The sequence below is a fragment of the Hesperophylax consimilis genome, chromosome 12, assembly GCF_061612785.1.
Source record: "Hesperophylax consimilis isolate HC1 chromosome 12, BYU_Hcon_1.0, whole genome shotgun sequence".
NCBI classification, from domain to species: domain Eukaryota; kingdom Metazoa; phylum Arthropoda; class Insecta; order Trichoptera; family Limnephilidae; genus Hesperophylax; species Hesperophylax consimilis.
In genome coordinates, this window is record NC_142847.1 from 11,778,982 (window position 1) to 11,849,559 (window position 70,578).

The 70,578-nt window shown below is 37.4% G+C and overlaps 2 protein-coding genes across 2 annotated transcripts; both read right to left on the minus strand.

The window, feature by feature from the left end:
* Nucleotides 1-286: 286 nt before the first annotated feature.
* On the minus strand, nucleotides 287-22,777 carry LOC149419146 (uncharacterized). The gene is made up of 7 exons (XM_089637699.1): nucleotides 22,575-22,777; nucleotides 21,647-22,055; nucleotides 18,358-18,582; nucleotides 12,476-12,674; nucleotides 5,987-6,076; nucleotides 4,792-4,938; nucleotides 287-1,155 (listed from the first exon to the last, which is right to left on the minus strand). The coding sequence occupies exons 1-7, from the start codon at nucleotides 22,728-22,730 to the stop codon at nucleotides 960-962; spliced, it is 1,422 nt and encodes a 473-aa protein (XP_089493825.1). The 5' UTR covers nucleotides 22,731-22,777; the 3' UTR covers nucleotides 287-959.
* A 38,789-nt stretch (nucleotides 22,778-61,566) lies between these two features.
* Nucleotides 61,567-64,886, minus strand: LOC149419147 (uncharacterized). The gene is made up of 2 exons (XM_089637700.1): nucleotides 64,421-64,886; nucleotides 61,567-62,682 (listed from the first exon to the last, which is right to left on the minus strand). Exons 1-2 carry the CDS (start codon nucleotides 64,686-64,688, stop codon nucleotides 61,922-61,924), a joined length of 1,029 nt encoding a protein of 342 aa, XP_089493826.1. The 5' UTR covers nucleotides 64,689-64,886; the 3' UTR covers nucleotides 61,567-61,921.
* Nucleotides 64,887-70,578: the final 5,692 nt, after the last annotated feature.

The window sequence follows — 70,578 nt, forward strand, 5'->3', positions numbered from 1 at the left end:
TGACGCGCCCCATTCCTGGCCATATGGGTGTTACACATATTTTGTTTTCGTTTATTGTGTATGTATTATCTTACAATATTTTTTTATATTTACTTTATATATATTCTATGTATAATATGGAGCTCGTGGGATTGCACCACCCTCCCCGAGATCTGGAATAAAAATTTAAAAAAAAAAAAAAAAAAAAATAAGATTGTTAATAAAAGAAAAATTTGCACATTCTAATCTTTTTAACGTGTGGTATTTTAGAAAGCAGTTGCCTAAATGCATACTTGGCTTGTTAGGACATGTGTCACAGTACTCACTGGTTTTTGGTCTGCCACCTTTTACTGCCCCTTTCGAGCAGACCACACAGTTCCGCTTGGGACGTTTTCTTAAAATATGGAGTTTTCCATTGAGCCTGGTCTCTGATGGAGTGAGAATTTTTATTGCCCAGTAAAAAATATTCAAATACAATGAATGTGTAGTTATTGTTATGTATGAAAACAGAGCAAAAAGCACAACCAATCGTAAGTGGGTACTGTATACAACTGAATAGAATCTTTTGTATTTCTGTAAAAGGACCGTTTTATTTTTTAAACAATAAAATGTATACCCATTATTTGTGTCGCCGCTGCGGCGCCATCGGAGTTGTTAGAATGTTTTCTATGTCGCCGTGGCGGCGACAAAGGAGTACAAAAGGTTAAATGTTTGGGGACATAGGGGAGGAAGCAATCGGGGGAGATTATGGATCATGATTATGTGAAAATACTCTCTAGGATAGGTACTATTAACCTGCAAAAATTCAGCTTTCCCCTAATTGGTATTTGTCTAGATTGACTGGGCTTATAGGTGTACTAATTATTTATTAGGTTTATCACAAAGGTGAAATAACAGGATAAAAGCTTAATTTAATTAATAAAAGATAATTATTTAAGTGTTTGGTAGGAAGATCACCACTGCGTTGGAGTGATCAAGTATCACATGTGTCTGCGGTCCTCCACGCTTGGAGCAGATGAGGCAGGGACTTGAGAAGAAGAATTGAACGAGACCTTGGTTTGGTGGGCTGTTTTTTGGTGCCTGTTGCGATGGTCGGAGCGGCCAAACTTCACCCCACAATACTTGCAAGGGAAAGCCTTCACCTTGGTATGTGTCAGCATATGACTCCGTAAGTTCCTGAAAAACAGCAGTTGATGATCTACATTTTTTTATGTAAATACCGGACAAGTGAACTGTCCAGAGTTAAGTGAGACGGTCGCATTCCCAAATAGTGTAGGTAAATTGTAAAGTAGAAGGGAGTGGGAGGGGAAGGATATGGCTATTCAGATCTGGTCATTGATCATGGTTGAAGCCATTTCAAGCAAAGTTTCGATTCTGAAAAGTGGTCATTCACCAGGGCTGATTCTTAGGGGTTTTTATTCTGTAAACACTCAAATGAATGACCGGAACTGAACGGAAATGAATGTATAATAATATGACTATACTACTCTACAAGGGCTGATAAACCACCATTGGAGTGTCCACGCTTAATTTTCCCCATCCGCCAGATGATTCAAATTCCGTAATAACTTATTTATCTTTAAGGCGATGCACTACCTCGTGTAATATTTTAAATTGAGCCGCTATCAATAACAACCCTTACGTAGATGGCGATAAGGTTTAAATTCCCGCTTAACACCATCCGCCTGTTTTTATTTATGCAAGAAAAAAACATGGCCAAAAAATGCCTTTTATTTTATTTTGTGGATGTTCGGGCACAAATATTTAATTTTTTTTCGATCATTTTATAAATAACTTAATTTGCCACATTATACAATAAAGTCATAATCGAAAATGGGTTCGTAAGTAGGAGATTTTGAACTTTAAAGCAGTTTTCATAGGTCTTTACATTATTTTTTTCTGGGCTTATAAAAAGACTTATCTAAAAAATACTCGATTATTTCAAAGGCCAAGATGTATTCTACTCGCAGTATTTAATTAAAGCATCTGAAACATTTCTTCTTCGATGGCGCTACAGCCCATATCGAGCTTTGGCCTCCTGCAACAGTCGCCTCCAACTCCTCCTGTCCTCAGCGGCTGACTTCCAGTTTGTCACCTGGAGAAGCTGTGCTGCATCCCCTCTTACCTCATCTTCCCACCTCAGTCTGGGTCTTCCCACTTTTCTCTTTCCACCTGGGTGACCAGTCAGAATTCTTTTTGGGACGCGTGTATCCGGCATTCTCTGTACATGACCAGCCCATCTCAGCCTGAGGAGTCTCATGTGTGCAGAGATGCTAGGGGCCTTATATATATCGTACAATTCTCTATTGTGCCGGATACGCCACTGTTCGTCCTCTTTCACCGGTCCACATATTCTTCTCAGCACCTTTCTTTCAAAAGTATCCAGCATTTCAGCCATCTTTACTGTCAGTGTCAGCGCCTCACATCCATATGCCAATACAGTTCTTACAATGGTCTTATATATGGTTATTTTGGTTTTTCTGTGGACACTACGTGACTTAAACACTGGCACCAAAGAGAAGTATGTTTTGTTGGCTGCTGTGATTCTTCTTCTGATTTCTGCTGGATCCTCATTGTTCTCTGTCAGGCTGGAGCCCAGGTAGGTGAATTGATCGACCACTTCGTATGAGTAGTTGTCTTTAAATAGTGCACTACTTCTTCTTCTGTGCGAAGGGTTCCTGCTCTGTACCATCATTTTTGTTTTGTCAACATTAACTCGCAGTCCTACTTCCCGCGCCGCTATTTCTAAAGGGTCGAAGACCTCCTTAATGGCTGAAATTGATCTTCCGACAATGTTGATGTCATCCGCATATCCGACAACTTGACTGCTCTTGAAACAAATATTGGAGCCAGTGTCTATTAGTGTTTTTCGTATTACATGTTCGAGCACAATGTTGAAGAGAGTGGGAGCCAGACTGTCCCCCTGTTTAAGTCCCTGTGATACTGTAAATTCTTCCGACAATTCTCCGTCTATTTTGACCTGACATCTTGAGTCTGACATTGTGGCTTTTATGAAACATTTCTAGGCGACCAAATTTTCAAACCAAAAACACATGATTTTGCATTACTACGTATGGCATCGCCTTAACAAAATTTATGTTTTCGTAAATTGTACTGTCTTACGAGATAGTGGCCCGGTATATCAGCCACTCGGTATCCTCGCTATTTAGAACATTCCTCGCTCAAATTTAAGTGGGCTAAATATGCCACTCAAGCCTTGATAAGCCACAGAATAGTTAAATTTATTAGACACAAAGTCACACGTCAAATCTGACATTTTTACGTAAATAATTGAATACTTCCATATCACCGAAATTTACTAATTTTATATGTATGGACTATTATATTCATGGAGCGACGAGGAATGTCGATGTTATCAATTGATAATCAGTCTGAAATAGTCTTGTAAGGGATTTCAAAGGTTTCAACATCAGGACAGTTTATTTTTACATGACATTACATTACATGAATAGTGCACAACTCCGGCAAAACAAATACTACTTAAAATTAGTATCCTCGCATATAGCACCACGCTGATTGAAGTGGGGAACTCAAAAATTCAACCCGCCTAAAAATATTTTAGTTTCATGAAATAGACTGCCGTCCTTGACATATTGAGATCTCCCGATGACAGTAGAAAGAATACATATACCACTCACATAGACAGTTGTTGGGTTTTACAAAGAAAAAATAACATGTTCCTCTATCATACACAATCTGTCTAATTCTGGTGATATCTAGGCTTACGGATTTAGTTCCAAGCCTCGCTAAGCTTGACATTCCCACTAAGCCGAGCTTAAAATCAACTGATATACCAGGCCAATGTGTTCATAAATTTGTAAAAAATATTAATAATCTAACATAAGTAGTTTCCTCAGATTAGCTCAAAGAAATGATTTATTTGATGAATCCATATGGATACGGCGGCACGTGAGAGGTTAATATATTGTAAATGATTGTTTATCAGTTGTGTCAAAGAATGTAATTATCTTATATCAAATAACACATAGGTTCAAATTTAATATAATTTATTTGTGACCAATTGGACTTCCCTCTGGAATTGCCGTCAGTACTTTATGCGATTGGTTATCAAGTAAATAAACCGGTCCAGTCTCTCCTCGCACAGCCGCTGGAGTTTCTTTCGCTAACTTAGTCCAGGGTAGTCCACTGGACTTCTGGAATAGTCGCCATTCGCTATCATCAACTAAACATGCTGTTATCAAGTAAATACACATAAGGGGCCGTTCAAGTATTATGTAAGCACTATAGGGGGGCAGGGGGGTCTTTGCTTTGCATATTTTTGATGACATGGGGGGGTGGGGGGGTGGAGATAGTGATTACGTCAGCACTGCTCAGCAGTAGTTATTTTTTTTTTACACATTGGCAACCCACACATTGTCTATGTTTGAAAACCGAATACATATTCGGGGATTCCCACAAATAATTAATACGTTCAGGTACTCGCTTAGAAGCGAATGGGGGAATTACCGCGTGCTACTCACTTGTCAAAATTTCTTCCATCAATCTATTGTTTCGTTTCAGTACGATTGACGATTTGACGTGTTGTAAGCAAATCAAAGCAAGTTAATATTTGTGTTACCGTTGATCCTCTTTCGCCAAAGTTGAATTGTTTATAAAACAGAATACATTAACAGAAAAATGCATATAGGTACCAATTTTTACGTAAGCATGGGAGGGGGGGGGGGTAAGAGCTTTGCTTACTTTTGGTGACAAGGGGGAAGAGGGGGTAAATAATTGTAATTAATCCGCTTACGTAATACTTGAACGGCCCCTAAGCTAGTTTGCCATTACCCTTTAGTGATGAAGGTCTTGTGGCAGAGGGTGCAGGCGACGTCCTTGAGGCCAGAGTGGCGCCTCTCGTGCAGTCGCAGACCCGAGCAGCTGAAGAAGCTCTTGCAGCACTCCTTGCACTTGTAGCTGCGCTCCTCTGTATGGGTCCTGCCAACCATACTTCTAACGTCAGTCCTGATTGACTAGCAACAAGGGAACCTATTGTTCACTTCGCCTATTGCCTTTAATGTATAACTTTAATTAAGCCTTTTTTCCCACTGAAGAGATAAACCGATTGAAACGGTAGTGGGTGTGTCCTTATGCCCCAAGTAATATCAACATTTTTCGTTCAATGAATAATAAATTTTATCGAAGGAAGCAAACACTTTGTGATGTGACATTATATATTAAATGAAAAAATACACTTTGTAAAACACCACTTTTATTTTGAATTAATATTAACAGCCAACCAGGTTTCGCTTAGCTCAAGCTTCGTCAGGGCTTATTATATCAACTAAAGTTATTTTCATACAGACACATATATATATAGAAGAAAATAAAACAATGAGTGAAAGAGATAGAAATAAAAGAGCAGACACCTTATTAGTGCTAGAACGAGAAAGGATGTATACTGATTACAGGATGGGTAGGAAGGGAGGGGGAAGGGAGGAAACAGTTTTATCAGTTGTTAACGGAATAAATTAAATATTGGACTATCAGTTAAATTGATTTGAATGTTGATTATATTTTATTTATTATTGACGGCTTTTTAATTTCGAGGGCTTCTAAATTGTTCGACCTAATTCCAATTCCATTTTTATGTAATATTGTAGTCCCAGAGGTTTTATCAAAGGAATGGTTAGTTTCTAGTAGATGATTCGCGAATTCTGAAAAAGCATTATTATTTAAACACCTCAGGTGTTCTTTTATTCTTATGTTTACATTCCGGGCCGTTTTTCCGATATAAAAAGCAGAACAATCATTACAATTAAGTTTATATATGCCCGAGTGGCTAAGTTTATCATCAATATCTTTAGTGTTAATTAAGTATTTACCTAAGTTATTATGTATTAGTATAAAAAGCGGGCTTTATTTCTGGAGGGAATTTTTTTACACTTAAAGAAGAAAAGTTATTTTAATTGAAAACGACCGGGACAACTGAAACATTTGTTCTCCGATTTTTAGGTGGATATGAGGTTAAATAAATTTTCGTTACCTCAAATGCTCTTTCATTTTAGTTGAAGAGAAAAACGCCTTGGGGCAGTACTGGCAAACGTACGACTTCTCTTTGTCGTGAACACTCCTCCTGGAAATAAATAAATACCAAATTAAATATAAATCGTAGTGAGAGACTGGCGTATATTTACCCTGCATGATTCATTAAAATTTTTAATAAAAATAGAATAATCAGAGATGTGCAAAATGGGTACCCAAAACCATTTGAAATGCAAAATGGAAATGGGTCAAAACTTTTCCATTTGAAAATGCAAAATGCAAAATGGTTTTTAGAAAAGCATTTCAAATGCAAAATGCAAAATACCTATTTTAAAAATGCATAGAAAATGCAAAATGGTTTCTCAGGTCAAACAATCAAAATAATTATAGAATTTTTAAACAATTTTGTCATTTAATAATGGACATCAATGTAGAACAAACATATTACATGATGGTAAATCCAGAAACACCACGACTACAGATTATGAAACCACAAAAAATTTGCGCGGGACTAATGTTGCCAACGTAAAAACATAGAAACTGCTATCTAACATTTAATATTACAGTGTCATGGCCTCATGTTCAGTATTTGAATCAGTATTTTTTGTAATGGTATCACTCGATTGCCAGGGCTCCTACCAGGGAGCAAATTGACAAATGGAAAGTATCTCTCATAGCGAGGTTGAGGACCGACTGATATTTTGGGCTTATCAAAAAAAGATGATTGGAGATAGTAGGAAGAATGTTACAAAAAAAGCATTTAAAATGGAAAATGCATTGAAAAAAGCATTTAAAATGCAAAATGGTTTTTAGAAAAGCATTAAAAATGCAAAATGGAAAATACCCATTTTGCATTTTGCATTTCCATTTGAAATGGATTTATTTGAAATAAAGCACATCTCTGAGAATAATGAATAACACTAGAAGTACATTCTCTACAAATTTGAATTAGCAAAATTGACAAGATAATAATATTGCAATAACTGTATAAGTATATTAAAAATAAGTACAATTATTATGAATTGTAGGTCGATATCACAAACAAATGTTCCATTTAATCTAACAGCGCTTTCACACGCCTGACATCAAGATCTTTATCTCATTTGAATTTCGTAAACACAGTTTTGTATTGGAAATTTAAATCTCAATTATTATTATTATTATTTTTAAGTTTTTATTCTAGATAAAAGAAAATGACATTTTCACTTATTTAACCTTCCAGCGGGCGCATTGAGAAATTTCCCTTGAGCGGCCGCTTGTCGTAAATTTTACGTCATCGAGTTTTCTTCATGTAAGTGGTGTTTTCTTTATCGGAGCCACTTAAGTCTGCTGTAGTTACTCCAATTATTAAAAAACCACAGCTTGATGCCGACAACCTGGGTAATTATCGACCTGTATCAAATCTGCCTTTCGTAGCTAAACTCCTAGAAAAAATTGTGGCTTCTCAAATAATCTCCCACTTAAATCTGAATAAATTAATCACCAATCATCAATCTGCATATAGGAGGTTCCACTCAACAGAAACCGGATTACTTCGTGTCCTGTCAGATATAACCCTTGCCATAGAGTCAGGTAAGTTAGCACTTATTTCACTTTTGGATATGAGCGCTGCATTTGATACCATTGACCACGACTTTCTCATTAAGAGACTAGAAGTAACGTTTGGTTTACATTCTAACATCAAATATTGGCTAGAATCCTATCTATCCAATCGCTCGCAAGCAGTAAAGGTTGGAAATAAACAGTCCAACTTCACAAAACTCTCTTCAGGGGTACCCCAGGGATCCGTTTTGGGTCCACTTCTCTTCATTCTTTTTACAAATGACGTTGCAAAAATTATCGAGTCATTTGGTCTTTTATCTCACTGTTATGCTGACGATCAGCAAATATACTTTTACTGCTCACCAAATGATATCGACGGCCTAAAAATTCGCACAGCTGAGTGTCTAGAAGCAATCAATCTCTGGATGTCCTCAAATAAACTTAAGCTAAATCCTTCAAAAACGGAGTTTCTCTGGGCAGCCACACATAGACGCCAACATTTAATAGAAAACTCACCAATCGCTATTTCCGGCAACGACGTAACTGCTAAAACAACCGTCAAACTTCTGGGAGTTTATCTGGATTCAGACCTTTCTTTAAAAAGTCAGGTAAATAAGACCGTTAGCACGGGGTTCTTCTACCTTAGACAACTTAAGTCAGTTCGTAGGAACCTTTCATCAGAGGCAACTAAATTACTTGTGAACTCATATATAGTATCACGTCTTGACTATTGCAACGGCATTTATGCAAATCTTCCTAAATGCGAAACTGATAAACTACAATCAGTGTTCAACGCCGCAGCAAGGCTTATCACCGGGGTACCCAAGTTTTCGCACATTTCGGAGCACCTCCGAAATCTTCACTGGCTGAAGTGTCCTGAAAGGATCCAGTACAAGCTATGCTGGATGGTGTTTAAAGCTATCAACGAAATGGCGCCACCGTATATTACTGAGCTATGCATTCCGGAAAATACTGGTCTAAGGCAGTCAAGTCTTAGATCAGCGACATCATCTGCAATTGGAAGGTTGAAAGAGCCTAAGTGAAATCCGAACACTAAGTTTGGTGATCGTGCATTCGGAGTATCCGGCCCTAAGGCTTGGAATAAACTTCCTATGGAATTGAGATGTATAACCAGCCCAACAGAATTTAGATCCAAACTAAAAACTCACTTTTTCAGACACTCATTTCCATAAATCCGTCATTCTATGCAAATATTTCTTTTTTTCATTTTTTTATACTGTAATTGTTACATTATCTAGCGATTCCGTTCATTCAATTTTTCTATTGACTTGCCTACCAATGGACAATGGACAATATCAGCGGGAACATAACAAGTCAATCGGTTTAATTGTTGGCAGATGAATCATCTAAATGCGTTTAAGATTGACGATTGATTTTATTAATTAATTTCATTCATTTAACATATATATCCAGCTAACAATAAAAACACCCTAATATAATGGAACTTCCTTCTTCTTCTGGCGTTAGTAAGATTAGATTGTTAATATTAATTTTAGTTGTAAGTTGCTAAATATGTAAATACTCGTATATATGTCGTTAAGATAGTAGTTATAGGCCTTAGTCGTAAGTCACTAGATATAAGTCTTAGAGATAAGTCAGTAGTTCTAGTATTAACTATTTAAGAAATATATTTGTACAGCGCCCTTGAGGTGATTTCTCACGAAAACGGCGCTATATAAATTAGCCAAATATTATTATTATTATTAAGGTTATGAAAAATGATAATAGGCAGCACTTAAAAAAAAAACTTTCTCAAAAAAAAACGAAGTAACATTCTAAACATACTAATATTTCAAAACAAATATTTTATCGACTTATTTAGTCAGAATCAAAATTCTCTTCCTTACAATTTTTACAAACCACCTCATCTGAAGAATGGTTCTTGCATGTAAAGGACTGGCAACGGCAACACTTCATTGATGTTGAGGATCTTTACTTATCCAGTGCAAATAACCGACAAACACCGCTTTTTGGAAAGCTTCTATTTTCTTCTTCTGTTATCGGTTCAATTGCCCGACCGTAATTCACTTTGATCCCGGAATTCAGCACTTATATATTGCGGCAAATGATTGACATTTGATTTGATTTGATTTGACTCTAGCATATCTCGAAGCTTGATGCTTACGACTAAGTGGTAAGAGTGGGGGAAGCTATAAGGCGCGTCTGTCGTAAATTTTACGACAGCGCGCCCCCGCTGGAAGGTTAACTAGAAATAACTAATACATTACATAACAATATTATTCCCTTTCAGTGTTTTGTTGATTGAGCATAAAAGTGAACAATTTTTTTTTAAATGTACCTATACTTTTTTAATTTTGTCTGGAAGGCAATTATATATGTTGCCCCCCTCGTAACCAATGGATTGCTTGCCATAGTGAGTATATATGGTGTTTAAATGTATGTTATTGTCCTTGTCTCCAGTCGGATGTGCAGCGGGCTTCCCAAATAACATGTATACTGCTAATGTTAAATATAATCTAAGGAAATGGTTATTGGATAATAATGATCTATACTGATACCCCTGAAATGGAATTCATATTCTTAGAAAATGGAAAAACAATTATTTTGTAATACCTGACTACCTACCTCTATTTATGAAACTATTGATGTACTTGTTGATAATACTAATTTGTTCATACATTTATTTTTACTTGCTTATTTTATAAGGCTTTTATGTTTTATGTTGATAATACTAATTTGTTCATACATTTATTTTTACTTGCTTATTATATAAGGCTTTTATGCTGCTATTTAAACTTTTCTGCAATGTAACCAATTTATGTAATTATGTACCGTTCAAATTGTATCTTATGAGTGTATAAATGTTGTCTCTATGTCCCTGCTGACAAACTACAAAAGTAGTTTAGCGGGTTTAAATGTGAATAAATAAAAAAAAAAAAAAAATTGTGTTGCCGTGTAAAATGAGTGTGCACTTGGGACGTTTTAATGAGATCTGTATTTGTATGTATGAGTTTATTATTTATTGTGTACATAAGAAGACATTTATTATATTTATATAATTTTCTTAATGTTAACAGTTTTGTTTATATAAATAATTTTTTGTGGATGTTCGTTGGTTTGAAGTGAAATATTATGCAAATATTTGGATCACGAAACACGGCACTTCGAAACATACACACAAGGCACATCTAAACACGCCCACAAGGCACATCGAAACACGCCCACAAGGCACATCTAAACACGCCCACAAGGCACATCGAAACACGCCCACAAGGCACATCGAAACACACCCACAAGGCACTTCGAAACACGCCGACAAGGCACTTTTTGGGTTATTCTTTATTCTTTATTCTGTGATAGAATTCACTGGGCTACCAGTCGACAGCTGTGTATCACCTGGATGAGGGAATTATCTAGAATACAGTGTCGAGTTCAACAGAAGAAGTTATACTTTTGACTAAATTATTGGAGTTCAACTGGGGCCAAACTTGTCAGCGGTAGTAGCAGAATTTTTTTAGTAAATAAGTTGTACATTTAGATCATGTAATTCGGTTGATAAATAAATACACGTTACGTAACCGAATTTTGTCATTTCTATACGCCTCAGACGGTAACCAGGCTATGGCTGACATCAGCATAATTCTTCAGCAAAGTACGGAGCCACGACATATATCTGTTCCTCGTTCAGTAACAGTTGCTTGAAATGGTCTTGGCTTTATTTAGTGAAGTTCATTTTCCACCGGGAGTTTTTATTTATTTATTTATTTATTTATTTACGGACAAATAGTCCATTAACAACATATTAATTACACGAATAAGTATAACAGAGATGACAGTGAAAGGAGAGCATATATAAATGAGGAGCGAAGACAATAACAATGACAATAATAATATAAAAGTAAGAATGGGAGATAATAATAAGTCAAAGCATGAAGATAGTTCAAAGGGCATTAGAAATTAGACATTGCGTATTGACTGTCGAAAGTCATTTAGGCATATACCACAAAATTCAATGCTTTGACTTGACAGTGAGTTGACAAGTCTCGACATTCTGGACAAAGGAGAATGGTATCCATAATTGGTAGAATGTTGATTGACGAACAGCAATTCATTATTTCGGAGTCTACGGGAAGGGATGTTGAATTGGATAAGTTGCAACAAAGCAGGTGAGTCTGTAATACCATTGATAATCTTGAATATGCAAATCAGATCAGTGTCCCTTCTACGTTTCTCCAAAGAAGAAATGTTTAAAGTTTGTTCAACTTCATCATATGAGTACTCTCCTCTTTCAAGACCCAACCTCCAAGCGATTCCTCGTAGGAAGCGATGTTGTACGGATTCTATGTGACAGATGTGGACAGCATAGAAAGGAGACCAAATAACACTAGCGTATTCAAGGTGAGGGCGAACTAACGAGAATTAACTAGTAATAATATTAATTAACTAGTTTTGAATTTACTGCAATAAAAATGACATGAAGCGACTCTGAATGCATTTGCAAATAATTTTTTTATAATATTTCGGTAATATTATATTAATTATTACATTCAAACTAATGTGCGGAATAAAAGGGAAAATCCCAGGAATATTCAGTGTTACTTCTACATTGATGTGGTCAACGAATGCCCGCTCCATTCATTCCCCGGCGGGATTGATGAGGTTCACATGGCGACGCCTGAGGCCCTAGAGTGGCTCGCAAACCTAGATGTCCCCCTCAGACCCCCCCACCATACGAAAGAAGAAGAATCGAGATTATTAGCGCCTTATACCTATATATTGCCTTTGTAGACATTCAAATTGAAAGTCTCATTTATCACACTAGGTTTTTTGACAAGGATATAACAAGGATCATCAGCAGATCACTACCAGGTACTTTCTCTTCCTTCAGCCTTGCAGCATGAGGATATACATATAATAATATATATATAGAGTGAATTGGCGCAGTATAGACACGACAAATTGTGACCTGTGGTAGCTGCTATCCGCCTTGGTGCGGAAGCGCTTATCGCACACGGGGCAGGGGAAGGCGCGTTCCTGCGTGTGCACCGTGATGTGGTTGTTGAGCCGCGACTGCGTGAAGAAGCGCATATCACACATCACGCACGGGAAATCTTTGGACCGCGCCGAGTGCATGAAACTCACGTGGCCCTCTCCGTGCTTGAAATCTGGAATTATATACAGCAATTTAAGAGATACATTTGGTTACGCCCTTTACTAAATTAAATTTTACACAAGACACATAGAGACAAGACCATTGTACTTTGAAGATGTTATTGTTGTATGTTACGCACTCTTCCTTCACTGCTGATACGAGTAAAAACTCTTATTTCACCGCTGATACGAGTAACAGTGCGCTTTTCGCCGTTAAGCGTGCCTTCGCCGCAATAAGTGCATTTTCCGCTCTTTAGAAGATTATAATACCTTTATAACATGCAAATTCGTCCATGCCATTTCAATAAACAAGTAACGACTTGGTGCCCCCTTTAGTAAATTCCGCAAGTGATTCAGCCCACAGAAGAAGTTGCTCAGAAATTACATTCGGTGAGTCCTCTCACTCTTCTTTACAACAAAATTTCTGATTTGTACAAAAGGTCCTTCGATTAACACACAAAATTTACACATTTATATAACATATATTAATTAGAAAAAATTTCAAATGAGGCAAAGTAACTCCAACACATTGATGTCGGGAAACGCGGATTCTGCGTGATTCGATATAGCTTTATTGCATACATTTTGTGCAAATATTACAAAAAATTTATTTAATCTAATATTTGCACAAAATGTATGCAATAAAGCTATATCGAATCACCTATGAAACCACCGAGGGAATGCAGATTCCACGTAGTTAGTTGCCTTTGTGTAGGGTTGGGGATTAGAGGACGAATTCCCTTGGATAATATATGGTTATTCAGCTAGTTATACATAAAGATACAGATAAAATAAAATATGCGTTAACCCTTCAGGCCTTTGACTGTTATATTTCTTAAAGAAGCTGTAAAAAAATCGGTGAATTTGTGTGTATTTCCGCTTCTCAATAAAATCCAAGGATATGGGATATTTCTGAACGTATCTGAAAACTAAATAACTGTTTTGGTGATAAATACACTTTCAAATATTATAAGAAATAAACTAAAAAATTTGAATGCAAACATAAAAAGTTTTAAAAATGGCTCGCCTACGTTTTTTCGTCTAAAAACTGATCTAAAATTACTGTTAACAAAAAAAACACATATTTTTGTACATAAAAATATATTCTTAACATCGCTTTTTTGTAATTTGGTATAAAAATAATTTATAAAAAATTCACAAAATATCATAAATTTTTCTCAAATTGCGGTCGGATCCTTTGGTTTGATGGAGATGTACATTTTAATTATTCTATGGTTAACTTCTGTATTTGAGTACAAAGCTTGGCGTTTTCTCTTTTTAACACCATTTAGTTAATATTTCTATGAGACCATATGAGTTGTTCTATATGGGTACTAGCTGTTTGTTCCCAAAATAGAACAAATGACGAAAAAAAAAAAAAAAAACGGTTTGGTAAAAAATGAACATTCAGATCCTACGCAGAAAAGTTCCACAATGGACTTGCCTTACTTTAGGGAACTTTGCTTTTCTGTGCAGGGTCTGGTTATTTCAATGTGCTCTCTTCGTCGGCGGTCAATGTAAGACCGATGTTGTAGTTTATTTAAAGCATTCTTGGTGCCAAAAATGTGGTCACGTAGTTTGTCTCCAGCTCTTCGAAATGATACCCAGATTTTATGATAGGGCAAGTCTATCAATTTGGATGCCTATGGTACAAACGCAGCACATCATCAATTTTGATTTAACCCGTCATTAATGGTGACCGGGTATGTCATCAAAATGACAATTCAACACACCTCCAAAAAGTGATACAAAGTCATGAAAAGTGATGAAATCAAAAACTAGGTTTAATAGGTTACTATTAAACCTAGTTTTTTTTTCATCACTTTTAATGACTCTATATCTCTTTTTAAAGGTGTGTTGAATTTTCATTTTGATGAAATATTATGGAACCGTCATCAATGTGTTAAGGAGAAAACTAAAGAAATATAGATGTAATCAGAACAGAAATCTTCTAGTGAGGTGGGTTACTTTCATGTTGGTAATTTTGATCATGTTATTGCAATAAACGCCCGGGTTGCCGGCAATTAAAAAAAAAAAAAAAAATTATTGAAGGCAATATTAACCGCTCTCAACAAAAAATGTGAAACAGAAAAAGATTCGGTCACATTTGAGAATTAAACCCAGGTCCTTTGCCTTGCCAGGGCATTGCTCCGACTACTGAGCTAATTCGACCATATCAATTTCAGTCATTTTTAACTGTATCATACTCCGAATAAGTGCTACTAACATTTTCTTAACATATATTTTGGCTGCTATCTTTATGTATATGACTAGGTGAAATTCCCAGCGATGCCCGGGCTTTACGTAGAGTTTTTCGAAATTAGATGAAGACAGTAATCTTCCTCTTGTTTTTAAGGTCATTTGTGCAAAATTTCATCAATCTCGGAATAAAAAAAACAATTGGATTTATATAGAAATCTAAACTGCGCCACCAGCCCAGTGTCCGCCTGCCATAGACACTCTCTTCTGTAACCATTTGAGTGAGTACGTCAATAACAGAAATATGTGTCTAGCACTCGGCACTTTTAAGCATTAGTTTTGGAAATTTCCTTCCCTCATTAAAAGAAATCATAACTCTGAATTTTAATATGAAAACATATAAACTGATTGTAGTGCTTATATTATAGAGCCAAATAAATTCACCTATATTTTGCCGTTTATTCCATATTTTTTGGATTTATAAAAATATTAGTTCTTTTAAAATTGCTGTATTTAAACTTATTTGGGTCAACATTGAAAATTGTCTATTTCTGTATATTGTTTATGGCCTACTTGATAATCGAAGATACAAATACTTTATATTATTTTAGAATATATATTAAAAGACTTAATTTTTAATAGTAAACAGCTAATCTAAAATTTTTGTATGAAAAATTATTTTATAGAATTTGTGTCAACTTGGGTTCGCGAACTATCAAAATTGAATCCACCAAATAAGGATATTAAATACTTTCACTATAAAAAATTGGGGTAAACTTTTACCTCGTTTTTAATAAGCATTTAAAAAAAAAACTTATGACTCAACTCAATGACAATAAACAACAACTTTTTGCATTTACGATTTTGAAAAATATATTTTATTTAATATTATTTAGGTAAATAATAATTTACGCGAAAATTTACCAACCGACGCACCATTTGACAAAACACCCATATGAAGTTCGCGCATAATTCGCGTTTGTTTGTAGGCTGTGTAGGCAATGCCAACCTAACAATAAAAAACATGAAACACAATCAGAAGCTAGAAATGAAAACAATCTAAATATAATTAATAATAATTAACAAATCTCTAATTTGATATGTACTTATATGTATTTGAGTGGTTATATAAAAAAAATAGACGTGATATCGGAATTTATAACTCATGTTCGCAAACTTATCTAGCTAAAATCAAACCAAAAAATACATTTCATGAGGACGGTGGCAACCCTGAACGTGCCAAAATAAAACACCTCTACGGATGTATAGTACAAGCATTACGATATAGTGCCGCTTGTATATTTAGAAATACTACTACACCAAAATATAAGCAAGTCTGTGGGTGGAATGAATTTGTTGCAGACAAATACGAAAAATCAAGACAAGCAATGCTCACCTGGATTGATAATGGGAGACCGCACAATGGTCCCATAGCGGAGGATAGAAGGACAAAGCGTGCCGCTTTCAAAACAGCTCTAAAACAATGCCAAAGGAATTCGACACAACTCCAGATGGATAAAATAGCAGCGGACTTAGACAATCGGGACTTCAAATCATTTTGGAATAAATCTAATAAAATGTTGAACATGCGTTCCAAAGTCTCTTGCAACATAAACGGAGAAACGAATCCTGAAGTAATCGCCAATATTTTCAAAAAACATTTCGCGACTACCACGCCGACCATCTCCTCAAACGAAACGCATTTGAATGCCTATGATGACATTGACCCTATAGTCACTGCAAACATGGTGAAAACCGCCATTAAAAACATGAAATCCGGAACATCAGCAGGACATGACGGCTTAAGTACCGAACACGTCAAACATGCAGGGGTAGCGATTCTGAAACTACTGGCAACATTGTTCACCGATATCATAAAGAGTGGTTATCTACCCAAAGACATGACAAAGACAATCATAATACCGATAGTAAAATCTAAACTGACAGACATAACTTTACAGGAAAATTACAGACCGATATCCATCGCCACCGCCACCGCCAGAATATTTGAACGAGTTCTCTTAGATCAAGTCGGACTCCAATTGAAAACGAAAGACAATCAGATGGGTTTTAAAACAGGATGCTCCACGGACTCAGCCATATTCTGCGTAAAACGGACATTGGAATACTACAGGAAGAGAAAAACAACAACTTACGCATGCTTTCTGGACCTTAGTAAGGCCTTCGACAGAGTCTACCATCCATTATTGTGGACCAAACTAAAAGAAAGAGGTCTACCATGGAAAGTAGTACGAATTCTCGACACATGGCACCGTCAACAAGAAAACTTCGTTAAATGGAAAGATGGTTTCTCAGAACCCTTTTTCTTAAAGAGTGGGGTCAGACAAGGAGGTTGTTTGTCCCCAGTACTGTTCAACATATATATGGATGAATTAACTCACAGGTTAAATAACGCTGGGGTAGGCTGCCATATTGGAGGAGAATGCATCAACAACGTGAGCTACGCAGACGATATGGTGCTGATGGCACCGTCAATAAGGGGACTAAGAATTCTCTTGAAGATCTGCGAAGAATACGCACTCGAAACAAACATGTTATATAACGCGAAAAAAACAGCACTGCTGGTCGTCAAATACAGAGAAGGACCAAAAAAGATTCCCCCAGCGTTTTTAAATGGAGAACCTCTCATAATAGTAGAAACAACGAAATATTTAGGGCATATCATCACCAACAACTTAACGGATGACGACGACATCGATAGGCAGAGGCGAGCACTGAGCATAAAAAGTAACATGCTCAGTCGAAGATTTCGACTCTGCAGCCCGCAGGTGAAAAGGACGCTATTCTCAGCTTTCTGCACTACCTTGTATACTTGCGAGCTGTGGGCCAATTTCAAAAAGCGAACCATGGAAAGGCTTCGGATTCAATACAATAATGCCTACCGCATAATGTTCGGACTTCCAAGGCACTGCAGTGCCTCCTCGATGTTCATGGAGGGAAGAGTTCCCGGCTTTGCTGCCCTAATGAGATCCAGGGTAGCCGGAACGAGGGGAAGGATCAATAACTCCAGAAACATCCTCATCATCGAATCCCGCCAGACCTCAGGATCGAGCATCGAAAAACATTGGAGAAAAATATTGGCCCCCATAATTATCGCTCCGATGATAAGCTTACAAGATATTTAAATGTTTTATGTTAACACTCTCCATTCTATATAGTTCCTTTTACTTTTTCTTATATTTTATTTGCTCTATCAAACTTACATTTTAAATTATTTGTACTTAATTGTATCTCTGTATATAACATTGTAGTTATATTTTATGGATTGTGTGGGATTGCACTAACCTCCCCACATTCTGGAATAAACAATTATTTATTATTATTATTATTATTATTATATAAATTGATTACAAGATTCTACACTCAGTTTTTTTCTGTTTCACATTTTTCATTTGAGAGTGCTTAATATTGTTTTCAATTCCACAATAAGTTATTCCACTATAAAAATATTAAATTAGGGTTCTATAATAAAATTACGTTTCATGCAAATCTGGCAGTAGTAGAGTTGGCCGAGGTGCTCCGTTGCGCGATGCCTCCGACGACCCGAGGAGTCGTTGAAGACACGCGCGCAGTCGGCGCACGGGAATAGTTTCCTGGCGGCGGAGTGCGTCCGTCGGTGCGTGACCATGTTCCTCACCAGCTTGCCGCACTGCTCACACACCTCTTTCCTCGCACCATTCCCCCCAACACAACCTCCTTTAACTGAAACATCATCTCAATTAGTAGTAGCCAATCTGGCCTCATAAGCTGTATGCGAATAGTGTACGAACTCCGCACCAAACTAAATACATAAATATGCTGGAATAAACAAAGAAAAAATTCCTCAGGTATGTCTATTTGCAGATGCGTTTAACATGCGTTTCATGCACCGTATGGACTTTTGGCAACAAATAGATTTAGTCTAGAACCCAGACATTATGCGAATCTTGCATATACAGGGTGTTTCGGCAAGTACCCGACAAACTTTAACCAGCTATTCCTAAGCACATTTGGAGTAAAAAATGTCATGGGCGCTTTGCTGTCCGGTAACATTTTTTTTCCATTGAAAACAAAAAATAAATAAAAAATCCACACTCCGTCACTATCATTTACATTGTTTCTCGTGTTCAACAGCTGTTATTAGCAAGTGTGTCAAAAAGTGTCCTCGCTCTTTCGTACACACTAAATAAAAATAGTTAAAAATGAGACGAATGGTGCCGTGCCATTTCGTTGTGATTGTAAAAGAGCGCCAACGTAGGTACGTACGTACATTATTCAACGAAACTCGAACAAAATATTGCCAGACGGGTTTTCAAACTTTGACAAAGGATAAAACATTGGTGACATGTGGTGAAAATATGAATAATAAATTTTTTATTAAAAAAAAATGTTACCGGACAGCAAAGTGCCCATAACATTTTTTACTCCAAATGTGCTAAGGAATAGCTGGTTAAAGTTTGTCGGGTACGTGCCGATACACCCTGTATACTTAATTTTAATGTAGTATAGAGTGCATGACTCTGCCAATGGTGCCTAAAAACTTTAGCCGTATTCGTCACCATGACTTGTTGAATACACGACAGAACAGATATTCTAGATCATGGATAGAATAAGAGGAATGGTGATATCGAATGAATTTTCTAAAACAAACTAACTAACTAACTAACCATTGTAACGTCAAAGAGTTGTGCAAGTTTGGATTGCCAGGGTGGTGCCCGATTGTTGTTTTGTTGAGAGTTTTTTCGGGTGGCTGCCCTGCGATCGGTTGGACGGGCGAGCAAAAATAATGCGGGAAGGGAGATCGGAAAACAATACGGGAGACGACGATTCCGCGGTGTGCATGGCGTTTTGCGAGAAAAAATGGAGATTGAAAATAATGAAAAAGATCACGCGGATACCATGAACCGATCCTTCGGAGTCTTTCCGTGTAAATTAACAAAACATAAAAGAGACGTTTTGACTCCTGCGCGAGATCTGCCGGTTCTTAGTTCGAGTGTGGTTGTTCGGGGAGATTGAAATGTTGAAGGATACAGACTTTCCGTGTAGACTAACCAAACATAAAACAAACGTTTTGACTCCTGTGTGAGATCGGCCTGTTCTTTGTTCGAGTGTTGTTGTTTGGTGAGATTAAAATATACAATCAGTTATTTGGATTAAAAAATGCTTTTATTTGTGAGTGCTGTCGGAGTAATGCCTTGGAGACTACACTGGATTACCAAGCATGCTGTCGGGGTGATGCAAAGATGAAGCATCATTGTCCCGTTAAACGTTCAATGGATGCTGATTAATTGAGGATGGCTTCGCGCACTCCTTCCCACGAATCTCTACCCGGAGCTAACTCATACGGATTTCGCGGAGACCTGTCGTCCTGCTTACCGCTGGCGGACTCTCCAAACACCTTCAGACATGACAACATGATCAAGGTTCTTCAATGCTTTTACACATTCCGCCTCCTTGCCTTAGCCCCCATCATAGCCCTGGTGATTGACAAGGGTCCATGCTCATCAGACATGACACCATCAAGCCGTTAGGCAGAGAGGACTGATCACCAAACAACTCTCTCTTGGCACATACTCCTTGCTTCATTCACATTCATGCATCCTCTCATATATACCTCTTCTGTCATTCCGACTCTGAATTTCTAAAACAGTAGATTTATTTTTTATTATCTTTTATCCCGTAGGAGTTGGCAAAAATATTCAATAAATAAAAATACATTTTTGTTAAGGCCAACATAAAGACGATACCATACATGATAAAGTGACATTTTGATCTTTGTGTTTAAGCCCCCGCATACCTAATTTCTACTGATTCATAACAAGCTTCTCGTCAACTCTTAAAACAACGTTTTTAAGTTCAAAAAAAAAAAAGTAATTTTTGAAGATAATATCTGTACATTTGTAATGTCAAAACGTTAATTTTATGAAATTCCCTTCGATAGAAAAAAATCACAAAGTAAGCTCCCAAAATTTTTAAAAACACTTTTGTTCTGTTATTTGATATGTTATAGGCAAGAAAAAAATCGGTGTATCTTATGCTAACTAAAGCATTTGTTGAGAGCTTTACTTTTTTATTATTGCTCTATTTCAACGAGTCGTGTTCTATTACATATTTTCTCTTAATTATTATAGTTTTTTAATATTAGCGCGCTCCCTCTAATATTTGTATTTACAAATCTCCCTTTGAAACCACCTTTGAACGCTTACTACGGGCCTTAACAAACCCAGTAGAAGTAATGTCCAAAGGCAAAATGAATGTATAAAGTCCAGAGATGTACTTTATTTGAAATAAATCCATTTTAAATGCTTTTCTAAAAACCATTTTGCATTTTGCATTTCCAAATGGAAAAGTTTTGACCCATTTCCATTTTGCATTTCAAATGGTTTTGTGTACCCATTTTGCACATCTCTGATAAAGTCGTCACTGCAATTGCAGTGCTTCGTGACGTGCGTGGGCACAATTCTTCAACACTGCAATTGCAGGGCTCCGCCTCTAAGGGGTAACCTTAAAACTTTTTTGGTATTTCCAAATGTTAAGAATGTTTATAAGAAATCTTTTACTGTAAATGGATGATTAATCTGTCGTACAATAATTTAAATAAAATAAAATTGTATGTAGAAGAATTGTTGTAGATTCTCAATCAATCCTACGCTAGCTAAGTCACCATTATTGCACATCAACATTTTCCCAAAATAATTATGGAAATATGAAGAATTCAAATATTGTTATTCGTAAACTGACAATATTTCTCATAAAAAAAATAATAAAATTGAAAGAATGTAGGAACCTTTAGCATCTAATAAGATTTGCGATGCATCTTTTTCTGTACATGAGATATTCTCTTCTTTCACCTCCAGGAGTGAAGGTTTTTCTTCAATTTGGCTGGTCCTCAGGGGAAGATTGTCCTCAACATCGTTATCATCATCAGGCCACGCACCTTCATCCCCCCTTTCCGGAGGGTTCCCCTCTTCCCCCTTGACTTCGAGGGGCGGTAAACTTTCCAACTTATTCCCTTCTCCCTGGATTTCTTCCTTAATATCTGCATTGGTCTCTTCCTTCACTCCTGGTTTCTTGCCGAGATGACTAATCAGAGTGTTGTGGGAGCTCTCGGCTAAATATTTCAGTTTATAAGCTGAGTATAACTTAGAATAACATTTTTGGCACACCTTATCGGGGAGGCCATCGCCTTGCTTTACCTGTGGAAAATTCAAATGCAAAATTACTGGTAAGTAATCGTTAGTTTCATGTTGAATCAGAAATTATTAGTAAATCAACAATCAATTTGATACATAGTCCCGCACTCCACTGACATGTTCCCAGTAAAATCTTGTGACTCCCCATTTGTCCTTGTCCATTTCAAATTAATACTTAAGTCATAATACGTGTATTGTGTGTGCCCGTCGTTCTACTGGCTCAGTATCGGTACTGAATCGACAAAAACTAGAGACACTGCGCAGAAAAGTCCCACAATATGAGCGCTGTAAACCGTAGTGATCTTTACTGTTTTGCGCAGGGTCTCCGGTTTTTGTCGAATCTGACCGTTAACAAGCCAGCGAGACGACGGGCTAGGTATAATTTAGTTTGTATCTGCTCTGTACGGTTGTGGCGAAACCAGTAGGATTTTTTGTTTCAAAACAAAGTGATGTTCTATCACTAATCTTGTGTCGATGGGTTAATAGCTATAATAACGATGGGTTAATAGCGATAATACGAACCTCCAAAGAAACCACAGAAGTAATCATTTCTTGAGGCGACACTCTTACGGAATTGAACTTTCTCTGAAATAAGAATATATTCCTGACGGCGCAATTGCTCAGACAAATTCGACAAGAAGCAGCAACATTTACATACATTTCGGGGATAGTATTCATGTTGTTGACATTAGTTCATTCATTAGTGTCATTCTGACATTTATGATTCTGACAGTTCTAGACCATAGACAACAACTACCATAGATATACCACCATAAAAAAACTATTCTTATACCACTCACGACTACAGCCATGGACATTGTTATTACTTATTACTATACTTTAAGGGGAGTTTAATATTAACACTATGCATGTAAAAGAAAAGGAGAAACGAGTAAAAACAAAGAAGTTACGTAGTTACAAATTTTTTAAACATTTATTAAAAAAAAGTGTATAAGGTTGAGTAATAATAATAATAATTGGATAATTTGTAGAGCGCCGTTTTTGTGAAAAATCACCTCAAGGGCGCTGTACAATTTATTTCCTAGGATCTACATTTGTTATTTAGAAAAGATACCAAAACATACTTACCTGGCAAGTCACTTCCGACAAACACACTTATATTAAAAAGTTTATGCTTATAAAAGATAGAACTGCACGCAGAAGACACTATATCAAAAAACACTGGTCGTCGCATGATCTTAAGTCTGCTATAGTTTTTATTTTAATTTAAATGTATTTTAACTGTCTTAAAAGCCTACAAATTGTTAGTTGTTATCATTTTTATTTATTCTTCTTCTTCTTTCGTATGGTGGGGGGTCAGAGGGGGACATCTAGATCTGCGAGCCATTTTAGGGCCTCAGGCGTCGCCATGTGGACCTCATCAATCCCGCCGGGGAATGAATGGAGCGGGCATTCGTTGACCACATTTTTATTTATTTATTTTTAGTTATTATTTTTATTTATTTTATTTTATTTTTAGTATTTTTTACATTTTGTTAATTTAAATTGCCGCAACTGTGAAAGTGGAGGTTTCTGAAATTATGGATACGACTGTCTGAAAAGGTGCGTTTTAAGTTTAGACCTAAATTCTGTCGAGTCTGCGATCATTCTCAAATCATGTGGCAGTCCATTCCAGGCTTTAGGTCCTGACACGGCAAAAGCACGCTCACCGAACTTAGTATCGGGTGTGCGCTTTGGTTCCTTCAACCTTCCGATAGCTGATGACGTTGCTGACCTAAGGGTTGACTGTCGGGAATTGGAATCTTCTGGAATACACAATAGGCCACTTGCATCATATTTAAAAAAAAAAATTCCGGTTAGGGAAAATATTCTAAGACATTCTGTACTATTATTATTTTTTTAATCGTATTTTTGAAACCCTTGGGATTTTTTGAAAATTTCAATCCGAAAAATCAGACCTTTTTTTATAAACCGGAAAGACGGGACATCATTTTATAGGTGAGAAAAAACAATGATTACATAGCCGAAAATCATTTTTAAAAAAAAAGAACGTTTTCCACACGAATGACAGCCGAATAACGAGGCATACCAAAAATATTACATCTCATAAATATTTTTTTCCTTGATCCATCTTATTGATCATAAATCATTATAATGTACAACGTCTATATTAATAAATCCAATGTAATATACTTGTACTTTTAAAAAAAAAAAAAAAAAAATTGATTTTGATAAAATCAGCACCATACCATTATACCTCTAAAACACGTACCGACATCTAAATTGTACGGGGTTCTCTTCACATCTGTCAAAAATTCAAACCAAATGAAAAGTTCGCAGAGAACAAACAATAAATCTAGTGAACGAATTCAAAAATTCGCCTGAAATCAAAGTGATGCCATATAAAAAAATTAAATCAGTGTGGAATTTTACAAAATTAATAGGAACATTTTCAGTAGACGGGACATTTTCATGTAGTGACGACACGAGCCCAAATAATGGATTTATTTATTTAAAAATAAAAATAAATGTACATTTCTACAAAATTTTACTAACATTTTCGTAATCTTAGTAAAAGATCTATCTACACGATTTTTTCCAAGTCGTTATGAAATCCATGCAAGTGGCCTATTCTGATAAATAAGCCGGATCCATTCCGTTAAGTGACTTAAATACCATCCAGCATACCTTGAACTGGATTCTTTCAGGACATTTGAGCCAGTGCAGATTTTTGAGATGCTCTGAAATGTGGGAGTATTTAGATACTCCGGTGATAAGCCTTGCCGCGGCGTTGAAAACGGATTGTAATTTGTTGATTTGACATTTAGGGAGACTTGCATATATTCCGTTGCAATAATCTAGACGTGAAACAACATAGGAATTGACTAGCAATTTAGTCGCCTCTGTTGGCAGGTTTCTCCGCACTGCTTTAATTTGCCTTAATTGAAAGAACCCCTTGCTTACGGTTCTGTTCACTTGAGTTTTGAGGGAAAAATTAGCGTCCAGATTGACACCCAGTAATTTGATGCACGTTTTCGGAGTGATGTCACTTCCGGAAATGGTTATTGGCGAGTTTTCAATGTTATGCTGACGTCTGCTTGTAGCAGTCCACAGAAACTCAGTCTTTGTGGGATTCAGTTTCAATCTATTTGAGGTCATCCAGCGAGTAATTGCTTCTATACACTCAGTTATACGAATTTTTAGACTGTTTATTTCTTCTGGTAAGCAGTAAAAATAAACTTGCTGGTCATCAGCGTAGCAGTGAGATAGAAGGCCGAATGATTCTATTATTTTAGCGACATCATTTGTGAAGAGGATGAAGAGTAGTGGGCCCAGAACGGACCCTTGGGGTACTCCAGATGAAAGGGTTGCATAATTTGATTGGTTTTTTCCCACTTTTACGGCTTGTAAACGGTTGGCCAGGTACGATGTCAGCCAGGTCTTAACATCACAGTCATGGTCAATCGTGTCAAATGCAGCACTCATGTCCAAGACTGAAAGAAGTGCCAGTTTACCCGACTCAATGTCAGTAGTTATGTCCGACAAAACACGTAGTAACCCGGTTTCTGTGGAGTGGAACCGTCTATATGCAGATTGGTATTTAGTTAATAATTCATTTGAATTTAAGTGACATATGACCTGTGAGGCAGCGATTTTTTCTAATATTTTTGATATAAAAGGTAGATTTGAAACGGGTCGGTAATTTGAAAGATCTTCAGCGTCCAGTTGTGGTTTTTTTAATAATGGAGTTACGATAGCTGATTTAAGGGATTTTGGAAAGTCACCCGTGCTAAGTGACTTATTGAAAAGATGAACTAAAAAGGGAGCAATTTCATTGCAACACTTTTTCAGTAGCCACGTTGGAATAGGGTCGAGCGAACACTGCTTGTTCGGTGAAGTACGAATTAATTTCCTTACTTCTTCTAGGGATGTAGGTTTGCAGGAAGAAAGGTTTTCTCTATTGCATTTAATAAAATACGGTGGTGGAGCGTAGGTTGTTAGGGCTCGTATTGACTCAATTTTGTCAAGGAAAAACTTGGAGAAGATTTCCGGAGCTATGTCGATTGTATTTGGTGCATGGACATCAGCAATGACTGTCTTAACCGAGTTCCAAAGACTACGTGGATTTTGACGCTCTGAAGTGATCCTATTTGTCCAATATTCAGACCTTTTTGAACGGATTAAGATCATGTACTCTTTTTGAATCTGTATCCAATCGTTCCGTGATGTAACCCCCGAGTGTCTGTAGTGTTAGTTTAAATCTAGTCTTAATACCATTCTTAATTCTCATTCTTAAAATTAACTGTCCTTTTTCTTAATCCTAAATTATTGTTCATTCAATGTCTTTAAAAGTTGAGTCACGTTATGAAATAAATATACTTCCCTTTACGATGTTTCTGGATTCGCGGATCTCCACGTTCGCACTTATCACTGTTAACACAAGCGGCAACTTGGGCTGGTTCCAAAGGGCGGAATCAGTTCAGCCTGGGCCAGGGCTCCGAAGGGCGGAGTCGGCAGGCAGCGAGTCCTGAGAGGGCAGCTTCCTGGGCGGAAATCTGGCGACCACTTTGACTTCCGGGGCGGAAGTTCGCGGGGTCATGGGAAGACCCTCGGCGACCGCTCCAAGGGGGAGGGCAGGAGGTTCCTCGGCGGAGGCGAGATGGTAACTCCTGCGAGGGCAGATTCCTGGGCGGAAGAGCCTCGGCGACCACTCCAAGGGGGAGGGCAGGAGGTTCCTCGGCGGAGTCGAGATGGTAACTGCCGAGAGGGCAGCTTCCTAGGCGGAAGAGTCTCAGCAACCCCTCCAAGGGGGGCGAGATGGTAACTGTTGGTTGCTGAATCATCTGTCTTCAGCAGCGTGATCCGGCGACCGTAGCACGCCTGTGGTGGGGTGCTGGAACTATAGTGGTTCCGCTTTACACCACTTCGGTACGTTGTTCGGGTCCGTGGCGCTGGCATCGCCATTTTCACCCCTAGATTTATTATTACTATTAAATATTTTAAAATTACATTTTTACAATACGACCTTCAAATAATTGCAATATAGCCTAGCCTTGGGCGAAGGTTTTTATTGCTCTTGGGTCGCTGGCTTAACATTTTTCCATTTCAGATTTATTATTGTATGAGGGTCTAGAGCTAAATCTGCGGACTAATGGGTGTATTTCTAGATTGACTTTCTAATTTTTTTATGGCGGTTGCCGGTCATTCTATACAACTAAATATTCAAGTCTAATAATATGAACTGCCGCCTCCATCTGTGTGTAAAATTACGGAGACATATGCGGGCGCACGTGTTCAATTTGGTCGTTCTGTGAATTCAAGTCACGTAGATACCTAGGGACATATCATTCTGATAGGTATCTACATGACTTGAATTTACAGAAAGACCAAAGTGAACACGTGCGCCCTCATATGTCTCTGTAATTTCACACGCAGATTGAGGTGGCAGTCCGCATTATTAAACCTTAAATATTAAGTGAATAGCCTGGCCGGCAACCGCAATAAAAATTTAGAAAGCCAACTTAGAAATACACCCATAAAGTCGTAAATCTGAAATGGGTGTATTGTTAAGCCAGCGATCCAGCAATAAAAACCTTCGCCCAAGGCTATACTATATTGCAATTGTTTGAAGGTCTTTTGTACAAATGTAATTTTAACATATTTTAAATAATAATAAATCTAGCAGTGGGAATGGCGATGCCAGCGCCACGGACTCAGACAACGTACCGAAGTGGTGTAAAGCGGAACCACTTTAGTTCCAGCACCCCACCACAGGCGTGCTACGGTCGCCGGATCGCGCAGCTGAAGACAGATTCCGCAACCGACAATTTACAGTTCCCATTCAGAGAGACATCATCTCGCTCCCCCTTGGGGCGGTCGCCGAGGCGCTTCCGCCCAGGAAGCGGCTCTCTCGACAGTCACGATCTCGCCTCTCACAGTTCCCATCTCGCCTCAGGAGCAAAGAGTGATCATCTCGCCGCCCCGTGAGGCGGTCGCCGAGGCGCTTCCCCCCAGGAAGCTGCCCTCTCGGCAGTTACCATCTCGACTCCGCCGAGAAATATCCTGCCCTCCCCCTTGGAGCAGGTACCGAGGCTCTTCCGACCAGGAAGCTGCCCTCTCAGGAGTTACCGTCTCGCCTCCGCCGAGAAACTTCCTGCCCTCCCCCTTGGAGCGGTCGCCGAGGATCTTCCGACCAGCGGGCTGTTCTCTCAGGAGTCGCTTCCTGCCGACTCCGCCCTTCGGAGCCTTGGCCCAGGCTTAACTAATTCCGCCCTTCGGATTCAACCCAAGTTGCCGCTTGTGTTATCGGTGATAAGTGCGAACGTGGAGATCCGCGGTTCCAAATAAGAATTATAATTTAAGACTATTATTAAGCTTAGACGAAGACTAACCCTTAACTTTATATATTTTTTTAAATAAATTTTTAATTGTGTTTGTAACTAAGTAACTTCTTTTTTTTCTCGTTCCTCCTTTTCTTTTACATGAATTGTATTAACATTAAACTCCCCTTAAGTATAGTAATATATAAATGCATAATATACCTCATATGTATATATGTCAGCGACATGTCATTGGTACCAACTTTTATAACTTTGCAACTATTGTCATCTATTAAGGCGAACTGAGTTCTGCATGTTTCTGTAGGCGAATGTGTGGATGCACGGTTAGGTAGAAACTGTGCAGGTGTGTGGGTCGAGCGCTATTCGGTAATCCTCGGCAATGCTCGTGCATTGATGTGAGTCATTCTGGATGAGAGTGGTTTATTTATGTTCTGGATCGAATCGCGCACTCGCGAACAGCATTAAATTAAGCTCATGTAAAGACTAAATAAAGTTATATTTTTCATTAAAAATAGATATTATTATTTAATCCATTCTCTTAATCCTGCTCAAACATCATCCATGTAATTATGTACTGTTTGTTTCTGCAATAAACAAAATAATAATAATAACAAATCTAATGACAAGTCACCGGTACATGTAAACAGGAATATCGACCATCCCTACTCTATCAAAAATCAAAATTAGTACACCTGCTTTATCTATGACTCCTGCCTATAAAATAAAACAAATTTAACCTAGCGTTTTTCCGCTTCTTTCGAAAATGTAGCATTGGTAGCATTTTTCAAAATTGGGTTGGGACGAAGTTGTCCAGTGCTCACTGCATTTGAAAACGAAGCAGATTATAATATTGCTTACGATTATTATAAAGAAAAAAATAAATCCATGTGTTATTGAGGCTATGAGCATAAATAAGAGGTTATGTTCGCCCGACCAAGCATGTCAAGAGTGGTTTAATTTGTGCATCTCAAATTGTCGGGAACATTAACAAGCACCATCAGAAATATTTAGGCCGAAAGAAACAAATCCCCGCCAATTGTTCTGAAAGTCCTCGAGAAAATAAAACAGGAGATCATTATTATTCAGAAAAGGGACTTCCTATGGAAAAAGGCGAAAATAACAGAAAAGCAGAGGCATTGTGGGCTAAAGAATAAAATATTTGACAGATATTGCCAATTGCCACTCCAGCCGCAGTCGCAGAGAAGCCCTGTAGTAAGCGGGTGAAATGTATGTATGATAATAATTTGTGAGGAGATTAGTGCGATCCCATAAAGTATAGACATTTCCGGAGTTGTGTAGCCTATCCCTTAATCCTGCCACCTGGGTCCTGACGAGGTCTGCGAAACCTAGTAATCGCCTCTTCGTTAACATGGTGGAAGCACGGCAGTATCTGGGAAGGGCAAACATTGTGCGATTGGCGTTATTATATTGCACGTGAAGCCTTTTCATGCTGCTCTTATAAGGACTCCTCAAATGTTTCATAGAATAATGGTTTCAAATCATCAATATCAAAAGACACAGATTGGTACTCGTTCATGGCGGTGGTGAAGATGATTTTGTGCTAAATAGATCTACGAGAGGCATGGAGAATCCGCCACAATAAGGAGCTATATGACATCTACCAAGCTCCCAGACTCTACTCATTTACGGCTCCAAAGACTAAGATGGGCCGGACATGTGCACCGAATGCCAAGCACACGTGTACCAAAGAAGGTTCTAACAGGACACCCGGGAGGCAAACGAAAGGCGGGCAGACCTAGGCTGAGATGGGAGGACGATGTCAGGAAAGATGCCAGAGGACTACTCCATGTTGCAGATTGGAAGACGACGGCCGAGGACAGAGGGCGGTGGAGGCTCATGTTAAAGGAGGCCAAGGCTCGAAATGGGCTGTAGCGCCATTGAAGAAGAAGAATATCTATGAAGTGGTGAGAGTGAAGAGCGATTAATTCTCGACGGAGCCTCATCACAAATATGTGTTTTAAACCCACACCATACTTAATCTCTACAAGGCAACACACAATTGAATGGTTATCCAGCAACAATTATACCAGAAAATAAGTTTACACAAAAATGAGGTTTGAGAAATTGAACTTGACGTTGTCCAGGAAGATTCTAAACACATGGCTGTCCTTTACTGTCATTTGCTGCACTCCCATCCTGAATTCAACCCAATACTTAATATATTGTCAACTATTACTGACCTAGGAGTGAAGAATGAGAAATTAAACGTGGACAGCGTTTGTGATGTCAAGGAAAAGTTATTGCAAATATCGACTTGTGATTGGATCAACTTTTGGTGGCAAGCTGAACTGGTGGAGCAACTTCATAGGATTAGAGACGTTGTTTTGGACACAGCTGTTGAATTCTACTACAGTTGATGGCTCTGATGAATTTGCTGTCAGGAATGGATACTGTTTTGGGTGATATTGATTAATTTCTCATTTATTATGAATTTCAAATGTAATTTTTTTATTTTTCACAACAATAAAAGGCAATCTTTTAGGATTGCTGGCCACACTTAATACCAAAGTTTTTTTAAAAATAACACTTTGATTCAACTTAATTACTATAAAAGCCAACTATTTACATCCCCGGGGGGATGGAAAACACTACATTAAAGTTCCATTTTCTGTCAATTTCAAAATTTCACACAATTTGACAGATCGGCCATGTTTTTTTTCCTTCTTTGACATACTCATATTGAGCTTGGCCAGCAATTCTAAAGTAAAAAGTGTTCCAACTTGGTGTGATCTTAAACATATCTAAAAACATACCTAAAGTCACAGAGCTTTACATTTACAGGAAACAAAAGTGGGCAGGTATTCATATTATATACAGTGTATATTTTCTTCCTTTGACTGTTTCTTTAAATTCCAATATGTACAATATTACGGTTCCATGATATTTCATCAAAATGACAACTAAAATCACTTTTAATGACTCCATATCACTTTTCATGACTTTATATCACTTTTTGTAGGTGTGTTGAACTGTCATTTTGATGAGATACCCGGTCACCCAATATTACTTATATTTTAGAGTCTTTCGGACTCCTTTTCATATTGCTGCCTTTTTGAAAACCGCGTATGTATATCACAGTTTATTCCATTTTCAATAAAGTGTCCGTATATTATGAACATTTAACGAACTCCGCATACTCCCGTATGCAATACATTTATATTACGATGCTTTTAAAATCCTTTTAGATTGGTTTTGATTTGACAACGGTGTATATCGTTCATATATAACTATACTTTATAATTTTAAAGAGGCGTCCATACACACAAAAGCAAATTTGACAACATAATACAATTTGACATTTTTTTATAAAGATTTCCAGACTTTGAGTGCTTCAAAACTAGTACTTCATATTATGGAAATGGTGCGGATCTCAAATTAATTATGATAGTCGCCCATTCAGATGGAACGCAAATGTGTCCTGGCCGAAGGTTAATTAATTTTTTTTTTCAAATTTCAACAATCAGGTCAACATAAATCTATTCCGGTTTTGACTTGGAGGCCTAGTCTGTACCTTTCAAAATGTCCGTGCCGCCGGTTTAGAATATCCTAATGCACCGGTGCTGTACACTCGGTAAATATTTATACATTGTAATTATTTCATCCAATACATAAATGTATTCCGCAGGAAAACCTAAAATTTGAACTCTGTGAACACGTGAAATTCGTCTAACTGTTTTAATTTATTTATTTGCGTTATAAAAAGTTTTTATACATTCATATTTTACAGTGTTAGGACTTGTTTATATCATTGACCAATAAAATAATGAAGGAACGAATAACTTGAAAATGTATTTTTAAATACATTTTTAAGATAATTAGTATTGCTCTTAGGAATATAAAATGTGTCTGGAGATAAATAAGAGTAACTCTTAACGGACATTCGAAATTTATTAGAAAAATATTAACAATTAATTATACCATTATTAAGATCGATTATTATTTTTTTTTGTAAACTAAATTTTTTTTTTTTTTTAAATTAAACAATAACTTTGTAAACATCACTTATAGGTAAATACTTAATGCCGACCGGGTTTCGCTACAACCGTAGCTTCATCAGGACGGTATAATACTAAACATCTAAAATATAAATTAACATGTTGCTCATATCACGGTGAGTGGACAGTCTGAGCTACAGTGGAAGAGGTAGGGATAGGTGGGAGATTGAGAGGCGAGTGCTCTTTGTCAATAGGGAACAATCTGAGTATAGGGCTTTTATTTAGGTTTATTTGGTTATTGATGACTTTGCTATTGACGTTTTTGGCTTTCCTTAACTCTAGCGCCTCTAAGTTATCCAACCTAAGACCTATTCCGTTTTTATGTAATAGACTGACGCCAGTATTTTTGTCAAACGTTTGGTTGGTTGATATGAGATGATTTGCAAATTCGGAGAAGGGTCAATCCGCACCAAATCATCCAGGCCATGTCACCCACCATCTCAGATTTTGATGAAACTTTAAATTTTTAATCCTTCCATATAGATAAGAAAATATACCAAATTTTACCTTCCTACCTCAACTCGTTTTTTTTTTATGGGCAGTTGAAGTTTGGGCAAAATAAGCGTTTTTACATATTCCGAGCACTCCGGAAGAGCTTGTACCTTCAATGAAAAAAAATTGTATCTTTGTCATTTATAGTGCAAATGCAATGAAAATTTTCAATATTATCAAGAAAACTATGCTGATTGCAGAAAAAAATAAATAAACCCTTTACATTTATCTACTTGACTTTAAAAAATTACCAAAAGTAATTTTTTAAGTAATTTTTGGGACGGAAAAGGTACTTTACAAAAAAGCAATATCTCGGGAAGGTACAGTGTTAATGAAGTAATTTTTTTTTTATTCATATCTACAAATAGCATAGAATCACATACAAAAATAAAATTCATGGCATTTTACTTGCTTCAATAAATAAAATCCATTTTAAACTTTTTTCAAACTTTTTGTAATATTTTTTTATTCTTATCTACAATAAACATAGTACAACCTAAAAAAATAAAACTCCTGGTATTTTGTGTGCTTCACAGTGTAGAAACGTTTTTAAAATAAGAAATCTTTATCATACAGAATTGTTCTAGGTTTTTTTAAATCTAGATACAAAAATAAATAAAATCCATTTTAAACTTTTTTCAAACTTTTTGTGATTTTTTTTATCTATTTTTAGTTTGTAATTGGGCAAGTTATAGTTTAGGTATATAGCTAGTAATATAGGTTGAATGAATGGACTAATATCAAAGAAACAGTCCTAGAGACAAGTCACTACATGGAAATGATGTATCTGCAACAAGAACAAGACAGAACATGAAAATTACTATCTGCCTCATCACTAAGTTTGCAGGATACTACATGCTTTGTTTCCTCTGACATGCTTAGTTCTGAGTCAGCTTCAAAGCAGTGATCATCTATATAAATACAGTAGTTGTTTCATGTTATGGTGTACGTTGTTAAAATGTCTCTAATCGAAACAAGTTTAGTTAAATGTAGTGTGGGACAACATAATGGTACTGAATGTCACAAAAAAAGTTATACTAAGTCAGAGAAATTAACGAGTGTGGATTTGTTAAGTGAATTTGAAAAAAAGCTTATTCAACAAAGAAGTTTTGTATCTACAGACTTGGTTTTCAACATTTGTGAGCACCACAGAATATTTAACTTAAATAAATATGAAACATTTCAAAAAGCTTGTTATGACCCGTTCCAAAGCCACAAAAGGAAAATTACAAAAACTTTAAGAACAGTATCCTTGGAATTTTCAGAGAACATTAATACCTTTTTTTTTTTTGTTGTTTGTTTTTGGGGTGTTATGCCGTGTTGCGCTAACTCCTTCTTTAGCCGACGTTTCGGACAGCGTTGCAGTGTCCATCATCAGGGCAGATCCGGTAGATCCGAAGATGTGATCTACCGGATCTGCCCTGATGATGGACACTGCAACGCTGTCCGAAACGTCGGCTAAAGAAGGAGTTAGCGCAACACGGCATAACACCCCAAAAACAAACAACAAAAATGCTTTTGGCCGTGAGAATCTAAAAACTTACCTAACATTAATACCATTCTAAAAGTAACTAATAAAGCAATCCCTGTACAAACTCTTATGTAGCTTGCGTATATGACAACCATTGGTTTTTTGGACTTGTGGTTTCCAAAGATGAAGACGAGTGTGATGTATCAATCAAGTTTATGCATCCTTTTGGCCCAGCTCCATCCTTTTACTGGCCACATCAAAAAGAAGATATTTGTTTTGTTCCACTACAAAATATTTTTAATATCGTTGACCCTCCCACAACAAAAGGTTCAGGAAGAGCTTACTACTTTCTTGAAAAAGACGTTCATCATGCTGATCAAAAGTTCAACCATCTTATGGGTCAGATCAAGAATAAAAGTAAAAAATGAACTTGAACATTTATTTGTAAACAATATTATTGTAATGTACTTTCATTTAACCTAATCCTACATTGCCTGTTTTATTTTTATTGTATTTGTTTTTTAAAGAGTTAACTTTGTATTGAAAAGAGTTAAAAAGTTGATCTTGTTATAAAATATTGCTATGGTGTATGCATTCAGGGTAAGGAACAAGGTACATTATTTTGTTGGTGCCTTAAGCTTACATTGCAAGCTTACCAGCATGTTGTAAAGGACCGAATAAGTTTGACTTTTTTTATTTGCAAATACAGTATCTAGATTTTAAAAAACTTGGAACAATTCTGTATGATTAAGATTTCTCATTTTAAAAACGTTTCTACACTGTGAAGCACACAAAATACCAGGAGTTTTATTTTTTTAGGTTGTACTATGTTTATTGTAGATAAGAATAAAAAAAAAATTACAAAAAGTTTGAAAAAAGTTTAAAATGGATTTTATTTATTGAAGCAAGTAAAATGCCATGAATTTTATTTTTGTATGTGATTCTATGCTATTTGTAGATATGAATAAAAAAAAAATTACTTCATTAACACTGTACCTTTCCGAGATATTGCTTTTTTGTAAAGTACCTTTTCCGTCCCAAAAATTACTTTTGGTAATTTTTTAAAGTCAAGTAGATAAATGTAAAGGGTTTATTTTTTTTTCTGCAATCAGCATAGTTTTCTTGATAATATTGAAAATTTTCATTGCATTTGCACTATAAATGACAAAGATACAATTTTTTTTCATTGAAGGTACAAGCTCTTCCGGAGTGCTCGGAATATGTAAAAACGCTTATTTTGCCCAAACTTCAACTGCCCATAAAAAAAAAACGAGTTGAGGTAGGAAGGTAAAATTTGGTATATTTTCTTATCTATATGGAAGGATTAAAAATTTAAAGTTTCATCAAAATCTGAGATGGTGGGTGACAAATCCAAAATTTTCTGGATGATTTGGTGCGGATTGACCCAGAACCCATTACTGTTTAAGCATCTTAGGTGTTCTTTGACTCGCGTGTTGATATTACGTGCTGTTTGGCTATGTAAAACGCGTGACAGTCACTACATTGCAGTGAGTAAATACCTGAATGATTTAACTGATGTTCTTTGTCCTTAACGTTCATCAAAAATTTACCTATACTATTGTTAGTGTAAAAAGCTGGTTTGATATCTGGTGGGAGGTTTTTTATGCTTTTTTGAGAGAAATTATTGATGTACAAAATTCTACGCCATTGTTGAGGTTGATTATTATTAGTTGATATATTATTATTATGAGGGGAGCTGTTAAATAGAAATATACTTGTCGATAATCTTTTTAATTTCTTATTTAGGATGTTATTGACCATATTTACATTATAGCCATTATTAATCGCGATTTGTTTAATCGTCGCTAATTCTAATAAGAAGTTGGAATTTGATAACGGGACGGTAACTAATCTATGGATCATGGAATGGAAAGCAGAATGTTTGTGGGAGATGGGATGGTTAGATGAATTATTAATAGTTGTATCAGTGTAAGTGGGTTTACGATAGATTTTAAATTCTATTTTATTGTTAATGATTGATAGGGTAAGATCTAAAAAGTTTAAGCTAGAATTAGTTCCTATTTCTATTGTGAATTTAATTTTTGTATGAAAAGAGTTTATTAGTTTTAGGAAGGAATCAAGTTGGCGCTCAGTACCTGTCCAAATACAGAAAACATCATCGACATATCTCTTCCACAATAACACATTCTTTAATAATGGCGATTTACAGTTAAAAATGTTATTCTCTAGATTGTCCATAAATATGTAGGCGATGAGGGGAGAAGTCGGAGCTCCCATCGCCAGGCCATCTGTTGATAAAAAAGTTCATTGTATTGGAAATAATTTTGGCTTAGACAAACATTAAATAGGTGAGAAAGTTCCTTAGAGAAATTATTTGGTAGTTTTGAATTTTGTAATAATTTGAACAATATACTTTTACTTTCATCTACGGGAATATTTGGAAATAAGTTAACAACATCAAATGGGACTAATTTTGAATTATTCAGAATATGTAGATTTTTCAGTTCATCAATCAAAGCGAACGGAGCTAACACTTTAGAATTATTAAATACTTCAGTTATAAATGAAGCTGTTTTGAAATTCGGAGAATTACAACTTGACACGACCGGCCTAATAGGTCACTTTTATGGATTTTTAAGAAACCATATAATTTAGGGGCTTTTGGATTTTTTGTTAGAAATTTTACTTGTTGGTATGAATTGTCTTGAAAGATTGGGGATTTGCATGAATTCAAAGCACTTTTAATGTTATCTAGGTATTTGGTAGTGGGGTCTTTACGTCGAATGTCAAATGTGTCCGTCTTAATAAAGTCTTGCACTTTGGAATTATAGTCACTTTTATTCATTATAATTATCGTGTTGCCTTTATCAGCCTTTGTTAAAATTAATTGTTCATCCTTTAATTTCTTCCTGATGTTCAGCATAATGGATGTTTCACGATTATAGTTGACTTTAAGTGTAGGAACAAGCTTTTTTATTGTTTCTGCACTTTTGTATAGAGGTGGTCCAGGTTTATTATATAACACAGTCTCGATGTCCACTGCAACGTTTTCCACTGCACTAAAGTAATTCTTTTTATTATAATCTAAGTTGTATTTTAAACTTTTAGATAACAGAGTCAGCTCGTTTGGTTGGAACTGAACTGATGAGAGATTCTGTAATCGGTCGAAGAACTGATGGGTATATTTTACTGGTTCATTGTTATTATTTTTATGTTGTGACAGATTAAGGTTATTATTATAATTTTTTTTTTTTTTTTTGAAAATTATAAGTCTTCTAATGTATGGTATTGTTCGAAAAACGGTTCAACGTAGAGAGCCACTTTGCACTGCTTGCACTGATACCTCGATTCTTTCCTCTTCTTTTTTGATAGGCATACTACACATCTGGCCGTAGGTGCTGCTTTTTTGCAGTTGGAGGTAGTTTGTCCATAAAGTGCCTTTCGGTTAGACGTGATGGCAGATCCGCCTTTCTTTTCCTATGGGTACATTTCGAGGGTATATTAGGTTTATGTTGTTGGATCAGTGTTGAGTTGCCTTATCACCTCCATCTAAAACTGTGCTAGCGGCATACGTTTTCCTGTTTTTTGTCGGTGAAGTAAATGGGCATTCAGTAATGCTAGGTCCATTAGGTGAAAGAATATTTTTTTATACCACCTCATTGTCTTCCGCGATGAGTGGACACTCGACAATTTAGGATTATTTGAAATCTATTTCGAGACATGGTACCTGAATATATGGGGGAGTAAAGTAGAATGTCAGTTGACCAGTGGTCTTGAATTTTATTTCTCGAATTGCAGGCCATCAAGTGACACAAAGCCAAAATAATGTATAGTTCCTCAATTGTTGTGTCAGTCCATTGTTTTAGCCTCCAAGACAACTCATTACAGTTGCTCTTGACATATTGGTACTGCTTATTTGTCTCATCACAGATGTAACTCATTAGGGTATTAGACATGAAAAGTTTGAAGAAGTCTACTTCCCCGATTCCAACATTTTCAATATTGGAACCTGAACTTGCACAATCGAAAGTATTAATTTTGGGAATAAAATCATCAGTTTTCCAATCGAAAACTGTCATGGATTCGTCGATTAGAGAAATATCAGGAAAATCTTGTTCGTCATCACTAATCTCAAAATCGACATCACTGTCATCGGAATCCACAGTACGGCCGGCGTATTCCATGAAATCTTCATCCAGTTGTTTATGTCCAGATGTATTTGGTTCACCCTACATTGTCGGCTAAATAAATGTCACAATAATTTACGTAAATCAACACAGAAAACACACAGAGCAGAGTTGAAACACAAAAAAAAACAGTAAAGAAATGTAAAAACAACACAGAAAACACAAACAAGTTAAAAAATTGATAATTGTTCCGCACAAGTATCAAAAACTAACAAGATCAATAGATCATAATAAAATTATAGACGCGTGACAGATATCGGCGATAGAAGCGCGAAAATTGACAACCCCATTTTAGTGACTCTGTTGTCTATCAAACGAAGCTCGTGGGTAGATCTCTGTAAAATCGATAATATCAGAAAACTGTAATTTCGTCTGTTCAGTGAAGTACTACAAAATCATCCCAATAGATGTCTCTGGGTGTTCCATATTTTAAATTAATAAAAAAACGGGACATATGTATGATACAGAGGCTCAAAAAAGAGCGAGAAAACTCGCTATTTTTCTATGGCTGGCAGCAGGCCCAGCTGGGCACGGCCAAGAATGCGAGATAACTCGCTCTTGGCACAGAAGCGGTTAAGCTGGTTTAATATTAGAAGGCAGATTTTTTGCAACATTGAACTGAAAAATTATTGATATAAAATTTTACGCCATTATTATTGTATATATATTTATTTTTTGAAATTTTAGGTATTTCTTTTCTAATAGTCTCTGCACTTTTGTACAGAAATGTTTTAAGACTGTACGACAGGGCTGTTTCAATATCTACAGCAACACTTTCTACTGCATTTTCAATATTAATTTTGTTATAAGTTTGTACTTTAAAACTTTGGATAATAAAGACATTTCTTTATCGTGGAACTTATATGATGAGAGATTTTTTATTCTATCATAAAATTTATGGTTTTGTTATCCCTAATTTTTCAGAAAGGTTTTTTTTAAATTATTTTAATCTGCCAGATTCTGGATGCACTCACTTGAAATATGAATATTAAATTATATTCACAATAATTTATTCCATGGTTGTGGTTATGACATACATCAATCCTCCCTCCCTCCTCCCTCTGAGGTATTATAGTTCTGCTCATAGCTCCATATTAGCATAATGTCACTTTATTGACATCTTGCAATAATTAAAGCAGTCATGGTGACATTTTGGGATGGGTACATTTGGTAGGTAGGACAAATGCAGGATTGGAGATTTCCTATCCACAAAGTCTTTGCGAATGTATACACACAACTCCCACATATATTGCGTAAACACGCTGGTTGTTTAAGCTGTATTGTGGCTTTCTACTTTCTTTGGGAGTACATATTCGGTTAAAAGAGTTGTTGGAGTTATATTTTGTTTAGTTAATTGAAGCCTCTGTTGGATGAGACAGTAGAACGTAATTTAATCAGCTTCTATTGGACAAACAGTTGCATCTGCTCCTCTACAAGGAAATTTTAGCTTTAGATTAGAGACACGTATAGTAGTTGATCCAATAATTCAAGGCACGCTGAGCTACTGACGAGTGTGAGGAAAGTATCTAGGAGTTCTACATTGCTGAAGCGGATTGAGTAATATACTGCATTGTGTTCTTCATCCTGGGATTCTGGCTCTCTATTATAGTCACCAATTTCTTATATTGACCACTGATCAGACACTTTAACATATAGTCTATGCAAGCCAAATGATCGCTTAGAAGTCTTCGAGAAGGGTTCCAATCTCCACTTCAGATACTGTGCCAACCGTTTCATCCATAACTTTTCCATTTTAGCTATAGTAATTCGACTAGAAACATGGATAGATGTTGATCCAATAATTCAGGGCACGCTGAGCTACTGAGGAGTGAGGAATGTATCTAGGAGTTCCACATTGCTGAAGCGGATTGCGTAATACACGGCATCGTGTTCTTCATCCTGGAATTCTAGCTCTCTCGTAATCCCCAATCTCTCATATTGACCACTGACCAGACAATTTAATATGTCAGTCTGCTTGTGCTTACAAGCCAAGTGATCGCTTAGAAGTCTTTGAGAAGGGTTCCGATCTCCACTTCAGATACTGTGCCAACTATTTCATCCATAACTTTTTCATTTTAGCTGTAGTAATTGGACTAGAAACATGGATGGATGTTGATCCAATAATTCAGGGCACGCTGAGCTACTGAGGAGTGTGAGGAATGTATCTAGGAGTTCCACATTGCTGAAGCGGATTGCGTAATAAACGGCATCGTGTTCTTCATCCTGGAATTCTAGCTCTCTCGTAATCCCCAATCTCTCATATTGACCACTGACCAGACAATTTAATATGTCAGTCTGCTTGTGCTTACAAGCCAAGTGATCGCTTAGAAGTCTTTGAGAAGGGTTCCGATCTCCACTTCAGATACTGTGCCAACTATTTCATCCATAACTTTTTCATTTTAGCTGTAGTAATTGGACTAGAAACATGGATGGATGTTGATCCAATAATTCAGGGCACGCTGAGCTACTGAGGAGTGTGAGGAATGTATCTAGGAGTTCCACATTGCTGAAGCGGATTGCGTAATAAACGGCATCGTGTTCTTCATCCTGGAATTCTAGCTTTCTTGTAATCCCCAATCTCTCATATTGACCACTGACCAGACAATTTAATATGTCAGTCTGCTTGTACTTACAAGCCAAGTGATCGCTTAGAAGTCTTTGAGAAGGGTTCCGATCTCCACTTCAGATACTGTGCCTACTATTTCATCCATAACTTTTCCATTTTAGCAGTAGTAATTGGACTAGAAACATGGATGGATGTTGATCCAATAATTCAGGGCATGCTGAGCTACTGAGGAGTGTGAGGAATGTATCTAGGAGTTCTACATTGCTGAAGCGGATTGCGTAATACACGGCATCGTGTTCTTCATCCTGGAATTCTGGCTCTCTATTATAGTTACCAATTTCTTCCTTAACATGTCAGTCTGCTTGTGATTACAAGCCAAGTGATAGCTTAGAAGTCTTTGAGAAGTTTTCCAATCTCCACTTCAGATACTGTGCCAACCGTTTCATCTGTCTACCTGTAGATGGGTTCCAATCTCCACTTCAGATACTGTGCCTACTATTTCATCCATAACTTTTTCATTTTAGCTGTAGTAATTGGACTAGAAACATGGATGGATGTTGATCCAATATTCCAGGGCACGCTGAGCTACTGAGGAGTGTGAGGAATGTATCTAGGAGTTCCACATTGCTGAAGCGGATTGCGTAATAAACGGCATCGTGTTCTTCATCCTGGAATTCTAGCTTTCTCGTAATCCCCAATCTCTCATATTGACCACTGACCAGACAATTTAATATGTCAGTCTGCTTGTGCTTACAAGCCAAGTGATCGCTTAGAAGTCTTTGAGAAGGGTTCCGATCTCCACTTCAGATACTGTGCCAACTATTTCATCCATAACTTTTTCATTTTAGCTGTAGTAATTGGACTAGAAACATGGATGGATGTTGATCCAATAATTCAGGGCATGCTGAGCTACTGAAGAGTGTGAGGAATGTATCTAGGAGTTCCACATTGCTGAAGCGGATAGCGTAATACACGGCATCGTATTCTTCATCCTGGAATTCTAGTTTTCTCGTAATCCCCAATCTCTCATATTGACCACTGACCAGACAATTTAATATGTCAGTCTGCTTGTGCTTATAAACCAAGAGATCGCTTAGTTCTTTTTGTAAACATTCAAAATATACAAGAGGTAAATTAAAAAGCGAAATAATAGAAGAAAAACATAACATTATACGAGAAAAATGTATAGTGGTAAAACATACAGAAGAAAAACATAATGTAAGGTTAATCTTTGTTAGGTTACAACATTTTATCCATATTCTTCCTTCCCGTGTCCATAATCCATGTCTTAATACCTCTTTTAAAGTCGGTTATTTTTTTAATGGTTTTTATCGCAAGAGGGAGGTTAACAAATTTCATAGAGAAATATTGCAAATTTCTTTGCCCATAAGTCGTTTAGTTGTAGGTTGGTGAAATGTATGTTGTAATGAGGATCTTGTGAATCGACTCGTATTTGATGATGATGTCTATATCCTCTTCAAGTTGCTGTAGCATCACTGTTAACTCTATGAAATTTTTATTGATGCTTCGTATATTCTGGTGGAGTACTTTTAATGTTTTTGTTTTTTTTATGAAGTCATTGATTTCTCGTGTTGTTGAAGTTGTGATGGCATCGGGATTATCAAATTCAATATCAGCTAAAGGATCCATTTCTGGTAAATGGGTATACATATTATATTTTAGATGGGTATAGAAACAATGGCTTGTTTACATCATTTTATTTTCAAGGTCATTGTGATTTTTTATTTCAATTAAAAGTGAGTCTTCAGATTTTCGTGCCAGTAATTTTCCATCATTGAACCACATTTATTTGAAATTTTTCTCCTTTGCCCTTTTTTTGGTATTCCATAATACATTTTTATAATATCGCATCAGGGTTTCATTTAAATAAAGTTTTTTTATTAACATCTGCAATTAGAAGGAAGACATTGCTATTTTTTTAAGCACTCATCATTGTCATTTTTTTGTTATCTTCTAAGTTAAATATTAGACGCGGAGGTTTTGTATCAGTTGGGTCTAGGAGTGAACTGTCTACCTTTAGACGGTTCGCGTGTACTGATCTGTCTAGAAATGATACGATAACTGCCCCTAATTAAATTTAGAATACCAAACAGAATTTTGCGAATATTTTTAAACTGAAATTTTGAATCCGAAAAAGCAAAAAGTTAACTCCGGGGCGTCAGAGTTGAGAAGTTAATAAGTACATAATGGAAAAAAAAACATAAAAAGAAAATGTGTGCTAGCACGCGCTCGCTGGGCGGGGCTTGTTTTCAACCAACCCCGACCCGCCGACTCACTCCGCTCCTCCTTACTGTGGAGGCGCGAGTGGTATCGAGATAGTCGTGATACCCCTCATTGTCCCCCGATTAATGCCAAGAGCCAAAGGGTCCCTAGCACTCCACGAGTATCACACGCCTCTCCAAGATATTGTCGCGGCTAATATGTCCACGTTATTCGAATTTCCTTGGTATTTCGCTGCTACTATGTTTTTCAAGTTCTCCCCCCTAAACATGCTTGTTCTTGTGAGCTTGCTCCAGGCCCAGGGATGCGGACACAACCTGCGCATCGACAATTATTATTCGGTCGCCTTTCTTTGCCGTAATGTTGGGCTGCAGGTTGATGTCCTGGACTTATTACATGGGTATAAGACCACCAAGCTAGGCACATGCCCGTGTTATGGTGGTTGATTATATATACAGTACATTAAAATAATAAAGAAAAAAATTAATTGTTGATATTTTACATGTGCGAGTTAGTATGTGAAATACATAAAAACAATTTGAAAGAATATATCAAAAGATTGAAATATAATAGAATTTAAAAATAATAAAAAAAAGTGTAGAATATAAGACAGTAAAAGTAAAGAATTCAAAGAAAAAATAAAAGAAGTTATCAAAATTATATACATATAGCATCAAGGTGAGTGTTTAATACTTGGTAAGCAAATCTGTTGGTAAATCTTGGCAAACAATCCTGTTGATGACCTTCGCGTTTCTACATCCCCGGTGTATTCAGCATCCGAGAATCCTATCAATTTTGGTTTGCTACCGCCGCTTTGATATTCAATACCGTAATCAGTAGTGCCTTTTAGATATGCGAATATTCTCTTTACCGCTTGCCAATGTGACGAATTGTGCTCGTTCAAATACTTGCTCACTGCATTTACTGCGAACCCGATGTCTGGCCTCGATACAGCCGCTAGGAAGATCAGAGACCCTACTGCTTCGCGATACAGTACATTTTTCGTTTTTTTTAAATTTATTTTTTCCACGACTGGAGTCAGTGCTGCGTGCGGATCCGCTGGCACGCACACTGTTTTTGCGTCCGCCGTTCCGAATTTTTCAATTATTTTCTGCGTGAATGCGCTCTGATGAATCATCAGTTTACCTTTCTCTCTATCCCTTTTTATTTGCAACCCGACAAAAACATTTGAGTCCTCGACTGTTATTTTAAACGTTTCGCTTAGTCATTGAATAGTTTCCTTAAGGGTCTCTATATTTTTCGAGGCTACTAGCCCATCATTGACGAATAGCGCCAGATATACTTTGTTGTTTTTAATCCTTCCAGTAAACACACACTTGTCTGCTTCGCACTCTACGAAGTTGAATTCATTCAGAAACTTGGTGAATCGTTGATTCCAACATCTCCCGATGACGAGGGGGCGCACCTGCGGCCGTTTATGTAATTCGGCTATACGGCGGGCTACGCTCTCCTTGTACTGAGGCTTTCTCCTAAAGCTTCTAATTGTGTCGACCGTCCTCTCCAGGTCTGGTCGCGCCTTGGCCAATTCAATATTGATGTTACCCCTGAAGCCCTCCGCTACCATGCAGGCTTCCACATCAATCCACATCCCTAATTCCTCATCGGTATATTGTTTCTTCACTCTGTCCACGACAAGAGCTGCATTATGCGCCTCCGGGTGGGCACGTCTCATATGGACCCCAATCCTGGTCTTACTCCTGGAGTGTCGCGGACAGAGCCAACACGCAAACTCATCCGTTATCATCGGTAAATTAGTCAGAGTGCCAACCCCATCAGGTGGGTTCCAGCACGTAGAGGGGTCAGTGGACCCCTCCAGATTCGGTCCGAGGCTATTGTTTGTTCTATTCATGCTTGAAAAAGGGTTTGGGGGCCATGCAGGTGGTTGACATAAACCACACCCCCCATGAGAGCCTGTTTACATCAATTAAGATCACCACACTTGGTTGTGCTCGGCTGTTGGCTCGGGGTGACCATAAGGGTCGCCCCTTACCTTGAGGACCCCCTGTACACGTTATTCAGGGTGCTTTTTATCATGCTGTGTAGTATCACAGCCGGGATTGCCAACGCAAATTAAGAAATAAAACAGTAACGCCCCCCCGGCTTATTTTAACCGATCGCAGACGAAAACAAAATTTTATGCCGGGGAGTAGAGCCAAACGGGAGAAATTATATAATGCCTTCTATACTAAGTTTGCCACAAAGAAATATTTTGAAGGTAATACACCCTTACAACTCTGTCTATTAAATACGTTCCTACTTGACCTCCCGCTTGGCTAGTGCTAGTTTTTAATTCAAAATTCAAAAAAATATTTATAGCACAAAAGGAGTACAAAGGGTATAGGTTACATCCTATTTCTTCCAGCTAACCCAACAAATACACATTATATTGTTTTTTTAGTTTTTCTGAACATATATTTTTTTGGTTAGAAAAACTTTGAATGGAAAGGTGTTTACTATTCATATTTTTCGACCTCGGCGAAACCCCGCGCCCGGTTCATGTTCATTTATTTCCTTCTCGATATGATAGCACATTTTCCGGTGGTTATTCTTAATTATATCAATTATGTTTATTCTTGCCAAGCGATTTCGAGATATCGTATTCATTCATTCGGTCGTGGAAGATTGACCCGATGAATTGACAATGATTTTTGAATAGAGCAGTGTCAGACCTTATTTCGTGGTTGAGTTTGAAAACATTCAAATGATTATTTTTAGGTACCGAGTGAACTATAACATTGGTGTGGTGGAGATTATTTATGTGCAACAATATTACATGACTGTAATATTGTTGCACTAAATTTGTCTACAGTGGCACCGGGATAAATATAACTCCGGCATTCTATTGTTTTTGAATTTTTTTCAATACTTCGTCTCATTTGTCTTCCACCCTCATCTCCAAAATTGAGTATTTTAGATTTGTTTTCCTGCGGCGGCATTACGAGATCTGCTAGTAATAATATCCCTGGAGTCCTGAAAATAAAATAAATTCTTTCCTCACTAGGCTGCCATACCCTATTATTTACATATGGACCACCCATCGTACTCAGACTTGGGCCAGGAACAGGATTTGTCGTCGGACTTGCCGCTCTTCGGTGCAACAACCTCTCTCGAGAGGATGCGACGCGACGGGTTACCTTCTGCCATCCCAAGCCGGCCGGCTCCTGTCTAACTATCTAGAGTCTCAACAAGCTGGTTCTGGCATTTGAGCTTCAATGGCCATACTGTAAGAACAGCGCATGCATTCGCTATCTTCACTGCCATTACTGCGGTATAACGTAGCGCAGAATGTTTTAGAAGACAGCGCCATTTTGCTTTTAAAATCCCAGAACAGCATTCAACACAATTTCTAACTCTGCATATCAATTATGTGTAATTTTCTTCTGGTGATCCCGGTATCGCATTTAAGATGGGAGGCGTCATATATAGCCTAAGCGGAAATGCTGAATCTCTGAAATATTATATTATATATAATACACATATTTTAACAAATACAATAGAAGTAGTACACATTACTAAAAACATGAAAGAAATTTACTTAAAAGCCAGAAAGCTTCTCGATTATTTGCTTCTTCCAAGTCTGGTTTTATCACCATCATTTGCCATACATGTGCATCATGTGATGCACCTCCATACCTCGCACATGTAGGTGGAAAAATAGTATGATATATAATTGGAATAGAAACATGGATAGATGATGATCCAATAATTCAGGGCACGCTGAGCTACTGAGGAGTAGGAGTTCTACATTGCTGAAGCGGATTGCGTAATACACGACATCGTGTTCTTCATCCTGGAATTCAGCTCTCTCGTAATCCCCAATCTCTCATATTGACCACTTATCAGACACTTTAACATGTCAATCTGCTTGTAATTACAAGCCAAATGATCGCTTAGAAGTCTTTGAGAAGGGTTCCAATCTCCACTTCAGATACTGTGCCAACTGTTTTCATCCATAGCTTTTCTATTTTAGCTACAGTAATTTTACTAGATACATGGATAGATGTTAATCCAATAATTCAGGGCACGCTGAGCTACTGAGGAGTGTGAGGAATGTATCTAGGAGTTCCACATTGCTGAAGCGGATTGCGTAATACACGGCATCGTATTCTTCATCCTGGAATTCTAGTTTTCTCGTAATCCCCAATCTCCCATATTGACCACTGACCAGACAATTTAATATGCCAGTCTGCTTGTGCTTACAAGCCGAGTGATCGCTTAGAAGTCTTCGAGAAGGGTTCCGATCTCCACTTCAGATACTGTGCCTACTATTTCATCCATAACTTTTCCATTTTAGCAGTAGTAATTGGACTAGAAACATGGATGGATGTTGATCCAATAATTCAGGGCATGCTGAGCTACTGAGGAGTGTGAGGAATGTATCTAGGAGTTCTACATTGCTGAAGCGGATTGCGTAATACACGGCATCGTGTTCTTCATCCTGGAATTCTGGCTCTATTATAGTTACCAATTTCTTCCTTAACATGTCAGTCTGCTTGTGATTACAAGCCAAGTGATAGCTTAGAAGTCTTTGAGAAGTTTTCCAATCTCCACTTCAGATACTGTGCCAACCGTTTCATCTGTCTACCTGTAGATGGGTTCACTTGTAGGCTCTCTACCTTTAGACATTCTGCATGTACTGATCTGTCTATCTTCAGATGACCAGCACTTACTGAACTGTCTACCTTTTGAAGGCCCCTTCATACTGAAATGTCTACCAGAACCAAATGGATTTGTCAGATGCCAGAGCCAGAGTATGTCATTATTGAAGATGATTTTAGAGAGACGGTTAGAGATATTTAAATGTGGCGATTGAGCTTCAATTGCCATATTGTGAAGAACAGGGCATGCATTCGCTATCTTCACTGCTATTACTGTGGTATAATGTAGCACACAATGTTTTAGAAGACAGCGCCATCTTGTTTTTAAAATCCCATAACCGCGTTCTACACAATTTCTAACTCTGCTTTGCAATTATGTGTAATTTTCTTCTGGTGATCCGGGTACCGTCTTTAAGATCATCATAAGAGGCATCATATATGGCCTAAGCGGAAATGCTGAATCTCTGAAATATTATAGTATATATAATACACATATTTAAACAAATACAATAGAAGTAGTACACTTTACTAAAAACATGAAAGAAATTAACGTAACAGCCAGAAAGCTTCTCGATTATTTGCTTCTTCCAAGTCTGGTTTTATCGTCATCATTTGCCGTACATGTGCATCGTGTGATGCACCTCTATTCACGTTTTTATTTACAAAATAAATAAACTCCACTTTTTCGCATGAAATCGAGAGTTTCTTGACTCCGTTTGCCAAGTGATTTTAATGCCTATTACCTGTATTCGTCACGAAATAAGGCATACCAAGAATATACATGTTTTTAGCTTGTAGTTTCCTCTTAGCAACTATAACATTTTTCATTGTGATAGAAACTCACTTAGCGTATCTTGTGCAGCTCATTTCACATTGCGTTATGCGTATACATCGCGCTACATACTACAAATTCTCCTGCACGGCCTCCCCATGCGATTATTGCAATGCAATTTATGCAAGTCTCCCCAGATACCAAATTAACAAATTGCAATCCCTTTTCATCACTGCGATGAGATTTATCACCGGTATCTCTACACGCACACGCACATACCCAATACACCATCGTTACTGATATTGATAGAATGGAGTTGTACCTATTAGTGTGACTGATTTCAGAACATTTTTTTTTTAAATACATTAGCTTTACATTTTCTCAAATGTTATAATACAATCAGTCGCTTCTGAAATTGGAGATGATGTCGTAGGTTTACTTTTTTTATTTGAACTTTCAGATGTAACTGTTGAGGAAAGTTCAGATGTTTTGTTTTTATGATTGATGGTTTGCGGATTTGTAAATTCCTTGTGAGGCAAGGGTTTAGCAACTCAGGCAATAGATATTCCATATAAAAAAACTTTGAGCTTGTCAACCGTAGTTTTCTTCCGAAATTCATCGTCTCGTTGAATCATCTCTACTTTAAAATGGTTATTCTCACCGGGCCATATTCCAAAAATACAAATATCTTTTTGTTGATATTCAAAATAATAGTGTGTGAAATTATATATATTTTAATAATTTTGAATATTTCTTGACTTTTGTTATTTACCAAAAAAGGAATTTATTAAATAGAGATTATTGCTGAACTACACCACCCACCTGAAAATATCAATTGTGATTCTTATTGATAACCAATTCTGTTCCTTTGAGCTTATAGAAGTTAAATTTCTTTTGTTGTACCAACTCTATTATTGATATCGAATTGTACGCTATAAATGGACACTTAATTTCAACAATTTGACTATATGGAATTTCACAATCAATAAATAAGCCACATGGCCGTATGATAAAACCAAGTTGCGATGACAACTGTTTTAATGCTTTCATTTCATTATTGACACCATGTCTGACGGATTGTACATTAGAAAGGTCTTGTTTGTATAGTAAACTTTTAACGATTGAAGTTCCCGTTGCTTCTCTTTTTTTGATAATTTTTCCAAAGATTGAGGCAGTTATAAGGTTCCTTCGCAACTCCAGCCATTCACTACAATCGCGTTGAAGAATTGTGTCTCTTTCTGTTATAATCCCCTCTTCAGTTTTTTTTAAGGTTTTTCAAAAACGTTTCTTTTAACTGCTGGAGTTGTTCTGGAGCCAACTCAGGTTTTTGACATTGATCGCCATAATGTTTGTCTTCTTGAACAGACCGTGATTTGTTAAATAATTTACGACGAAGACATTTTCAGTTCAGGAATTTTTTTTTAATTCTTCTGTCTGCAAATTCTTTAGCTTTGCTACTAGGACTGTGCCCCAATATTGCTTTGTGGAGATTGTAAATGGGTCTCTCAGTATTGAATGAAACGACTGCGGCAGAACAACGGTTCTGGTAAGACTGTCGAAGATTTTAATTAACCCTTTTTCCCCCAACAAACTTTGCTATTACACTGTTAAAGGTTTCAACGCGATTACTGTCTACATCGTGGACCAAACTTCTTGCGTTCGATGTAACAGTCCCGACAATAAATTGTACTCTACACCACAAGGCAGAACCAACAAGCTTTTTGACAAGGTTTTCCCATTTTTTTTTTTTTACCACCTTTCTGACAATAATGACTTTGGCATTCTTCATGTTGACTGAAAGCGTGATTGTAGCTGTTGCTGACGTCTATGTATAATTTATTAATTCTATTTGACAAGTTCTCAGATCCTTGTTTATGCTCTCGAATGGCATGACAAATCACCTTTCTTATGGCCAGTAACCGTAGTGTGGTGATAATTTTTCGCTGATGTAAGGGATTATTTGTGGTCTTTCGTTAAAGCAGATAATTTGTTGCACATATTTCTAAGTAAATGATTGTGACACTCAATTTTTTCGATGGTATGGTTCGGATATGGTCTCGTTTGGATTAGCTTATGATAGGTACTACTATCTCCGTCTGCTATTAGTCGCCCATATATCAATTTATGCGATTCAACGGAACTCTTGAACCCTTCTAGAAGAATTTCAGCTTCCATTCCAGAAGTGGTAGAGTAATGCCCACTCTCTTGACACAGACACATTTGTCTTATCATATATTGTTTAGGACATCGGGGCTATATTGACAGCCGTCAGAAATTCAGAGAGTTGAGCAAGACCAATTCCTGCAGGAGTCATCCCCGATACTGCTGATACATTGATGTCCATGGTATTTTTAGGGTTTGGGTCACACGTATGAACTGTAAATTTGGTGCGACACATGTTACATTCAAAGAATATTTTCGACATTAGGCCAACTCTTTGCTCTGACTTGACAATAAGGTTTCCAAATCCGCAACCAAAAGGAGAATGATCAGATGTGGATTGCAGTTATTTAATAAAAAAGAAAATGTCGACGATGCGTCTTTCTTCTCCTCCTTCGACTGCATTATTTTTATCCAATCGAGAAAAGCAAAAGCAGCATTGAAAGTGGATAACATTTATTTGGTGGCCAATACAACAATTAAAGATTTATAAAATGTTTGCATTAGCCGAAGATAGATTTGTTCATATGAAGCAGAAACTTTGTAGATCCATAATTCATCTCTCCAAACACATTTTTTATCATTTGTTAAATAACATGCCTATTGTCATGGCATTGCGAAAGACCACTTTGGTTAATAGGTTTCCTGTTTTTTCTCTTGTTTATGTAGACACGTCTTTGAACATGTATATCGAATTTACTGTAATAAAAAATAAAGTTCAAGGTACATGTTTTTCACAACACAATAGTTTCATACAAGATCTTAAATCCGTTTTACCTTCCTACGCTATGTATATTCTCAGTAGGTAATGCATTTTCACATGGTTCATGGTAGCTAGAACAGAATAAAATCATTGAGTATAACTGCAAATATAAGTGATTTTTTAAATATAAGTGAGGGGCTCAAACGGCTTAATTATCGCCTTCGTACTTCAACTCCTTTACAAGTTGTACGCAAAAAATTACGCGGTGGAGTATAGTCACATCTGAAACACGGTTAAAGAGTTTATTGAAAATAGATCGCCTAGGTACAATCTGACGAAAATTGTACAGTAAAGATTATACCGGGTAGAATTTGTACCCGGTTGACATTTGCTCCAAGAGAACGGGTCGATTCTACGACTCGTTCTCGAGTTCAACGGCTCGACTGAGGAATTATTTGCTGGTCTCTGTATTTTCTCCCTTCTACAACACGGAACTCTTCGAGACACTTTTTAACTTCTCCCTTTGAAAAGTGCCCGGTCCTTATTTGAAATGCGTCCACAGATAAAGCAATTTACTACTGCTTCGTTTGAGATAATTTTTATCTTTTTCGAAGCACTTGGTGCGACTTCATTTTTTAAAACAGGTTTAATAGGAACTTTCCTTTTCTCTTCTTTGATTTTAAACTTTTCGGCAATTTCATTTTTCTCGGGCGTATCTGTCAAAATCCTCGATTTTGCCTTCCTCCTTCCATGATTTGTGACTTTTCTTTCAGGTGCTTTAGGGAAAGGAAGGATCAATTCGGGATTGATATTAACAATTTGCACTGCAGATGATGTCGATGGAAATTGGTTGTCTTCTATATTGTATAAAGTGGTTTTTGAAGGTGGTGATGTCAATGTATCTGGAATGACTGTAGTTTCTCCCGATGTCTTATCAAACTTTTGTGGTGTAGTTTCTCCTCTTGGCTCAAGAATTTCGGATTGCATAGGTCTGTCCGTTACAAAGGACTGAAGAAAATCTTCCTCTTTAAATATATTTTCATCTATGGGCCATATTCCACAAGATTTGAAACCACCTGTAATGTTTAGTGGTGTAAATGCTTTAAAATACGCTTTCCCGATTAATTTAGACATGTCGTAGAGAGATGTCGGCTTTCCTGGATTAGTAAGCATCCAGTCTTCTGCAGCTTGGTAAAAGAATTTTTTGTACGGTCCAAAAACTCCCCTATCTAATGGTTGCATCCGGTGAGATGTGTGAGGGTGTAATGTTAAAATTACAACACCAGTTTCTCTGGCCTTTTCAATAATATCGATGGAAATATGTGATTCGTGATTGTCCATTATCAACAACACGGGTTATCCTTGGGTTTCACAAAATTAATAAAATGTTGAAAATACACTTTAAACTGAGTCTCGTTGGACCAACCGCTGGGATTAGCTCCACCAATGCATCCAGGAGGGCCTCCATCAAGCATACGATGCTGTAAATGAACCCTTGGGAATATAAGCATGGGTGGTATGCTGTGCCCTTTAGCGTTAACGCAAGCTATCATCGTCACATTAAATCCACGTTCAGCTGAAGTTAAGCTGCCAAGTTGTCTAATTGACTTAGGAGCAAAAAAAGATGGTTTGTGTACATTTGAATTTCCAGTCTCGTCAAGATTATAAATATTTTCAGGTGAAAATTTGTAGCGGCTCATCACGTCTTTGTAATTGCTAAAAAAAGACATAACATTTGCTTTATTAAAGCTTGAAGCTCTAGCCAAGCTCGTTGCTTCCGGCTTGCCTAGTGACAAATCAGGCCATCTTTTTCTGAATCCACGTATCCATTCAAGACCTGCTTTTTCATGCTGAATCCAAGATTCGGGAATAATTTTCTTGTTGGCTATTGCAAATTGAAAAGCAAGCTTTCTAGCTGTAAGCTTGCTAAGACCAAAGTGAAGATACGCTGCCTTTTCCAGGTAAACGTGCAGTTGTGATTCTTCTTCCTGGGTTGTATTCTTCTTCCTTCTTAACTGCATAATTTGGAGGATAGATATCAAAAACTGCTTTAGGAGAACTTCTAACCTTAGAGACATAATTAAATAGTGTTGACTTTGTGATCTTCCATTTTGTAGCTTGACACTCTGATAGATTTTCCATTTAAAACCTCTTGCACAGCTTTTTTCAGACTTTCTGGGCAAACATCAGCTCTTTTGCAACCTGACTTGCTTCTCGGCACCGAAAAAAATACTTTCATACTTAATACTATAACACTTTTATATACCTTTTGTGTACCTTTGGACGCGTCCAAAAGGTACACGCAAAGCGCTGTCCATAGGTACAACAACCAGTGATTTCTCAAAAAAATAAAATTTGAGGTTATGCATACAAGAAGAGTGTAATAACGTGGTTTCTGAGTAGATTCTGAGCTATATATTACATTAACACACTCGGTAGAAAACATAATTACATATTCACAAAAACGAAATCAAAAAATATTCAAATCGTCACTAAAAAGAATTGGAGAGTTTTGACACATTAGTATGCCAGTTTATAAATGTACTATCCCGATTATTTTTATAGGGAGTTTTAGAAGATGTCTTGCCATATAAATCAGAAGTGTCCAAAGGTACATGCGTCCATAGGTACAACACTTGACCCTACACGTACAATAATTTTATTTTTTAAATATGAACATGAAATACAATAATATAAGCACAAAACACATTTAGAAGGTGAATTTAGAAGAAATTACTGTATCAATATATAACTAGCTGTTGGAAATAATAGTTATTTTCTTTCAAAATCCAACGCTATTGAAAAAAATATTGTCAATAATGCAGTCGACGATTCAACCTACTGTTTTAGCTGTATTAGCGTCTAATTACATTATTATTATTTTAGTTTCCCTCTTACTTATCTTATTACTTAAATATTTATACCTTTCATACATAAATAGTAAGTATATACTTTTGTGATACTTTTTAGTTTTAAAAACTTTATATGCCTTTTAGATATTTTAAACTTAGGAATAGTACACAACATAAAGAATGTAACAGTGTAAACAGTAAAGTAAATTTAACAAGAGGTTATTGTTTTAACAATACATATTGGCACCTGATAAATAAATAGGGTATAATAATAACAAATAAAAACACCAAATACAAGAGTATATACGCACTAAAATAAATTTAAAGAAGGTGTTGAGAGAATATTCAAGTATGTAATAAAAAAGTAGAACTATATATAAAATAAACTAATTTGACTATTTTTTTATTAACACTAGTCGGTGACTGAAAATGGGCTGCAGACTAATACGGCCAAACTGAATAATGTAAACGCTGCATCAGAGAATATTTGGCTTAACATTACAAACGATAACAATATTTGAGTAATATATTTATTTTTTCGTTATTATTCTACTACTCATATAGAGATGTCAATAGAAAATGAATTGGCAAGGATACACCACAATCATACGATGGACCTGATTTGATGAGGAGCATGGCAGTACTACGATATTTAAAATACGCTTATAGGAAATAATTGTAATCCTAATTGGTTTTAACTTATTAAAATAAATTAGTTATGACAACCATTTCTTCCTATATTTAGCATATTTTAAATGTCGCAGTACTGCCATTTTCTTCATGGAGTCAGGTCCATTGTATGGTCGTGTATCCTTGCCAATTAATTTTCTATTGACATTGGTACACCATGCATTGATTATAAATGGTACAGTAATTTTGATAATGAATTGAATCAATTTTTTTTATGCTCGTTACAATTAAGCCAATCAAAACATATATATTTGGCAATGGTTTCTTTAATAACGGGCACAAGATATAAATTTTTGCAATTATGATATAGTATATACTCGACGACATAATGAATTTTAAGAGCGTTGATAGCAAATTTCTTAGTGGGATAATTTAAGCAAAACCTCTGTGGGACGGTACTCGCTTCTAGGATTAATGAATTTATGGGATCATATGGGTCACCTATGCAAGATATTTTACATCTATGTTCTGCCATCCCCTGTGCAGCAAGAGCAACGCTGCTGGTTGCAGAGAAGACATGACTGGGTCCTGCACTTATTTCTGGAAAAAAATATATCATAGTTCTTGAGAAATTGAAGTAAAGATTGACATATTAGACGAACAAAACTATTCCCTTTTAAGTAATATAAAACAGATATGTACCTTCATTTTTTACTAGCATCCCCTGTGCAGCAACGGGTACGCTGCTAGTTGAGATGTTACGCTCTGAAATAAATATAATTATGACATTAACCGAATTAACAAAACATATTATTGCAGTATATAATACCTTTAAGGGTGTAGTCATGATCTTGGAGGGCATCACAATACGTGCTGTATGATCCTGGTGGAACACGAATACTGTCTAAAAACGAAAATAAATTCAATTCTCATGTGAAGTTAAGTTAAAAGCTCCTTGGGCAATTTTCTGAAATATTCTTCAGACTCAAAAAGCGATTTTATCTGAAACAAAACGTAATACGAAAATATTTTCCACCGAATCTGTATTTTGACGGTTCTCTTGAGCCAATACATTGCAAATTGAGAGGTTAAGATTAACCAAAATAAAATATTTGTCTGTATCTAATATCTCCCAAAATTGCCTGAGGGATTAGTTATGGATGAAACGCTTAAAACGAGATTAAAAATAGATTCGATATGTAGATATTCGAATCTTATTAATTATTTATAAAAATGTTAATTGCATATGCATACATATTTGAAATTCGTGGCTAACAGGAATAATACTAATGTTGCTAGCAGACAACAAGGGAATCATTGCCAGGAATGAAAATTAGTGATTGAAATTTCGCTAGTACCTGCTTACCAAAAATATGAAAATATACTAATGAAAATAAATTACAACCGGTTATTACGATAGGAATAGTCTTGATATTCGAGTTTCTATTTTCGAATCCTACCCCCCCCCCCCCAACGGAAAAATTTTTGCCCCTGTCCGTAGCTATTGCTCCCGCACTCCGAGCGATTCATTCGAATGGATCATTCGATTCTTTTGATGTTTCGGTTAAAAAAAATCGATTATATAAATATTTCGATCATTCCCATCACTAGTTATACCCCCCTGTTCCAGTCTATCAATTCTGACGTCTTGTTGAGCGATTGTGTTTGATAAACTGATATTCTGATTTTTTAAATCAATTAGCTCCGCATTATATTTTTCATTTAATGTCTCCATAACATTAACTAGATTTTTAAGCTCTTCCTGTTGGTCCGATATAAATTAAGGCGACTTTATAAGTTCATTATTTTGGATTAATATTGATTCGTATTTTTGACCATAAATGTCATGTTTCTTATCTACAAATTTTCCAGTTCCTTCATAAACAATTCCACCATTAACAGCTGGCTAGCTCCATCTGTGTTTAATTTTGATAAGTTTTCACTGGTGACTGTTTGTGCGATAGAAGTTTTCGGTGTGTGTGTGTATAATATTGTTTTGATTGTTTGTCAATAGGTGGCAGTTCATGGTTGATTTCATCCAAATTATTGACAGCACTTTTTTTTGTAATTTTAGGAAGTTTTAAACATTTTTTACATTTCAAATTTTGTAGATTTTGTTGGCTTTTACCACCTCTACGAGAGTTTTCCCCAATACCAGCACACTTAATGTGGTATTCTTCAACACAGACCGAACAAGATATGAAGTCTGAAGGAACCTCAATATTACTTTCACAGGCAATGCATTTTGTATACATTTTAGAGTTCAATTGAATTGCACGAATTCACACAAAAAGAGCACTTTTCCTTGTTTAATTCAACACCTTTCTAGCACTTTTGCTCCTTATATAAAGGATTCCTTGTATACTATTATATTTAGGTTACTATGTCACAATTTATGATACGAGTCCCAGGCAAAAAACCTATTTTCGAGATAAAGAATACACTTTTTGGGAAAAAAGTACGTTGGCCTTTGCACAATCTCCGGTTTATAGTAATTGACCACTTTTTTAGTTGTTTCACTACTGTTTTGGTTTATTAATTCTTTGATAATTTCGGGGCTTGATACCTCTTTTAAAGTCGGTTATTTTTTTAATGCTTTTTATTGCAAGAGGGAGGATATTAAATAGTTTTATAGAGAAATATTGCAAATTTCTTTGCCCAAGTCGTTTTAGTTGTAGGTTGGTGAAATGTATGTTGTAATGAGGATCTTGTGAATCGACTCGTGTTTGATGATAATGTATGCATGATGATGTCTATATCCTCTTCAAGTTGCTGTAGCATCACTGTTAACTCTATGAAATTTTTGTTGATGCTTCGTATGGATATTAAATAGTTTTATAGAGAAATATTGCAAATTTCTTTGCCCAAGTCGTTTTAGTTGTAGGTTGGTGAAATGTATGTTGTAATGAGGATCTTGTGAATCGACTCGTGTTTGATGATAATGTATGCATGATGATGTCTATATCCTCTTCAAGTTGCTGTAGCATCACTGTTAACTCTATGAAATTTTTGTTGATGCTTCGTATATTCTGGTGGAGTATTTTTAATGTTTTTATTTTTTTTATGAAGTCATTGATTTCTCGTATTTTTAAAGTTGTGATGGCATCGGGAGAAGGTTTATCAAATTCGATATCAGCTAAAGGATCCATTTCTGATAAATAATAATATATTATATTTTAGATGGGTATAGAAACAATGCGTTGCTTCCACCGCAAAATTACCTAACTGCAAAAATGTACTTTTTCAGGAAAGCGAAAAAACCTTCCCATTTTATAATTAGACTGATTTTTTCATTTTAATAAAAGACGTATCTAATGAATATTTTTTTCATTATATTTTATTTGGACAAAATATATATTTTTTAAACAGTGTAGTGGCAGTGTTAGATAAGTATTTTTGCATTGAAAAATTTTGTCACTTCTGGAATTTTGCACGTAAAATTCACTACCTAGTAGTACTTCCAGAACAGAATATTTACATTATTTTTCGTTTTATAACACTAAAGTTACGAAAATAAAATAAATCAACAACAAGATGAACAAAAAATTAAGAAATTAGACGTCTTCGGTCTATCAAATAATAATGATTTTTGATAAAATAATATAAAAATTAACACTGTTCTATGACACTTAAAATAATATTTAATGAAAAAGTTTATCATAAAACTCCCAACAGAATTTCGGTAGGACACTTTTCAAATCCTGGAGGTGGTTGAATTTTTCAATTTTGTTTAATTTTTATCTGTCTCTTATACAGCTGTGCTGGTTGAGCGTAGTCGTTTAAGGTTGAAACTGGTGGCTTTAATAATGGCTTCCACGAATCATTAAAATTAAGTTTAATGTTAAGTCTACCAGCCAAATATTGCAAGCATATTAAATCTGCTACTGTTGGGTCAACTCGTCTATGTCCTGGACGAATTGAACTATAGACATTAACATTGTCATAATTCAAAAAATATTCGTAACTTAAATACTGAAGTGGGTTGAGAAATTCTAGCTTCTCTGCATACTCCCACATAATCGGTTGGGAAGTAGATTTAGTTATTTTTAAGTTTTCGTTCAATTAAACTATGGCAGCTATGTTCTTCCATTAGGGTATGACCCTTTTCTAAATAGTTATGCTCTATTTCTGTATTAATGTGAGTTAAACTTAATCTAAGTAGTGCGTTTGAAAGAGTTGTTTTTGTTTTGATAACCACAACCATCTGTGTACAAAACTATATTTTTGTTTGGGTGTTTGCTGCTATGTATGATTCTAAAACTTTCATAAGTATTGTAGAAAATATATTGGCAATCAAACCCCCTTCACACTCATCCCATAGGTAGCAATCCTTTGTTACCATGTTATAAATCGTATAACTGTGGACACAAAGTTTTGTTTTATAATAAAATGCACTTGCTTTCAAAACAGGGGGCAAGTTTTACAGCTTGCATATCAATAGTGAACGTATGCCCTGCAATAATGTGACAGAAGCTTTGGTAGATTTAAAAAAAAAATTATCATTACATTTCGCCCTTCTTCCATAATTGTATTATTATTGCGTCTACGTAGTGGGACTTTCGAATTGGATTTGTGTGTGTGCATACCACTTTTGAAGGCTGTAATCCAATTTGTGACAGTAGCTGAATCTAAATCAAAAATACTGTCAAATCTTTTCTTACAAACTTGCTTTTTTCTTCACCATTTTTCAAGTAGTAAACGTGAGAATATTGCCTTCTTGACTCTCACAGGCAGAAGGCCGCTTTGTAGGAATACTATCTGTTAAAGAGCTGATATATATTTTTTTCATATCCCGGTTCATATTTTACCAAAAATAAGTAAACATTTGTTGCCTCTGAATATCATTAAATTCATGACAATGTTTGTTTTTAAAAGTCATGCAGAAGTCAGGAAGAACAAATAGGTGCCTGGGATTCACTCAACAAGTATGTTTCGATAGCTCTTGAAAAACTTTAGCGTCTGTGTCGGGTGCAAATTGATCGATATACGGGAACGGGAATAGGAATTTGAGGATGCCACCAGAATTAAGGGAAAGTCCTACCTTGTACTGGTATCTCCTTACAGCCTCCGTGGTAGCACCAGCCTCACACAGTATTAATCTATTTCCGTCACTAGATATCGACCACGAAAGAAATGTCCATTGAAATGTATGACCCGAGACGCGTATCGGTAGGTGGTAGAAATATTACTGGCGCGCGCCGGTCAGACCAAATCCCTATCTCCCGATGGCGAGGTGGGAACAAATAGGATGTAGGTAATAAAATAATTATAATTTATTAGCGTTATGCCCGAACAAAGTATTTTCCATCATTTTGTTTTTTAAACCCATATAATCCTTTCCCTGCATTCTCATTCTTTTGTTAGTTTCTCTTGTAGATATTTTTACTATGTTAGTTTCATTTTCCAAACTAACATTTTCAATATTGTCAACACTCGTACTCGGAGGAAATTGTTTTCCTTGGGACATCGCCATCAGAATTTGAATCATCTGAGCTACTGCATTCTAATGCAGCCTTGTAATCAGAATCCAGGTTAACAGATACATCTTTCTCTATTATTTTCAGAATTATATGAAATATTGCATTCTGGTACAGCTTCGTTATCCGGATCTAGATTTTCAGAGACTTTTTCCTCAGTGATAATCATTTCATTAGTATTTAATTCATTCCCAAGATCATCGTAAGGAAATGTAATAATATCATCCATCAGCAGAAGTTGCTCAATATCAACGGCAGACAAGTTATTCTCATTCATTATGTATGATGCAAAATTTGATAACTGCTAAAAAAATGGCGGTAACAAAAATATTCTAACTTGCAAAAATCTATAACAGACAAGTTCAATAAATTGTTATATTTAAACATAACTGACTATTTATAAGTGTATTTCATGTATAAAATGGATTTATAAATATCTTATATATTTGTCACAGTTCACTGTGCATGGTAAATTCTATTTAAAATTACAATTTTGGAGTTTGAATGCAGCGCAACACAATGCGTGAAATCTCTCAAGTTAAAATGGCAGTTAGATAATTTTGCAGGCACAAATGAGAAGCTGTCAGATAGGTAATTTAGTATTTGAATTATGTTTTAAAAACCATATTTTTGTTTATTGTATAATTTTGTATGGACGTAAGGGTCATAATTGCAGACAAATTTGCATCATTAGTCCAAAAAGTGAAAATTGTCAGTTAGGTAATTTTGCGGTGGAAGCAACGAATGGCTTGTTTACATCATTTTATTTTCAAGGTCATTGTGATTTTTTATTTCAATTAAAAGTGAGTCTTCAGATTTTCGTGCCAGTAAGGCTTCCTTCACACGGGACACTCTGTGTCCGGATTCTGTGTCCGGACTCAGAATCTTGAGCCACTGGGCACCCAAATCCGCGGGACACTGCAGGGACACGCTGTGGCTCTGACGTCATCCAAAACCATCCTTTTTATCTGTATTCTTCACTCGTCAGTCAACATGCTTGAGCCAGAGGAGATGGTTGCACTTGTATGTATAATTTCAAATTGTTTAAAAAAAAAAGAAAATAAAACGTAAAAGAAAATTATGGGTACATCCAATTATATCCAGCAGACAGGGAAAAGGGATTTTTCATACTGTTTTTAATGATCTATTGGAAGACGAAAAAAATTTTTTCAATTACTTTCGAATGTCAATTTCATCATTTTTTGAACTGTATGAGAAATTAAGGATTCCGCTGACATTTCAAGATACAAATATGAGAAAATGTATCCCTGGAAAAGAGAGACTAGCTGTGACTATTCGGTAAGTAAAAAAACAAATACTTGTTTAATTTAAAAACTTATATTTTTATAAAATAATAAACAAATAGAATACTAGATACATAAGTATTGAAAACTGTGCATTAATTAAGTAGGGAAATTATAGAATCATCAGACTCAGCAGTCATTGGTGAGGGTGTACATGTAGACTGAAGAGATCTGTTATCACCAGTCTGTGAGTAGTGAACCATATTTCCAGTTTCATTAGAATAACCAAAAGGCGCAACTTGCGATTGATGAGGCACTCTTGCAGGATAATGAAAATTTGGAGGTGAATTCATAGGAAAAGATGGAAAATGTGTTTGTGTGGGAGGGAGGGGGGGACTAGGTGCGTTATATTTTGCCAAAACTTGAAGGAGATCAGACTTAGCAAAAATTTTTTTATGTTCTGGAACAGATTTCAAATGGGCATGAAGTGAGAGCAAAAATAATTTATCATCATCTTCCTCGTCTTTCCGCAAACGTAAATTCATTGACTCCCTCAAAGTTTTGTTGAGAGCTGCTAATTGATCCTCGCTCTCAACCACATTTTGTTTCCTTTTTCTACTTTTACTTCCTGCAGAAGAGCTTTCGGGCTTATCTGTAGACGTCCCTGCCTGAGGATTAGTTGCAGCGTCGTCCTGAAGAAATTGTGTCGACTGCTCATCAGTTCCTTCGTCAACTGGTTCCAAACTTGATTCAGTACTACTTTTCTGAATGGCAGGTTTTAAAAAGCTTAGAATATCGAAATATACATAAGTTTTTCGGCTCGATGCTGCATCACCTGACTTACTTTGTTTTTGTTTTGCTAGTTCCCTTGAATAACTATTTCTCAGACTCTTCCACTTTCTTTGTATTTCAGCACCTAAAAAATATTGAATTTTGTTTACAATTATAATTAAGACATGTTTATACAAAGTTTAAACAAAATACTGCGTTTTGACGCAATCAATTCTTTTGTTTCAGATATTTGGCTGTCGGGTGTTACTTTTCGGACATGTTCTACACCTACAGAATTGGCTTATCAACAATTTCCAAAATTGTGCACCACACTTGTCTACTGATCTGGAATTTAAGATCTGAATGGATTCCTTTACCAACTGAAGAAAAGTTTAGGAAAATCGCAGAGGGGTTCAAGCGAAATGCCAACTATCCAAATTGTATAGGAGCACTAGATGGTAAACACGTTAGGATAATTAAACCCGCTAATTCAGGGTCTCTGTATTATAATTATAAAAAATATTGTTCAATTGTTTTACTCGCAGCTTGTGACAGCAACTATCTTTTTACTTATGTCGACATTGGATCGTATGGAAAGGATTCGGACTCAGGTATATTTCAAGAATCCCATCTTTGGCGAGAAATACAATCAAATACATTGAATATTCCTGCATCAGTAGCTATAGGAAGTAATCAAAATGAAAAAATTCCATTTGTTTTTGTAGGAGATGAGGCATTTGGTTTATCTAAACATGTTATGAGACCTTATCCTGGAAAATGCCTAAGTGTGAAGAAAAGGGTGTTTAATTACCGTTTAAGTAGAGCACGAAGACATATTGAATGTGCCTTCGGAATACTTTCCAATAAATGGCACATTTTTCACCGGCCGATAAACGTAGAAGTAGATTTCGCTAATTATACAGGGTGTATCGGCACGTACCCGACAAACTTTAACCAGCTATTCCTTAGCATATTTGGAGTAAAAAATCTTATGTGCACTTTGCTGTCCGGTAAAGTTTTTTTTTAATAAAAAATTTACTATTCATATTTTCACCACATGTCACCACTGTTTTATCCTTTGTCGAAGTTTGAAAACCCATCTGGCAAATATTTTATTCGAATTCCGTTGAATAATGCACGTGTGTACCTATATTGGCGCACTTTTACAATCACAACGAAATGGCACGGCACCATTCGTCTCATTTTTAACTATTATTGTTTAGTGTGTGCGAAAGAGCGAAGAAGATTTTTGACATACTTGCTTATAACAGCTGTTGAACACGAAACGCAATGCCAATTACAGTGATGTAGTGTAGAAATTTTATTTTTTTTTTGTTTTTAATTGAAAAAAAATGCTACCGGACAGCAAAGTGCCCATAACATTTTTTACTCCAAATGTGCTAAGGAATAGCTGGTTAAAGTTTGTCGGGTTAGTGCCGATACACCCTGTATAATTAAAGCATGCGTTGTTTTACACAATTTTATAAGAACAAGAGATGGGTTTAACTTTGATGATACCCTAACCTGCCCAGGGTTATTAGATATTCCAGATGAACCCGACAATGGTAACCGCCGGGTGCAACCAATGAAAATCAGAGAATCGTTTGCTGACTATTTTGTTGGTGAAGGGAGTTCGCCATGGCAGAACAACAGAATTTGACTATTTTTGTGTATTTTTATATATTTACTTCAAAATGTTGCATTTATTTAGCCCACATAATTTCACTAAGTAGTAAATTAATTTATGCACATAATTAATTTAAAAAAATGTTTCTTTCTTTACTTATAATATTCCTGATGTAATTTTCATTTTATTATTAAAGTTTATTTACTTATATTGAAATAAAAAATCAAAAAAAAAGTGTACAATTATTATTACTTACTTTTTTCCACTTTCTTGTCTTGTGGGAGTTCCTCAAAACCTTCTTCCATCTCAACAAAAACTTCCAGCCAGCACTTTTGCTTAACTATTTTATTGCTGTATTCAGCTAAGTTATTATCCCAGATCGCTGGTCTTTCCCGAACCATTTCAATGAACTTTTCTATATCGAAACTCGCCATAATGTAGAAATAAAATAAATAAAATGAAAACAAAATAAATATATAACAGAGAAGCGAATGAAGAGTTGTGTCCCGTGTGAATGCTCTCATAGAACTGAATGTAGGAGAGGGGCCGAGAGAATCAGACAGTGTCCCAGCCACCGCCAATCGGGACACCGACGGGACACTGCCGGGACACAGAATTCAGCGCCACCACACGCTGAATTCTGTCTGAACGCTCCCATCTACTTCTATATCGAGACGGTGGCTTGGGACACAGAATCCGGACACAGAGTGTCCCGTGTGAAGGAAGCCTAATTTTCCATCATTGAACCACATGTATTTGAAATTTTTCTTCTTTGCCCTTCTTTTGGCATTCCATAATACATTTTTATAATATGGCATCAGGGTTTCATTTAAATAATTTTTTTATTAACATCTGCAAGGAAGACATTGCTATTTTTTTAAGCACTCATCATTGTCATTTTTTTGTTATCTTCTTTAAAGTTAAATATTAGACGCGGAGGTTTTGTATCAGTTGGGTCTAGGTGTGATTTTTTTTTTTTTTTTTTTTTTTTTTTTTTTTTTTTTTTTTTTTTTTTTTTTTTTTTTTTTTTTTTTTTTTTTTGATTTTCTAGATTCTTATATTCCATGAAGTGGTGAATCATTTAAATTTACTGAATTTAAAGTTAATGTTCTTTATACAAATATTACGGCGTCATATGCGCCTCACAATTTTTACCTCATATGGGTTTATTTAAATATTACCTGGCTTTTATAGACTTAGAGGCCTTGTATTTTCTCGGTAGGGAAAAAATTTGTTACCTAAAAACCCTACTTAAATTGCATGTATTATCATCCAGCATCAGCACCAGCGGCGACCTACAGCGGCCATATACTACATACGTGTCTGTTTGTGTTGTGTTGGGAATGGGGGGAGGAAATTTCGGCTGCGACCTATTGTTGGAATCCTTCCGCATTTGCCGTTGGGAGTAAGGAAAACCGCAGAAAACCTTACCCGGAAGGAGCGGCCGAACGTCAACTTGAAACGTATGCGGCCTTCAGTAACATCGGTATATGATGTCCTGCATTTTTGAGATGTGTGTGTGTGTCTGTTTTTATGTTAATATATACTTATGGGAAGATATAAAATAAACATACATATACATACAAATTATAAAATATTATATAAATATATAAATAGATATATAAACATTATATATTTGGGAAGGGAGTCGGGAGTTTAGGAAATACCTACTGCTCGCTATTCGTCCGCGTCTAATTCTGGTATGTACCATATGTGGTCATGGTCCATGAGGATGTGTTTAGGTAGTCTATGTGTGTATCTGAATGTCAGGTCGCTCGGAGCATTGTATTGTCCTATGTCTCGTATGAGTGGATTTTTACTAAGTGTGAGTGATTAGTAAAAGCGTTCAGTCAGTCTGTGTGTGAATTCGTATAGAGTTGGAATTTGTTCTCGTTCGTGTAATCTCTTCAAGTTTGTTCTGAGTCTCGTGTTGTATGTGATTTTAATGCAGAGATTTTGAAGTGTCTGTAGATTCTTGTGGTCTGTGTGTGAGATGCTGCTCCATACGGGAATCGCATAAGAGAGTACCGGACGAATGAGCGAGTAGTAGACGAGGAGTTTGGTTTTGGGAAGTAGCGGACTCCGTCTATTGAAAATTGGCTTCATCATGCCGATCGCTTGTCGCGTGCGCGTGTGCATCTTTGCTTGGTGAGATTTCCAGTTGAGGCGGGAGTCCATGGTCAGGCCGAGATATGTCACTTCATCTTTCCATTCAATGCTGTGTCCTCCCATTTCGATGTTGAAGTCAGGTGTTTTATTTACACGTTTTCTCGTGAACATGATGGCTTCGGTTTTCGCCTCGTTCAGTTTCAGGCGCCATTTTTTGTAGTACTCTACGAGCGCGTCGAGCGCCCTCTGTAGGTAAATAGCGGCCATGTTCGCTTTCAGCGAGGAAACGTATAGTTTGACGTCATCTGCGTAGATAGACAGATTGCATCTCTCGTCTCGGGGGATGTCGTAGGTGAACAGAATGAAGAGAAATGGTCCCAGTAAACTTCCTTGCGGCACGCCTTTTGGAATCTCACGCATTGAAGATAGCACGTTCCTTATGAACACTCTGAACGATCTATTCTTTAGGTATTCCTGTATCAGTCTCGTTAGGTATATGGGCGTGTTAGTGCGGTGCAGCTTATGCACGAGCCCGTCTATCCATACGGTGTCGAATGCCTTCTCTAGGTCGATGAGCGCAGCAGCGGTGAAGCGATGTTCGTTAAATTTTCTTGCGATGTATTCCGCTACTCTGGTGAGTTGATGGGTCGTGGAGTGCCTCTTTCTGAAGCCGAACTGCTCGTCTGGCAACGTCTTGTTGTCGTCGTGGTGTGGGACAAGCCTGTTGAGTATAATTTGTTCAAATACCTTGCTTAGCGTAGATAATAGGCTAATCGGCCGGTAACTTCTCGGCTGCGTTCTATCTTTATTCGGCTTTGCGAAAGGCAGCACGGTCGCCGATTTCCAAATCTGGGGAAAATGCCCGGTCATGAGGCAGGCATTGAACAATTTTGTTGTGTAGATGATGGCTTTTTGAGGAAGATGTTTGAGTAGAATGTTGTGAATTTGATCGCTTCCCGGCGCCTTGTTCGTTCTGAGTCGCTTGATTGTGACCGCAATCTCGCTCGGCGTTGTGAAATGAATATCTTCAGCGTTTGTCTGCTCTGCTTCGTTCAAATCTCGTAGAGAGTCAGCTACGATCCGGTCCGTAGCCGGGTCGGAAAGGCCGTCTGTAGCGGCGTAGGCTCTCTCGAAGCCGTCGGCGAGTGTGTCAGCTTTTTCTTGTAGCGACAATGCCGTCCCAGGGCCGTTCAATTTCTGTAGCGGGGGGATTGTGAAATCTTTATGTCTCAGCGCGCTAGCCATTTTCCATAGGGAATTATCCTTCGGCGTGAGCGACGCGACTTTTTTGTCCCAAAGTTCGCGCTTGAGTTCTGCGATTTCGGTCTTGATTTCCCTCTGCAGGCTGTTGTACGCTGTCTTGAAGTATTCGTCACGCGTGCGGTGGTACATGCGTCGCAGGCGATTTTTGTCCTTGATGAGCGATAAAACGTGTTCGGGAAGCTTGATCGTGTATGAATGTATTTCTTTGAGAGGAATGTGTGTATCTTGTGCTGTTTGAAGAATCTCTGTGAGAGTGCTTGTAGCTGCATCGATTTCTTGTGGCGAGCGCAGAGTTCCCGAAGTGAGATGAATTCGTTCGTTGACTTCCTTTTTAAATCCTTCCCAGTCCGCATCCTTATAATTGCGCTGTTTTCTGGGGGTCCTTGAAGTTGTGCCGCCTATAGTGAAGCACACGGGCAGGTGGTCCGATGACAGCTCGTCTAATGTGAGTGGAGATATTGTCTTAACATTTTTCTCGAGTACTATGTCCAATGTACTCGGATATCTAGAACGTTGCGAGTAGTACGTAGGTCTGTCGGGCGCCATTATCGAATAGGTATTTGTCTGCATGTGTGTAAAGAGCGTATTTCCGTTCGCATTACCTCTGTAGTCATTCCAGTAGTTGTGTTTGGCGTTCAAATCGCCTCCCATCACAACAATTGGTCCCAGATTGAGCAATTTATTGAGATCTTCTCTCACTAGGTTACTTTGGGTGCAGTATACGGAGATGATGGTATGCGCTCTACCCTCTATGGTGACTTCGATAATCGTGGCTTCAGCGTGCTTCAACTTCGGAGTAGGTATTCTTGTGGACGTCATAGATTGTCGAACGAATATTGCGGTTCCTCCGCCTGATCTTCCCTGTCGGTCGTCTCGATGAATCTCGAAACCTTGCACTCTCAGCGGTACGCTTGGATTCAAGTGGGATTCTGATAAGAGAATAATGTCGGTGTTTAATTCATTTGCCAAAGCAAGCAGTTCGTCTTGTTGCGCACGCTAAATGCGTTCCATACGAGGACTTTCACCGTCTCGGTATTAGGCATCGAGGGTGTCTAGAAGCTCTATCAGGATGACGAGCTTGTCTGCTCTTGATGTGCAGCGGGCGAGCTGTGATCGCATCCTGAGGAGGCCTTGGAGCAGGGCCATCAAATCCAGGTTGTCTTCTGAAGAGGTGGACGCGCGCACGGGCTCCTGCTGTGGGCGGGGCTGGGGGCGTGGCTGTGGGGGCGGTGCGGGCTCGCGCTGCTGTTCTGCGGGGGCGGTGCCTCCGGCTACGTTGGCCCATCCGTCCTCGGCTGAGGAGGTGGCCTGCTCGGGTTCTGTTCTGCCGGCGGGCGTTGGGCCCTTCTGGCAGGTCGCTGCTGTATTGAGGCGACGTACGCTACCCGCTTGGGGCAGCCTCGGTAATTGGCGGGATGCGGGCCTGAGCAGTTGCAGCATGCGGCGGGCTCGTCTCTCGTCTTCTTGGGGCATTCTGCCGAAGCATGCTCCAGTAAGCATTTAACGCACCTTGCTGTGTGCGAACAGTTTCGGGACCCATGCCCGAAGTCTTGACATCTGTAGCACTGGGTGCCGTGCTGAAGGTGATTGCTCCTGTGCTTCTGGAGTCGAATGCGGCAGTGGCATAGGTATTTGACGGCCGCGCGCAGCTGTCCCATATTGACTTCCTTATTGAAGTGAGCGAGGTATAAGGGATACTCAATTGAGGCGGTCATCTTAACCACCTTCACTGCTGGGAATCCTTGTGATTCCAGATCTGCCTTGATTTCTTCCACTTCAACGAGCGGCAGGCCCTTGATCACGGCCTTTTTCATTTTTTCCGCTTCGGCCGTGAATGTGTGGAAGCCGCGAGCCTCCGCTCGCAGTCCATTGGTGAGGGCGCGATGGTCCTCCATCGTGCGCACGAAGATGTTGGCCGTGCCGCCCATGTTGTACCTAAAAGTAAAGAGCTTACCAGCCCCCAGATGTCCTTGGACCGCAGCTGTGATCTGCGCGCGTGTCATGTTCCCCAGGGTCATCACAACCGGGGGAACACGGTCTCTCCTGCCGGTACCTGCGGGGGAGAAAGTATAATTAGTATTGGCACGCTTGTTACGCGGCGCGCCGGCGCCTTCGCTTACCTCGGGCATCTCTTCAAATCGGTTGCCACACTGGAGCGGTTGTGGTCCCCGTGGGGACATGGGTCGCTTCACGGGGTTGGACGGCCTCGTCCAGCCTCCATCCTGGGGGGCAGCCGTCTCCATCGGCTGCTGCGGTCTCGGGGGCGCCACGTAGGCCGACGCTGGGCCTATCGGGGGGCGCGTGGGGGCAGGACTGGGTCCTGTTGCCCAAGAGGGGCCTGCTACGGGCTCCGTCATCTCGGTTTCATCGGGCGTGGTGGCAGTCGTGGTGGTGGATGGTCTCCGGGTCCTTGGGTCCTCGGGGCGGGGCTGTGGTGCGGGGACCGTAAGGCGCACGGTCCCGGTCTTCCTGCGAAGCGCAATTTGATGAGCGCCGGGTGGTACCACGACCGGGGAGTCCTCGTGGTCAGCGGGGAGCATCCTCGTCGGGAACATCTTAACTTGTTGTGAGCGGTGACTCCTCTTAAAGATGGAGCACGTCTCGGGTGCTTGCGGGCGGTTTGTGGGGGCCAGCGTGGATCTGCGTAAGTTGAGTGTTTTTGCGTAAAAAGTGTTGCCTTGAGAAAGGCAGTTGGGGGCGCGAGCGCCTGCTCAGTGGGCCGGCGGGATTCCTCCGGCCGGCAAAAGTAGCGGGGCCTGGCTGATTACTCAAGCCAGACAAAAAGACTTTTGTGGTTGTATCACAAACCACAAAAAACTCCAATCTTCTCTCTATCGTCTAGGTGTGAACTGTCTGTCTTTCGATGGGCCGCGTGTACTAATCAGTCTACTTTATGATGGGTCCATACGTACTGAACTGTCTACCTTTAGACGATCCGCGTGTACTGATCTGTCTAGAAATGATACAACAACTGCCCCTAATTAAATTTAGAATACCAAACAGAATTTTTGAATATTTTTAATCTGAAATTTTGAATCCAAA

Coding starts and splice junctions, on each gene's coding strand:
- LOC149419147 (XM_089637700.1), bottom strand. CDS start 64,688: ATGAGAGCATTCACACGGGACACAACTCTTCATTCGCTTCTCTGTTAT. Junction 62,683..64,420: donor AGACAAGAAAGTGGAAAAAA/GTAAGTAATAAT, acceptor AATATTTTTTAG/GTGCTGAAATACAAAGAAAG.
- LOC149419146 (XM_089637699.1), bottom strand. CDS start 22,730: ATGAATACTATCCCCGAAATGTATGTAAATGTTGCTGCTTCTTGTCGA. Junction 12,675..18,357: donor CTGCCAGATTTGCATGAAAC/GTAATTTTATTA, acceptor ATATAATTCCAG/ATTTCAAGCACGGAGAGGGC. Junction 6,077..12,475: donor GCGGATAGCAGCTACCACAG/GTCACAATTTGT, acceptor ATTTATTTCCAG/GAGGAGTGTTCACGACAAAG.